We start from the raw sequence: 72,089 nt of genomic DNA, 5'->3' as shown, positions 1-72,089 counted from the left end.
ACAGACAGCTGTAGCTAAAGAAAGAGCCCTAGCCCAAAGCAAAAGAATAACTGTTTACACAGCAGAATCAGCCTTCGAGGCACTATTCAGCCCAGTAAATCTAAAAACAGTGGCACTCGATCCAAAATGGATACAGTGGGAAAATTCTCTTTCTACAGACAAAGTGACATATTATTATGTCCCGAACATGAAAAAACTGAATGAGCTAAAATATGAAGAATATCCTCTGCCAATCGAAATTCTGCCTCTACAACAGTACTCTTGTATAATCAATACGGACAGATTTGTACAACATTACAATGTAGATGATAAATCCTACAATGCAGCATGCGCGATCGTTAAGGTCGCTGGCTCTGCGGTAAATTCAGACCGAAAATAACAAAAACTGAATCACTGAGAAACTGTTCAGCTCAGCGAGCTGAAATCAGATCTTTAAAAATGGCGCTTGAAAATGCCGATCGTGAATTCCCGACACTAATAGTGTGCGATTCGCATTTCTGCGTCAAATCTTACAATAATGATTTGCAGAACTGCGTTCAGAACGATTACAAAGATGACACAGGTGCCACAATCAAACATAAAATGCTTTGAAAACAGGTAGCTCTTTTGCAGAAAGAACTACAAAAGACTCACGTGATACACACATTGAGTCATCAACGTGATGGCGTTCACGTTGCAGGGAATTCATTGGCTAATACAGCCACAGCGGAAGCAACTTAACTGGCTTCCGTAGCTACAAAAAAGCGTTCCGAAAAATACATAGACGGGGAAACCATGCTGGCGGTAAAAACGTCTTCGAAAGGCGACTGTGCAGCACTACTCGTGAACTATCCACTCAATTATACATACGTAATTGACGCAAACTCCGTTCCTTTTACTCGAATACCTGGAGTGGGGGATAGGGTAATTCCAAACATGAACAGGAGAGTCCTATTAATAGCAGACGCACACATGGGTGAGGGTCCAAGGCACAAACAGATCAAAGATTCCCTGACAGAATTACAATCAGAATACTGGTGGCCGGGGATGAGCATGCAACATCATAAGTTTGCTAAAAACTGCCAAGATTGCAGCAGAGATCGCAGCGGAGAACTACCGTGCCCCTTCATGTCGTGAGCATAAGGCTATCTACACGTAAAATCCATCGTCCCATTAATTTCTTTTTAAAGACTAATATTCACTTAAAATGCAGACCCCAGCTCTCGGCTGACGCCAGAACTGTTATAAAAGATTTGCGAGTCTTTATCGGCACATACGCAATTGCCATGCTACATTCTGACCAGGGTCCTGCTTTTAGCTCTCGAGCTTATAAGGAGGCTATGACCAGCATGGGCATTGGGTTGCGGTACTCTTGTCCCTTCCATCCTGAGGGAAACGGGATTGTGGAAAGAAAAAACCGAGACATAAAGCAATCTATAACGGCAAAGTTATTAGGTTTGGGTGATGGGTGGGTCCAGCATTTAATAAGTGTCCAACGTAGTCTTAACAATCTGCCAAGAAATTCTCTAAAAGGTTTCAGCCCGTACGAACTATTGTTCGGAACTAGAATGTATATTCAGGACTTAGATAGTCAAGCTTCAGTGGTGGAATATAAGAAAAAAGGCTTTGACATCAAAGATCGTTTGGCTGTTATACAGGACTTAAATGATACAAGAAAGGCCCTGAGCAACATAAAGATAAAACAACAGCCAACAACCACTGAAGAAACACCACCTGTCCCAGCAAGACCTGTCTGGATTCCAAAGATTGGGGATCTGGTCAGAGAAAAGATCGCAGTGAAGAAGGAATTTGGGCCTTCTTACAGAAAAGCAGTACCTGTCTTAGCCATCAACGGAACAAGATCAGTTGTACTACCGCCCCTTGCTGGTAAAAAGGAGAACCGAGTTGTATCCATCGACCTGGTAAAACCACAATCATGTGGCCAATAATAAGTAGTAGGCCCAGTGGACTCCCAAGAAACAGCAGAATACCTAAATTTGCTACAATCCAAGAGGTTCAAACTGAGAGACTAATCACATTTGATAAACCTACAGTAAATAAAAAAGGACTATGCAACAATGCCATGGAACTTGTGCCTCTTGAAACCCAAATTGAAACAGTTCGTCAAGAAACACCAGTCTACAACGATGTAACCTCAGAAGGTGAGGATGGAAGAATAATTGAAAAAACAATTCCAACAATTGATAGAACTGCATCTGGCTACTTCATCAATTTCGATAACTTTTCTGTAGATCCAAGCGAACCAGAAGAAACAACAAAAACTTTTAAAGACAAAGCAACAGAATTCTTTGATCAACTAAAGGAAATCTATTTGAGTGCACCATTGATTGAATTTTGGATTGTATTAGGCGTATTCATACTCCTACTCTGCCTAATTTTAGTTCTAATTTTAGGAACATGTATTTCAGTACAATGGACACAGCAAGTCAGAACATCAACTTGGTCCTAAAGCCACACAAGTCATCTCACATCGAGAAAAAAGAACTATCATCAGTGAATGTGACAGCCATTCTGTAGTGTAGTTCCTAGTTTCCCACTAGGCCCTGCGCATTGGAATAACATAAACAGTAGTATCGACGTGGAACTGCGGATATTCCAGGCCTCCACTGACTATGCTAAACTTAATTGGGTTTGTTACCAACTAGCTCAGAGGTCACTAGAAACTTTCTTCTCTGTATGGGAAGTGATCAGCTTCCCTGGCACAGACAAGAAGGGATTCAGCTTTCCAACAACCGTGCAACATGACAACTTTGCTCCTCAGATCAAGAGTCAATCTCTAGGGTCGTGTGAAACAATAGACATGTATTTCACTCAGTCAGGTTAGTGCAGTTTACTTTCACGATATGTAGAGAATAGAGAGACGGGCGTTTGTCAATAAAGGGTTAACATTTATTGAACAGTCTTTCTTCTCGTACAAGAGAAATGTATTGCCACAATTGCAAGACTTGTTATTATAAAAAGTACGTACAGTAAGATAAGTATTGCAAGATAATACTGTAAAAGCATTGATATGGTTTCTTAGCCATACAATGGTTTAAAAGTAATAAAACATATATACAGTCATATATACATTAGGCTAAAATACTCAACTGGTGCTTCTAACTACGCCTACCCCGGTGTGCCTGACCTAAGCCTAACACGTGGAAGGGGAGTAAGTAAGTAGCTTTAAGTTAAGTTGGTTTTGCCAAGGTTTGCTTCAAGAATTCTCTTCTAAGGGTTTAGTCAACATCATACCTCTGAATAGAATGATGGAGATCTGGTATTTCCTTCAGGAGGAACTCGGTATCCCAGTCACCCGCGAGGGCAGACTAGAAGCGCTGGAGCTGGATTTCTCTGTTCAGCGAGTCGAGGAGGAGGAGGGGGGACAGCGTCCGCGGGCAGCTTGGCATCTGCTGGGCTCTTCGCAGAGGGACGGCTGTTCAGCTCCTAAGCTCACCACACCATCGTTCGCGCTTTAGCAGCGATAATGGTATCAGTAGCTTCACCAACAGCAGCGGGGCAGCAGCAGCATCAGCGTACTGCATACAGCATACAACAGCAATGGGACACCAGCTGCAGCAACAGGCTATTACTTAAGGCAACGTTGGTAATATTTATACCTGACAGGTGCCTGGTTTGACGCAAGTTTGTTGGACATAAGACTTCAATTAAAGATGTCACTAGGAAGTGATAGCTATCAGTTGTTCATTAGAGTTCCATTACTAATCAAAACACAGCAAGCGGGGATTTCCAGGTTTGCTGAGTTTTTATCTTGTTGAAGAACTCGGAGTGTTAATCTAGGAATATCAGATAGTGACTTCTGCTCTGTCATTGCACTAATTGGTTGCAAAGGAAGTGGCAGAGAACTATTCTGGAATGTGGCTCTGTTCGTGTGAGGCCAGAGATGACTTTCTGAATATCGTACTTGAACGGTTATGCCAGTATAGGGAATAAATGGATTTATAGCCGAATAGGGGCATAAGGTCACAGTATCGATCAGGAACCTAGATAAACACGCAACACCCACTCCACGTTTTCATGTCCATCAAATTACTAAAACTAGAGCAATAGGATGCATGTGTAACATTGCCCACCCCAAAATACATAAATGCATTAGAAATAGGCGTATATTGTAATACGTGAAATTTAGGTACTGTACGTTTTTGAAGCATAGAAATCATTCAAAAATTTTTGCATATGAAATCAATGAACGATTATGCAAAAAGAATTACACATGAAATATCTCTGAAACAGAAGAAGGGTGAGATAAATCATCACATATAAATGCATTGCAATAACATGTGCTAGAGGCTGATGTAAGTTATTATGTCTCTAGATGTGTGTAGGAATAGAAGTTTGAACTTCTGTTCTTTAAGAATAGTTTTTACCCTAAGCAAAGAATTGTTCGTGCCAAAAAGGGTCAATATTAAAAAATGTCCAATTCAAAAGAATTAATGCTTGAACGGGAAAATAGAGTTCCAACGCTTTTAGCAGTTTTTGTTGATCAAAACTGAAGGCCGAATTCAGAGTTCATGGGAACGCTGTGTGTCGGAAAGCTTCTCCAAAGTTATTGTTTCTGTACGGGTGAGAACATCGTATCAGACAGGCTCTCAAAGAACTGGTCTACAAAATCAGGTGACAGTTCAACCAAATTCGATAGTGCTGTAACTTGGCAGGTGTGAGAGTGATTGCTGTCATCATAGTCTGTGTCAGCAATGCTCTCAGATCGTTGTACCTGGATGATGTTGCTTTTGTCACTCGCTCCACTGTTACCACTTGGTTGTAGCACAGGAGCCTCCACGAATGCCGTCATCAGGATTGGTAGCCGCTGGGGACAACACAATGCGTGAGCCGTTATTGGACTGAGCAAAGTATCGACGTCCATTGGTACTGCTGATGGAAGTGAAAGACAGATGTCCAACACGCATTCATCGCCGCAAAGCATACATCGTAGCACAGGTAAGATGCAATTTTGCCATATAGGTCTGAATGAAAGGAACCAGGTCATGTTTAGATCTCTCAGCCTGGCCAATCCGAGGACGTTAGTTATCCTGTCCCGGTAGCGCATTGCTAGGATTGTCTCTTCCATTCCCATGGGAGCTATGTCTGAGTTTCGGCTTGCCATAACGAAGCAGGAGGGTCAAAAATAAAATCCCTGCTACAAGTCCCAAAAATAATGGTATGCCGCCAAAAACAGAGTGTACAAAATTAGGAACGATTCCCAAAATTGCTTGAAAAGGTGTTAGCAGTCCCGTAAAAATCGTCTTAAATATGCCTGTGATGCTTATTGCACTAGACATGTTAAGGAGTTGGCTGAGCATTTCTACGAAATGCACGGGGCAATTTGTTGATAAAAGTTCATGAACTTCAGTAGCTGTCCTTGCAACTAGAAGATCATACGTCTCTTTTGATGACGTTATGGGCACTGTTGTCTGCAAAAGCATAGACTTCATTTTGCTTAAAGTATCAATTCGTATAGAATAGAGATTCAGACGAGGCCAGATGGGAGTCACTGTGTCTGCAGGCCCACTCGGGAACAATGCTTGCATACAGCATTTGACCATGGATGTTACGCTTACTAGATAACTTTTCCCTGGCACAAGGCCACAACATCTGTGATCCGTTCTAAGAATGTAACTCCCGTTTGCGAGTTGCATAAAGAAGGGCTCTAATTGAGTTGCAGGTGTGACTAGCTGGTGGCATGAAAGGTTGTTAGAATTTCCATCACATGCTCCGTGTAAATTAATACCCTGACACAAAAGTATACCGCTTAGTGAATGTTTACAATTTTCACCACTAAGAAATACATTTTTGTCGCTGTCACTATAGCAAGAATGTGTGTATGGTAATTTCCATTCAGATTTTACATATCCTTTACCCAATTGTTCATACTGGCCAGTAGGTATGTACTCAAGGCACTTTTTAAATCGGAAAGTTGTTATCGGAATGGTGATAATTCCGTGTATTATCCATTCAATGACAGGACTCTCTGACATTGTCAATGGTAATCTCTCAAGTTTTTCGATGCTCAGGATTGTATAGTCTGCTCCTTTCTGTGCCAAACTGATCTGTTTATCAGTAAGGTTAAAAATGGAAAATAATGACGTTGTGTTGATTAAACGCCAAGGCACATAGCCTGAACGAAGATTTTGCAGCGTCCAGCCTAATTGTATAATAGAACGTAATTGAGATTGGCCATGTGGTAACATTAGCAAGTCTCTATCTATCACATCAAAGGCAGAGGATACAATATTGTCCAACGAATATATTCTGGAAGACAGAGTCATTAACCCATTGTCTACTACAGAAAGTGATTTCTCCAAATTAATACGATCAATTTCTCGTATTTTTTCAGCTGTTTCAATTTGTGTGACTTTCCAAGCCTCGTTGTACGCAGCATAGATACTGGTTGCTATGAAACGCTTTTGACGCTGTTTGCGTGGTCCAAGAATGAAATCGCGCAAATCAGCACCATCTTTTAGTAAAGACAAGTGTTGCTTAATTTCAGCCAGTGTGGATGATGTTAGCCATTCAAGGCAGAGTTTCCCTACACTGTATGTTGTTATTATCCCTGGATGTTGTCTCTGGGAATATCTAGGGTCTTGTCTGGTCATTTTTAACCCCTGTGTTTTGTTCAGGAATCTATCTTGACAGTTGTTTGTGTCAGTAGGCCAGATTAACCACTTTTTCCAATCAGGATGTGTTCTGTTAAAATGTAAAATTTGTGACACGTCTAACTCAATATCTGCAGTTGTATTTTCAGGTATTGGCTTTGGTATAGACGGTGTTTTAAGGTCTTTGATCTTAGCTAGGCCAAGACAGGATGTTTGGTGTATTGTGTCATTTAAAAACAACATTTGTTCTGGTATCATGCAGGTTCTGAATAGTGCTTCAATGCCTTGTACCTGCCAATCTTTTGTACCCCAAATTGTTTTCGTTTCAATATTATTTTTCCAATAATCAAAACCAAATGTCATCATTTTGTCATAAAATGCTTCTGAATATATACATTTAGAATTTGTCAGCATTGTTTTCATTCCTGTTTTATCTAACAGTTTGTAATAAAACGTTTCTGCATCACTAGTGTTAAAACCTGAGAAGTATTTGAATTTCTCAAAAAATGCTTTAGAACTGCTTTTAGGTGTTGTAGCACAATGTTCCCATTGATTATACATAAAAACATTTCTAGGCTGTGCAGATTTATGCAAGTAATGATCACCATAGTGTGTCTAGCAGAATAACTGCTCATAACTAGATGAACCTTGTAAATAATCATGATCTGTGAATCTAGCTGACATTACTAAATCAGACATCATGTCATTAATACTGTTAAAGTCCCAATCATCAGAGAATGTACTAGGTGTTACAAAGTCACTTAAGGAAACCTTCAGTTGATGAGGATACTTCAGGATTTCGACCGGACCATATATTTCATAGTCTGTTTTCTCCCATACTACCCCACCAGGTATTGGAATTGCTGTGACATTTACTGTTGACAGTTCTCTTTTCTTCACATGGGATGATCTGTGTGGTTTCAGGACTAGGTTGATGTTCTGACTTGCTGTGTCCATTGTAATATATTTTCCCTCAATGAATTTTCCCAAACAAAGTACCATGATGAGCCAAAGCAGGAGGAAAAACACACCTAGACCGAAGCAGAACTCTAACCAAGGGGAAACAAGGTATTAGGTATTAGTGAAGTAGTGTGGCTCACTGGTTAGAGGCGGCAGACTCGAGAGCAGAGGACGGCCCGGGACCAGGGTTCGATTCCTGGCGCGGCAGGTTTCTGGACCAGGGTCAGCAGACTCGATAATTCTCTCGCCTTGGTGCCCACTCTAATCAGCGATCACGCTCGGCAACTCTGGGCATTAGCTTGCCTCATCTTCACTAACGGCCCCACCAGACCGCCGGGGATGCCTGGTCTCACCCTGGAGATACCCATTAAGGGACCATCTCTCAGGGAAGCCAGGAAGGGTTTCGCAGCGGTCGAAGCACCTTGGGACCCTATGGGTAAGTAGTGCGCTATATAAATGCCTATACATTACATTACATTTCCTTCAGTTGATGAAAGAGTTCCGTTGCTTTTTCTTTAAAAGTCTTTTTTGTTTCTGTCATCACTTCGGGGTCGTTTTGATCTTCAGAGAAGTTGTCGAAGTCGATGAAATAACCAGAGGCAGTTCTGTCAATTGATGGGATTGTTCTTTCAATCTGTCTCTCGGTAGCACTTTCTGATGCCACATTAGTGTAGACTGGTGTTTCTTGACGAACTGTTTCAATCTGTGTCTCAAGAGGCACGAGTTCCATGGCATTATTGCATAGTCCTTCACTGTGCACTGCAGGCTGATCGAATGTGATTAGTCTTTCAGTTTGAACCTCTTGGATTGTTGCAAGTTTGGCTATTCTGTTGTTTCTTGGGAGTCCACTGGGCCTACTGTTGATTATAGGCCACATGCTTGTGGTTTTACCAGGTCGATGGACACGACTCTGTTCTCCTTTTTACCAGCAAGGGGCGGTAGTACTACTGATCTTGTTCCAGTGACTGCCAAGACAGGTACTGCTTTTCTGTAAGAAGGCCCAAATTCCTTCTTCACCACGATCTTTTCTCTGACTAGATCCCCAATCTTTGGAATCCAGACAGGCCTTGCTGGGGCTGTTGCTTGCGGTGCCTCGTCAGTGGTAGTTGGCTGTTGCTTTAACTTTATGTTGCTTAAGGATTTTCTTGTTTCATTCAGTTCCTGTAAAACAGCCAAACGATCTTTGATGTCAAAGTCTGTTGTTTTTTCTTGTACCACTGACATCTGACTATCGAGGTCCTGAATGTTCATTCTAATTCCGAACAATAGTTCGTATGGGCTGAAACCTTTTAGAGAATTTCTTGGCAAGTTATTAAGACTAGTCTGGACACTTATTAGATGTTTGACCCACCCAGCGCCTGAACCTAATACCTTCGCTGTTATAGATCGCTTTATGTCCCGGTTTTTTCTTTCAACCACACTATTCCCTTCGGGGTGCGACGGACAAGAATACCGCAACCCAATTCCCATGCTGGCCATGGCCTCCTTATAGGCCTGAGAGCTGAAAGCAGGACCCTGGTCAGAATGGAACGTGGTAATTGCGTATATGCCGATATGGACTCGCAAATCTTTTATAACCGTTCTAGCGTCAGCCGGGCGCTGGAGGCCACAATTTTTAAGTGTGTTTAGCCTTAACTGTGTACAATGGGACGCACTTCTCTTCTTTGATTGCGCAGATAGACCGCCTTATGCTGTCTAGCAGGGATCCTGAAACTACACTGGCTTGTTCATTACTGCGATCTCTGTTGCAGTCTTCACAATTTTGAGCAAAACATTGAATATCTATGCTCATTCCTGGCCACCAGTACTCTGATTGCAATTCTTTCAGAGAATCCTTAATTGTTTGGTGTCTCAGACCCAACCCCATGTGTGCTTCCAGTAAGAGGAAGCCCCTCCTGCTCCTGTTTGGAATTACTCTGTCCCCCACTCCAGGGATTCGAGCAAAAGGAACGGAGTTTGCATCGATTATGTATGCATAATTGAGTGGACAGTTCACGGGCAGTGCTGCACAGTTGCCTTTTACGGTCGTTTTTACTGCCAGCATGGTTTCCCCGTCTATGTATTTTTCTGTACGCTTTTTTGTGGCTACGGAAGCCCGTTTATTTGCTTCCGCTGTGGCTGTATTAGCCAATGAATTCCCTGCAACGTGAACGCCATCACGTTGAAGACTCTGTGCGTGAATCACGTGAGTCTTTTGTAGTTCTTTGTGTAAAAGAGCTACCTGTTTCCAGAGCAATTTATGCTTTATTGTGGCACCTGTGTCATCTTTGTAATCGTTTTCAATCCACCTCTGCAGCTTATTGTTGTAAGAGTTGACGCAAAAATGAGAATCGCACACGATAAGTGTCGGGAATTCACGTTCTGCATTTTCAAGCGCCATCTTTAAAGATCTGATTTCAGTTCTCTGAACCGAACAGTTTCTTACAGATTCATTTTTTGTTACTTTCGGTCTGAATTTACCGCACAGCCAACGACCTTTAACAATCGCACAGGCTGCATCGTAGGATTTGCTCTCTACATTAAAATGCTGTACAAAACTATCTGTATAGATTATACAGGTGTATTGTGGGAGAGGCAGAATTTTGATTGGCAGAGGATATTCTTCTTCATATTCTAAATCATTCAGTTCTTCGAATTGCGGGGCGAAATAGTATTTCACGTCTTCCGCTCCTAGAGAATCTACACACTGTATCCATTTCGGATCCAGTGACACTGTAGGCAGGTTTACCGGGCTGAATAGCGCCTCGAAGGCGGATTCCGCTGTGAGGATATTAATCTGTTTGCCGTGTGCTAGTTCTCGTTCATTTGCTAATGCAATTTGCACTGCTTTCACAGTTCTTTCTGTGAGACTGAATGCTTTTTCTGCTTGTGTGTACAAGTGAGATTTAATTGAAATTGGTACCTTTTCTCCCTCATTAGAGGTTAGGTACGTGAATCCGCATCTTCCTGGGATGACTCGGATTACAAGATCGCGTGTGTTGTCACGTGTATCTAATTTTGTTTTTGCTAATATGTCTGTTTGTAGTGATCTCAAAATTTCTGTGTGTTTTTGAGTCCAATTGATTTGTTTAAAATCAGGTTTAATTAGTTAGTAGAGAGGTTTAACCCTCTCTGCGTAATTTAGAATGTAAGTTCTTCCGAAATTCAGAAAACCTAGTATGGATTGTAAATTCTTCAGCGTTTTTGGAGCTTGGAGTACAGCGCACTTCTCTAAGAAGTTGTCCGCTAGGCTTTTCCCTTCACTTGATAATTCGTACCCTATGAATAGTACTGTCAGATGGGCAATTCGAGACTTTTTAAAGTTGAATTTGTAACCCTCTGCTGCGAACCCAAGTATAATGGTGTTCACTCTTTTCAAGTGAGTATCCAAGTCGTCGTCTGTGAGATAGATATCATCTACATAAGATAATGCCTCATCATCATATATTTGTAGTAACTCTGTTACTCTACCTGAGAATAGTCCTGGGCTGTTCTTCAACCCCTGTGGGAGTCGACAGAATTTTTCTGCGACCCAAATGCAGAGAAAGCGGTCAAATATCTGCTTTCCGGTGCAATGTTTTGACAAAAGAAACCATTAGATATGTCTAATGTCGTTTTATATTTTTTCCTAACAATATTATTCATTAGGGCTGCACTATGCGAGTTTTGTACTGCAAAAGTTTTGCAACATGTATTAAGGTGTCTGTGGTCCAAAACTAGACGATATGAATTGTCTGGCTTGGAGACAGGAAACAAAGGATTGTTCATTTGAGAGGTGCATGTTTCAATCACCCCCTGGTACTCAAGTTGATCTAAAATCTCCCTGACTTGTTTTTTAGCTACTTGCTTTATGGGATACTGCCGTTGGGCAGTTGGTTCACTTTTTAATTGGATTTTGTGAGGAGTTGAGTCCTCATCCCATCCTACATGATTTTTATATAATGCAGGTGCCTGGGCTACTGCCCATTTCCTTGCATATGTATATTTTTTGTGAATCGGAATGTGATTCGAGAAGGCAGGCATAATCATTTCTTCGCCACGAGGGCACTCCCTGACAAACTCTGGGTGCCAATCTTATTCAGCTAACAGAATATCATAGCCTTTTGAGAGCTTATCCCAAAATAGACCCTTTATTTTCCTAGTCTTATCACCCTCTATACGCAATGTTATTTCGTATATTTTATGGGGCTCGCTAAGTCTGGTGTCGGCAGTTTCAACCTGAATGTATTAATTTGTGTCCACTGTCTCCAGATGACTCATCAAGATCTTGCGGGCTATACTGATTTCTGCTGCACTGTCCAACATTGTCAATGCCCACTCCCCGTTTTTCAACTGTGTCCTCAGTATTCTCGGCATGGTTGATTACTCTAATACTGGCTACCATCTTTTTAGGAAATTGAGATTTCTTATTTTGAGCAGGTTCCTTGTCTTTGGACTTGGTGTGCTCTCCTGGGTCTGACCGTCCTCTTCTTTCCGATTTCTGCGAAAAAGATCGAGAGGGACGTGTATCAATACTTTGATATCTATCAGGTTTTTTCAGATTATCCCTATTTCTGAGGTTATATCTTTTCTCAGAGGGCTCCCTCTGGGGAGACTGGCGTTCTCGAGTCGGAGTTCTTTCCCTCCGTCGAGGAGACCTTCCTCTGGACTGGAAAACTTTTTCCTTGGGAGTGGATTGTTTATTTCCATCCTAGCTCTTTTTAGTAGTATTTAAATTATTTTTAATAAATAATTTTTCAGGATTTTCGAGCAGTTGGGGCTTTACCGGTTTCCCACCCAAGCTGTCTCTACCTAATTCTTCATAGCATTTTTCTATGATTTTGGCAAGCTCAACAGGATCTTCTATAACTGTTTCCTTCAACTTCTGGCGGATCGCCACAGATGCTGCTTCTCCTTTTATATTGGCTAATAATATAGCCGAGACCTGCTTGAAGTCTTTCAGTAATTTCATACCAAGATTTAAAGCGGGCTCTGGACCGTATTCATTTTGAATCTGTTTTTAACACTTCTGGTATTACCGCCATAGACGGAACACCGTGTGTTTTTGTGTAAATGGAAGCAAAGACTGTACCCCAAGTGTCGCAGTCCTCTATGTGTGGTGCGATTCCCATAGGAAGGCAGATTGTCAAGATTCTGTGTTTCTCAATAGGGGTAGTATCAGGAAATACTGCCTCTATTTGAGTGATTTTCTGTGCTAACCAGAAAGGAATTTGTTCCCGTTTTACGGGTGTTTTACCAAGACATGACTGTATGTTCTGTGGTGTAATTTTATTAGTGTTCCCCTGATGAGGGGTCAGCTGTGGTACATTAACAGCTGGCTGGACTGTTGCAGTCCGCATTACATATTGGACTAATTGCCTATGTATTTTTATTAATGTTTTTAGCGGTCCTAACAGCTCTTCTTTAGACATTTTTACAATGTCCGGATGTGGTGTATAGCCGGCTAGAACCGGCCACATTGCTCCTGGTCTACCTAGTGGACCGAGCCTGGTTATGTGATCATTATGTTTTAGGGCGCCATTAAACCAGAGCAGGTGCTCTTGGAATTTAAGTGGAATTTCAATCTCCTCGAAAGGAGCGTACTCTTCCGGAGGTTCCTCTATTTCGTAATAGTGAAACTCTTTTGTTCTAGCGTTTGCCGCTGGAAAATTTATCCATGAATAGAATACCTCTGTCTGCCGATATTCGTGAGCCTCTATCACGAAAATTACTGTACCACCTTGTGGTGTCAGTCCGTTCTCTATAAGTTTTAACGTTATAGACTTTCTTAAATGTGCCGGGATGATTATTGCACCCGGTACTGTATCGTCGGAATCCTGCTGAGTTGCATTTACTGCGGCCCCAGTGGTTCCGTTATTTTCTACTGACATTGTATAAATGCAGGTTTTGCAGAGTTGGTCTCCAAGGAGACAAAGATTAGGTGCACAATATTTTGGAACACTGTATCCTTCAACGTTGAATAAACCAGAGCTTTACATAGGAATCTCTTCCTACTAAGGTCGGGCGGATTTTAACCTTTCACCCACTCCAGACGTCTATTGGAGTATTTACGGGAGAAAGGGGTCTGTGTGAAATATGCACGACTGAGTTACTCTAACGTCTTGCGTTAGTTTATCGCCTTACCAAACGTTGGGCGCCATGTAGTGTAGTTCCTAGTTTCCTACTAGTAAGTAGCTTTAAGTTAAGTTGGTTTTGCCAAGGTTTGCTTCAAGAATTCTCTTCTAAGGGTTTAGTCAACACCATACCTCTGAATAGAATGATGAAGGTCTGGTATTTCCTTCAGGAGGAACTCGGTATCCCAGTCACCCGCGAGGGCAGACTAGAAGCGCTGGAGCTGGATTTCTCTGTTCAGCGAGTCGAGGAGGAGGAGGGGGGACAGCGTCCGCGGCAGCTTGGCATCTGCTGGGCTCTTCGCAGAGGGACGGCTGTTCAGCTCCTAAGCTCACCACACCATCGTTCGCGCTTTAGCAGCGATAATGGTATCAGTAGCTTCACCAACAGCAGCGGGGCAGCAGCAGCATCAGCGTACTGCATACAGCATACAACAGCAATGGCACACCAGCTGCAGCAACAGGCTATTGCTTAAGGCAACGTTGGTAATATTTATACCTGACAGGTGCCTGGTTTGACGCAAGTTTGTTGGACATAAGACGTCAATTAAAGATGTCACTAGGAAGTGATAGCTATCAGTTGCTCATTAGAGTTCCATTACTAATCAAAACACAGCAAGCGGGGATTTCCAGGTTTGCTGAGTTTTTATCTTGTTGAAGAGCTCGGAGTGTTAATCTAGGAATATCAGATAGTGACTTCTGCTCTGTCATTGAACTAATTGGTTGCAAAGGAAGTGGCAGAGAACTATTCTGGAATGTGGCTCTGTTCGTGTGAGGCCAGAGATGACTTTCGGAATATCGTACTTGAACGGTTATGCCAGTATAGGGAATAAATGGATTTATAGCCGAATAGGGGCATAAGGTCACAGTATCGATCAGGAACCTAGATAAACACGCAACAATTCCAATACCCGGCGAGATAGTTTGGGACAAAACGGATTACGAAATATATGGCCCGGTCGAGCTCCTGAAATATCCACATCAGTTTAAGGTTTCATTAAGTGACTTTGTTAAACCAAGTACATTTACTGATGATTGGGACTTTGAGAGCATTAATAATATGTCTGATTTAGTAATGTCAGCAAAATTTACAGAACATGATTATTTACAGGGTTCATCGAACTATGAACAGATGTTTTGCTATAACCATTATGTACACCACTATTTGCATAAATCTGCTCAACCTAGAAATGTTTTTAAATATAATCAATGGGAACATTGTGCAACACTACCAAAAAGCAGTTCGAAAACATTTTATGAGAATTTCCCATACTTCTCAGGGTTTAACACAAGTGATGCAGAAACATTTTATTATAAAGTGTTAGATAAAACGGACAAAAAACATGCTAACAAATACTAAACTGATTTATTCGGAAATGTTTTATGATAAAATAAACACTTTTGGTTTTGATTTCTGGAAAAATACCATTGAAACAAAAACAATCTGGGGAACAAAAGAATGGCAGGTCCAAGGATTAGAAGCATTATTTTGAGCCTGCATGATCCCAGAACAAATAATGTTCTTGAATGACACAATTCAACAGACTACCTGTCTTGGCCTAGCCAAGATAAAAGACTTAAACAAACCGTCTATTCCAAAGCCAATACCTGATGATACAACCACAGATATTGAGATAGACGTATCCCAAATTTTACATCAAAACAGAACACATCATGAATGGAAAAAGTGGGTAATCTGGCCAACAGACACAAATAAATGTCAAGATAGATTCCTGAACAAAATACAGGGGTTAAAAATGACCAGACCAGACCCGAGATATTCCCAGAGACAACATCCAGGGATAGTAACAACATACAGTGTAGGGAAATGATGCCTTGAATGGCTACACACATCCACACTGGCAGAAATTAAGCAACACTTGACTTTACTTGAAGACGGTGCTGACTTGCGTGATTTCATAATGGGACCACGCAAACAGCGTCAAAAACGTTTCATAGCGGCTAGTATATATGCGGCGTACAACGAAGCATGGAAAGTGACTCAAATTGAAACAGCAGAGAAAATACGAGAAATTGATCGTATTCATTTGGAAAAATCACTTTCTGTTGTGGACAACGGGTTAATAACTCTGTCCTCCAGAATATATTCACTGGACAGTATTGTATCATCTGGTATCGATATAATAGATAAGGACTTGCTAATGTTACAACATGGTCAGTCCCAATTACGTTCTATTGTACAGCTAGGCTGGACGTTGCAAAACCTGTGTTCTGGCTATGTGCCATGGCGTTTAATCAACACAATGTCATTATTCTCTATCTTTAACCTTACTGATAAAGAAATCAGTTTGGCACAAAAAGGAGCAGACTATACGATTCTGAGCATTGAAAAACTCGAGAGATTACCATTGACAATGTCAGAAAGACCGGTCATTGAATGGATAATACACGGAATAATCACAATTCCGATAACAACTTTCCAATTAAAAAAATGCCAGGAGTATATACCAGTAGGCCAGTATGAAAGGTTGGGTAAGGGGTACATTAAGTCATCATGGAAATTACCTTATACACACACATGTTATAGTGACAAGGACAAAAATGTATTTCTTAGTGGTAATAATTGTAAACAGTCACTAAGCGGTATACTTTTAGGTATTAATTTGCATGGGGCCTGTGAGGGGACTTCAAATAACCTTTCATGCCCCCAGCACTGCACACCGGCAAAACAAATAGAGCCATTCTTTAGACAGCTTTCTAACGGGAGTTACATTCTAATAACGGATCACAGCTGTTGTGGCTTGGTGCCAGGGAAAGCATATCTTATAAGCGTTAGTTCCATGGTCACTTGCTGTATGCAAGTATTGTATCCAAACGGCCCTCAAGACTCAGAGGCAGCGATTTGGCCTCGGTTGAATATCTCTTCTATACGAATTGATAATTTAAGCAGAATGAAGTCTGTGCTTTTACAGACAACAGTGCCTATGACATCATCAAAAGAAACGTATGATCTGCAAGTTGCAAGGACGAAAGCAGATATACATACCCTTTTATCAACAAATTGCCCCGTGCATTTCGTAGAAATGCTAAGCCAAATCCTAAACATGTCAAATGCCAGTGGTATCGCACATGTATTTAAGACAATTTTTTCAGGACTGTTAACACCCTTCGAAGCAGTCCTGGGCATCTTCCTGAATTTTGTCCATTCTGTCTATGGCGGCCTTCCACTACTTTTGGGGCTCGTAACAGGCATTTTATTTTTAGTCCTACTGCTCCGATATGGCAAGCCAAGCCGCAGACAAGACTCCAGCAACAATAGAAGAAACGATCCTAGCTATACGCTATCGGGACCGCATAACTAAAGTCCTTGGATTAGCCCGGCTAAGAGATCTGAATATGACCTGGTTTCTTTCATTCAGACCTATATGGCAGAACTGCATCCTACCTGTGCTTCGATGTATGCTATGCGGAGAAGAATGTGTGTTAGACACCTGTCTTACACTACAATCAGCAGTACCAATGGATATCGATACCTTGCTAAGTCCTGTAACGGCTTGTGTTGTCCCCAGCGGTTACCAATCCTGATGACGGCATTCGTTGAAACTTCACCACTATGATTAGGTGGTGGCAGTGAAGCAAGAAATGAGAGCAACATCACCCAGGTACGACCTTCTGTGAGCATTGCTGATCCTGAAATCGATGATAGCAATCATTCTCACGACTGCCCAGTTACAGCATTGTCATCCTTGGTCGAACTTTCACCTGAAGCTGTAGACTGTTTTTTTGCACATCTATCTGAAGTCATGTTCTCCCCTGAACCAAAAGAATAACTTTTAAGCAAACCGGCACACAGCGTTCCCATGAACTCTGAATTCGGCCTTCAGCTTTGAAAAACAAAAGCTACTGAAAACATTTGGAACTATTTTTTCCCCTGAAAACGAAATTATTTTTTCCGAATTCCAAAATATTTACCTTTTTTTGGCACTTGTACTCTGCTTGAAGTAGAACTATTCATAAAGAACAGAGCTTCTATTTTTAGCAAATCTAGAGACGATGTTACCTCAGTCTCTAGCACATCTACAACAATTGCATTTATATGTGATGAAATAGTCTCGCCCTTCTTTTCTGTATTCAGAGACATTTCATGTGTACCTTTTCGCAAATCGTTCAACTAAATATATATGCAGTTTTTAGTGAATGATTATACTGCTTAAAAAACGTACAGTACCTATGATCTTGTCATGTATTTCGCATACATCATTTCGAATGCAAAATGTATTTTGGGGTGGGTTGAAATACACATGCACCTTTATTGCTTAGTTTTAGTAATCGATAGACATTAGATCGTGGAGTGGGTGTAGTGATTTTATCTAGGAACCCGAATCAATATTATACTTTTATGCCCTTACAAGGCTATAATCAATGATATCCATATAACGGCATAAGAATCAGATCCATATTTCAGTAAAACGCCCTTGCAGTCCCAAGCACGGCAAGAGCCACTTCCTTAGATTCCTAGAAAGCACAACGAGTTCTTTCAACACACCAAACCTCCAGCAACCTGGGAAATCCCCATGTGCTTTGTTTTAATTTGTAATAGAACTACTGAGAAGCACTGTAAGAACGGCCAGTTCTTAGTGACATCTTTATTGACGTCTTATGTCCACCCTTACGTCAAACCCGGCACCTTTCAGGTATAAATATACCAACGCTGCCTTAAGCAAACACACGGTGGTGGTGAATATTGGACCCGAGCAGCTGTCTACTTTCCGAGAGCCCAGCAGATACGAGAAGCCCACGGACGCTGCCCCTCCTCTTTGACGCGCTGAGAAAGACGCTGTCTTTTCTCCTGCCGAGAAAATCCAGCCTCCGGCATTTCCAGCCTACCCTTGCGGGTGACTGGGATATTGAGTCCTGAGAAAGAGAGATACCAGACCTCCTACATTCTATTCCCAAGGTACAGTGCTGACTAAACCCTTAGAGAGAATTCTTGAACCAGATTCTTGGCAAAACCTACTTAACTTAAACTGCTACTTACTTACTCCTTCCCAGTATTAGGCTTAGGTCAGGTACACCGGGGTAGGCGTATTTAGAAGCACCAGTTGAGCACTTTAGCTAATGTATATATGTATGTATATATTTTATCCATTTTAAAGTATCTTATGGCTAAGAAACCATATCAATGCTTTTACAGTATTATTTCATAATACTCCTTTTAATGTACGCACTTTACTTTATTATAAGTACTGCAATTGTGGCAATTCATTTCTCTTGCATGAGAAGGAAGACTGCTCAATAAACAATATCTTTTATTGAAAAACGCCAGTCTCTCCATTCTCTGCACTCTGGTGAAACTAAGAACGCACGACTGACTGAGTGAAATAATTGTCTAATGTTTTCACACGACTCTAGAGATTAACTCTTATTCTGAGGGAGCAAAGTTGTCATGTTTATGCGGTTGTCGGAAGCTGAATCCCTTCTAGTCTGAGCCAGGGAAGCTGATCCCTTCCTATTCAGTCAAGAAAGTTTCCAGTGACCTCTGAGCTAGCTGGCGCAAAACCCAATTAAGTCTAACATAGTCAGTAGAGACCTAGAAGACCTCAGTCCTACGTCTACACTGCTGTTTATGTTATTCCAATGCGCAGGGCCTATAGGGAAAATAGGAACTACACTACAATATGAATGAGAAGGAGAAATAAGAGGGCCCTCCGCTCTTTGAGAGAAACATGAAAAGACTGAGAACTGTGCAACTCCCAAACATTGCAGCCTTCGGCCTTACTCCAGCCAACTCTTGCCATTTTAATACTTTTAAATCTTGATGTTGTTTAACAATCCCAGCAGAAGGGATCAGGTTGACAGGCGCTGCAGTTCTCCAGTATGGGGCTGTCCAGATCATTACTCAATCTACCTTGCATTGGCACAGTATAAAATACGTCATGAAGTTTCCTATGAAAAGGTATACAAATCTGTTTGAATCACTTCTGTTAGTCAGAGGGACCCATTCGCTGGAAGGGGCAGCGAGGACAAAAATAGCTCATTGGTATAGAACACCGGAGAGCAGTAGGTGTAACACAGCCTGAGCAAAATAGTGAGACCTAGCCTCTCTTTTTTTGACTCAAATGTGAACGTTTTGATTTTTACAAGATGGTAATGAATTATTTTTCCAAAACCAAATCTTTGTTTTTCTTTTGATATTTTTGCAGGAAATACAATGAACATTTGAACTAGGCCAGGCATTCTAGCATAGCAGACAATTCTCCAGAATTGCGACATATTGCAACAACAAGCTAGCAGGTGGAGAGGACTAAAAACTCTGTGCAGCCTAGAATAGATGGCTGTGTGATTTTCTGCAAGGATAACTGAAATGCATTCTTCATTTTAGAGCACCTGTAGGATTAAATTGATCTGTCAAGTACAAAAGTATCCGTAGAAGATCAACTTTGAAATGCGTTTGCTGGGTCTTCTGCTGCATTCCTACGTCCGGCTCTAATTCATTTTTTGATTAGCCCTCATTCAATTCCCTATGTGAATGAGAAGGAGAAATAAAAGGGCCTTCGCTCTTTGAGAGAAACATGAAAAGACTGAGAACTGTGCAACTCCCAAACATTGGAGCCTTTGGCCTTACTCCAGCCAACTCTTGTGGTTTAATACTTTTAAATCTTGATGTTGTTTAACAGTCCCAGCAGAAGGGATCAGGTTGACAGGCGCTGCAGTTCTCCAGTATGGGGCTGTCCAGATCATTACTCAATCTACCTTGCATTGGCACAGTATAAAATACGTCATGAAGTCTCCTATGAAAAGGTATACAAATCTGTTTGAATCACTTTTGTTAGTCAGGGGGACACATTCGCTGGAAGGGGCAGGGAGGACAAAAATAGCTCATTGGTATAGAACAGTGAATTAGCAGCTGATTTTGAGGTGGGAGAAGATAGAGTAATCCAACTGGACCTCAATAAACGGTTTCTTAGTATGCAGTAGCCCGCGACCACTTCTAACCCAAAAGCGTAATCTCATCCTTTTGCAGAATCAGGCAAGCTTTCACCTGCTCAAGCTGAACTGACTTTGGTCTTCTTGGCCAGCAAGAGTTCCTCTCTTGAAGCTGTTGAGGCTAGAGAACAGAATGACGCATATTCATTCTTTATAATAACTCTTCTAGCCCTCCAACTCCATATCACTTTATAACTTCCAATGTTGGAGATGTCTTCCATCATTGTGACCCTTGCTGCTTTTCTCAACATTGGCAGGCTCGGCATAACAAGAAGGGATGGATGGCTACAGGAGAGCCTGAATTGTGCCGGTAAGGTTCTACAGGGAGTCACTGGCAGATAAAGAGAAACTCAGCCCTAAGTTGGCTCTTCTCTCTCACTTTCTTTCTCCTCTGTCCCTCTACCTATCTCTCACTCTCTAAATACTAGTATCTATATTGTATTCACATCCCGTTCACAAACTTTCTGACCCTCTTCTTTTCCTTTAGGAAACTCCACATCTTTTTTAAAGGCCCTTCCCATATTCACACTGCTTCTTGATAAGACATTATTTTCCTTTCTTTGAAGGATAGTGAAATTGATTTTCTTGAAATACAGTTGGCATACCATCAATTCATCACACCGTACTTTATCATTATCCTTACTTAGGCAATGCCTTTCAACATTAGGACATGTGCTGTGTTCGCCGGGCATGGTGGCGTGTGCCTGTTGTACTAGCTACTTGGGAGGCTGAGGCTTGTGGATTGCTTGAGCTCAAGGGTTCTGGGCTGCACTCAGCTGTGTTGATCAGGTGTCCATGCTACGTTGGGTATCAATATGGTGTTCTAGAGGGAGCTGTAGAATTTCAGGTTGTGTAATGAGAGGTGCACTGACCCAGGCTGGAAACAGAGCAAGCCAAAGCTTCCATGCCCATCGGTAGCAGGACAGCACCTCAGAGCAGTAGGTGTAACAGAGCCTGAGCAAAATAGTGAGACCTAGCCTCTCTTTTTTTGACTCAAATGTGAACGTTTTGATTTTTACAAGATGGTAATGAATTATTTTTCGAAAACCAAATCTTTGTTTTTCTTTTGATATTTTTGGAGTTCGGTTGCTATGGTAACTGACATGTTACATGTTAATTACATAGGATCCATGTCTAAAACATGTTGTTAAGTTCGTTGCCTTGTTATATGTAGTCGAAAGGATTTTTCCAGCAGTGTGAAAATTCCTGGTTTAGCCGACGAAAGAGTAGTGTGGCAAGCGAAGTTACACAGTGCATTTGTTCTGTTTAAAAAAATTGTGATTTAGAATATTTCACAAGTGTTGCGGACGTTCAACACAAGTTTAGGGACCTTAAGTGTGTCTGGTTAAATGCGTAGTGAGAATTGTCTATGAAATCGTAACATTAAGTATAGGGACCTGGTGAGCCTGTTTTAAAACTTTCTGCGAAAAGAGTAGTAGATCTATCTGAGCTTGAGTGAAGGGTAAAGAAGCGTCGTCTATTCTTACTAGCGATTCCGGATTTCTATGGTTGGTTAGAGTCCTGCCAAGATTTCATGTATGTATTAATTAGGTTTCCGTTTGCGAAAGATTTTCTGAATGACTGTTAAAACTATCCTTTCTTAGCAAAGCAGACAAATGGTTTGTTTTTCTGTAGTTACTAACTAAAGTTCATTGAAAAATATCGTTTTTAAAATGGCGCTGTGAAAAGTTTTTTGTGAAGGAGGGATGAGTTTACGGAGTGACATTGAGACGCGCAGTTTCGCTGCAGCGGCAGTGTACGTCATTCGGTTCGCGCTGTGATTGGCCAACATACGTCACAGCAAGCGCACTGGTTGGTTCACGTGACAGTGACGAGCTGATAGCTGATTGGTTTATTCTGAAAACAGTATTTCTATTGGTTTAGTAAGGTGGTGACGTAGCTAAACCTGATTGGCTTGTTGGTGTCTTTCGCGCACGGATTGGCTAGAGTAGCGGAACATCAAGAAAACATTACGATCTTTTTGAAATAAGTTATTTTTAAACAATGAGTTGGTACAGTGGAGAGGAAAAGAAGCTTACATGGTTTCAGAAAATAGAAAAACGCATTTACTCCTGACAAGAAAATTGAAACGCGTGGTGGAAAATTACTTCATAAGTATAAAACACCCGCAGCGTATATGGAAGGTGAATATGGTTACCATACTGTAATTTGGTTTGAAAATTGGATGCATTACACAAAAGATGATGGCGTTTTAGCATGGCCGGAAGATGGTTCATTTAATATGAAAGTTTTGAGAAATCTGAGAGACAAAATGATGGCTCTTTTGCCAAAGTCTAGACTTACACAATTTGAAGCTTTAGTTGAATGGGAGGTTGAGATGATGGAACTCGAACGAGAAAGTAAATGTTTATCACCTAGAAACCCAAAATATATTGCAAATAGAGAAACACATGATTGTTATTGTTATTGTTATTGTCAGCTTGTATAGCGCCAATTCACCTGCAGGTCTCAGGGCGCTTTGACCGCAAAACACAACAACCGATTTAGCCAAAAGGGAGTGGAGGAACTGGGCAAGACTAAACTGGGCTGAGCGTTGCTCTGAATAGAATTGTTTTTAAGGCTTTCCTGAAACGGAGTAGATTGCCGTCCTTGCGGACGGCCTCAGGCAAATCGTTCCAGAGCTTAGGTAGTAGGACGGAGAAAGATCTCCCGCCCTTTGTGGCCAGTCTGAACCGGGGACATACAAGCAGTTGGGCGTCGGAGGACCTGAGACTTCTTTCAGGTCTGTAAATCTCTAGCCGTTCCTTGATGTACGCCGGGGCTTGTCCATAGATGGATTTGTGGGCTATACAGAGGCTTTTGAAGACTGACCTTTGCCCAACTGGCAGCCAATGAAGGCTCTGTAATAGCGGGGAGGCATGTGCTCTTCTTGGGAGTTTGAAGATGAGTCTAGCCGCGTCGTTTAGGACCACCTGCAATCTGCTAATTAAAGTTTTTGGTAGGCCCAGGTAGAGCGCATTTCCATAATCAAGCCTCGATTGTAGGGTGGCAGAAACTACTGTGCGAAGCATTGACTGGGAGAGGAGTGGAACTAATTTGCGCACCTGCCTTATGAGGCCAGTGCAGGTTCCAACCACAGTGGAGATCTGGCTGACCATTGAGAGGGCACTGTCTATCTTAATGCCTAGACTTTTGACCGCGTCGGCTGGCTTAGGGGTCGGGCCCAATTCCTGAGGCCAATACAGGTCACTCCAGGGCGAGCAATTTGATGAAACTATCAGCACCTCAGTTTTTTCGGGGTTTATTTTTAGGAGGTTCGTGGACATCCAATGGACTGTATATCTGAGCACCTCCTGTGCATGTGACTGAGCCTGTATAGTGTTGTCTATGCTCAACAGCAACTGTGTATTGACGGCATAATTGAACACACGGCAGCCCATTTCAGCTAGTGTGTTTATCAGAGGTTGAAGATATAGGTTGAACAGGAGTGGGGACAATGCTGAGCCCTGGGGGACTCCACATGTCAGGTCTCCCACTCCGGACATCCTGTCTCCCAGCTGAATCCTCTGTGTTCTCCCGGATAGAAAAGATTCCAACCATTGGTAGGCTGAACCTGTCCAAAAGTAGGGTATGGCTGACAGTATCGAACGCCGCTGAAAGATCTAATAATATCAGGGCGCTCGTTTTTTTCCTGTCAGCCATCCCTCTGAGCTCGTCCAGCACCGAGAGCATGACTAACTCGGTGCTGTGATGTGCACGGAAACCTGCCTGCATCTCATGGAGAAGATGGTTGGATTCCAGGAATGATGCCAGGGATTTCAGCACATGTTTCTCGAGCACTTTTGACAGAAACGGTAGCTGGGAAATGGGCCTGTAGTTTTTCAGGACTTTGGTGTCTGCCCCGGCTTTTTTTAGTAGTGGTTTCACTCGTGCTTCTTTGAAGCTAGTAGGAAGCCGTCCAGTATCTAATGATTTATTTAGTATAGTCAGTATGTGATCCTCTAGACTGGGGCGGGCTAAGCAGAACACACTTGGGGGGCATGGATCTGCTGGGGAGCCAGACTTTGTCTTCCTCATCAGGGATTCAAGGATTAATGGGTCAATCGGGGGGAAATTTGACATAAGAATTCCTGCCGGATTTATGACAGCCTGTTGCTCAATGGGATCAGCCACCGTACTTTTTATTTCTTGTAAAATGATGTCGACCTTTTCCAGAAAGTATTTCTGGAAGGTGTCGCAGCTAATATTGGTTTCCGTATCTTGGGTTCTTTTGGTTAGTTCCGTGAGGATTTTAAATGTTTCTTTCTGGACATTGCACGCCTTATTTATGCGGTTTTCATAGAATGTGGCTTTGGTGTCCTGAATGCATTTTTTATAAGTACGGAGCGATTTCTTGTATTGTTCACAAGTCTCGACATCTTTTTTCTTCCTCCAGTTTCTCTCCATATTTCGTAGAGTCTTTCTATGCTCCCTCAGAGCAGGTGTGAACCAGGGGGCTCCCTTTCTGCCACTATTCGCTCTTTGTAGCTTCTCGGGTGCGATCTGATCAATAGCTTTGGTCAGATAGCCCATCATATCCTTACACTCCTGATCTACATCCTTATCAGATGCTATGGGTTGGACAATTTCCGTGAGTGTCGTGGTCAGTGTTTGTAGATCAACGTTTTTCCACTGACTAATCATTTTAGTTTTTGGTGGTAGGTGTAGAGACTTTGCATCTATAGGAATGTCACAGTAGATCAGATGGTGATCTGACCAGATGCAGGGGAGGATTTTCACTAATGTCACCCTGGGATCTGTGGTCCATATTAGGTCGAGAATGTGACCTTTTATATGCGTAGGGGTATTTACCGGCTGCCTGAAGCCCAAAGAGGACATTGTTGTTTCCAAAGAGCTAGCTGTTAACTCTTTCTTCTCTTTGTCCCAGTGCAGGTTGAAATCTCCCGTAACTAGTATGTTCTTATATCTTGAGCAGATGTCGGATATGTTGGCCATGAATGAGTCATTGAAACCTGAGGTGGCGTTAGGTGGACGGTATACGGTGAGAATTGTAAGACACAAATTATCAAACATGATTTTGACCGCCAGCATATCAGCCAGATCAGTATATTCAGCCAGAATTTTTGTTGCGGCTAAGTTTTTCTTAAATAGTATTGCCACTCCTCCCCCTCGGGCATTCCCTGTACGGTTGTGGCAATAGATATCAAAGCCTGATGGAACAGCGGCTATGATGTCTGGTAGAGAGTTTTCCCCAAGCCATGTCTCGGTCAAGGTCAAGATGTCTATGTCTTCATCTTGTAGCAATGTAAATATCTCAAGGCTGTGGCAGTGTAAAGACCTTGTGTTTAAACTAACCAACTTCAAGGTGTGAGAGTGGGGCGAGGACCTACCTATATGTGGTCTCCGGATAGACAGCTCGTCCAGAATGGCTAGTGTGGCCGGGTCTGGAGACAGATTTCCCTCATTCAGTTGGTGTATTTCATCCCTAGGATAAGTGATCCAGTAGTCAGGAGTCCCAGCCCCTATGCCCGTTCGTGCGCGGACGGGCGCAGACAGGCAGGACTCTGGCACGACTCCGGCGCAAATCCGGCGCATCCGCTGAACGCGTCCGCTGCGCGGAGACATGGCCGTCTGTTTATATACTGGCGACTAGAGCGCTCAGTGTGTGGGGCCCAACCCAAGATGGCCACCACGGAACCACGAGCCCGGGACCCGGGGGCTTGACCAACCCTGCCAAGCACCACCAGGGATCGGGGGGGGGGAAGGAAATGAGCTACCTCGATGTAAAGCTAAGCAGGCAGGAATAAAGGTTTCCGAAATGCTGCAAGTGTGGCTGGCAATGTGTGTGCAAAATAGCGCTAAAACTGATAGGGGGTCGGACACAAAGGAGAAAATACAAATTTAAAAAACAGCGCAATTTAAAAGCGTGAACCACTCGGTTTCAGCCTCGGGGGTGCAATGGGTGCAATCTCGCGACTAAAGTTCCCTCCTTCCTTTTATACTGGCGACTAGAGCGCTCAGTGTGTGGGGCCCAACCCAAGATGGCCACCACGGAACCACGAGCCCGGGACCCGGGGGCTTGACCAACCCTGCCAAGCACCACCAGGGATCGGGGGGAAGGAAATGAGCTACCTCGATGTACAGCTAAGCAGGCAGGAATAAAGGTTTCCGAAATGCTGCAAGTGTGGCAAGGACAAAGTGAGATGCTGGAGAAAGGCAGACATGTATGATGGTCTGTACCCAGTGAGAATAATGATTACTGAAGATCCAGGTCAAAAGAAAAGTAAACTTGATGAGGAATTAGATGATGCAGTTTTAGAAGACATTTATTGTACTAAACGCAAACCGCCACCTTATCAAGCAAATTCACAAAGTACTCCGAGAGTTTCTACAGGAACTTCTCCAAGTGCACCTCCTAGGGTAGTTGATGAAGGTTCACCTAGATTTTTAATATTACCTAAAAGGGTAGGGTCGATAAATAATTCTAGTACACCCAGAGAAAATAGATTTTCTGAACAGAGAGATGATTTTCCGAGAAATTCAGAAAAATTTTCTGATATGCCGGACATTTCAAAATATAATAAAGCAAAGGAAGATTTAATTCAACAATTAACAAAAGGCATGGAAGCAGTGACAGTACCAGTAACAATTGGTCCTGTGGTACCAGTTTTTGATCAGGAGAAATAAGACATTCAGCTTTGACAGTCCCATTAAATGTAGAAATTCAAAAAGTGTCTGAAAACTTTTATTCAGAGCTTTCAGAGATACATGGGGAAAAATCTATGATGCCAAATCTAACTTTTAATCAAAGCTTGACAGGTTGTCAAACACCATCAGTTGCTGAATCTGATTCAGCTTCTTCAGAAAGAAGCCTAAATAAAATAGATTTAACGCAAAATGCGTTGTCTTCAGAAGCCCCTGAATTTAAAAAGCTTGATGTTGCAAAATTAAAAGCTGATTTGGAGGAATTATTAATTGGCACAATTGGTACTGACAATTTAAGATTTTATCAGGATGATGAACTTCTTTTTATTTGCAAGAGTATTCAGTGGAAAACAAAAAACAGGTATGAACAACTGGAAGAAATGGCTGCTGAATTGGAAATTGATTTAAGCAAACAGAAACATTTGCAAAAACATTACAGAGTAGATTTTTCTGAGAAAGATATTGATAATCTCAATACTTCTGGAAGAATATCACATATTAGAGAATTGATTGCTTTCCTTAAAAGATTAGGTGAATTAGGTAAATGGAGAATGAAATGGTCAAAGAACAAAGAACACGATAAAAGAGACAAGGGAGAATCAGTTTCTGAATTTCCAATGAGGGAAATAGCAGGGGGAGGATATGTGCATGTCCCTTGGTCTAGAGAGGACATCCTGTTATTTACCAACGATTTTCCTCGGCTCGGAGAAAAGCCAGTGGAATGGTACCGTCAGGTAGACAAATTCATTAAGGTGTCAAAAGTTCTGTGGATTGATCTGGATGGATTATTTGATAGTGTTGTTCCATCAGATCTTTGGACAGAATGCAAAATTTCTGTGAGTTGGCCCAAAGAAGAACCTGCTCGAGACACAATTACAGGTGCCCCATCAAAGGAGGTCATGGAAATATACAATAAAGTAATTTATAGGCTAAAAGAAAAAATTCCCCCGAAAGAAGTAGACTGGGTTAAAATTGACAGAACAAATCAAGAGCCAAAAGAGTCAGTACATTCATTTTATGAAAGGTTACTGCTAGTTTTTAAACAATACAGTGGCTATGAAAAACTAAGTGAAAAGGACATGAGCAACTTTATTTACAGATTTGTCTTTGGTTTGAGACCTGAAATAAGTGAGATGATTAAACATGGAATTGTGGGTTGGCAATCACTTTCAGTTGATGACATCCTGAGAAAAGCCAAATATTGCAGTGATGAGATGGATGCAAAGCAGAAAAACCTTAAAGAAAAGGCAATGTGGGCGCAAGTGAAGGTAGCTGAGCAACAGCAGATGGCTTTTGAAAATAAAAATGTGCATCAGAATCAAGGCAAATTTAGAAATAATTTTAATAACAAGCCTAAATTTATTGTGAACATTGAAGAGCTAAAACAAAAGCTCCCATGTTTTAATTGCGGCGAAATTGGACACTGGAAGTGCGAGTGTAAAAATCCGCCCAGAAATTTTAAAAATCAATCATTGAATCCACAGATGCAGAGTGAGATAAATCAGCAACAGCAGCTACAGCAGCAGTTAAACGAGTTAAGTCAGCAACGACAGCTACAGCGACAGGTAGTGAATCAGCAGAGCCAGAATCCACAAGCACCTTTTCCACAAGCACCTTTCCCTAACTGTGTGAATTCTCAAAGATATACTCCAGAAACAGGTTTCTGCTGAGGAAATCAGGTAAACGGTTTGTCAAAAACGAATGTGTCAAATGTTTCTCAACAGTTTTGGTTGAAAGAAAATGAAGCAAGTGATTCCTCAGAAGATTATCAAGACGGTGCCTGAGAGAGGAGGAAGAGTATGTGCTTGGACCTACTCTTGAGGTAGATCAGGCTGGTCCATTTGTTAATGGTAAAGTGAACGATGTAGATGTCACTTTTCTTGTGGACACATGTGCTACCCGTTCTACTGTTAGATCAGCAGAAATTGAAAACCTTCCTCTCTCAGGTGAAACCATTCAAGTTGTAGGTGTAGCAAATCAACAGATTAAAACAAATCTAACTGAGCCTGTAAAAATTGAGATTGGGAACTTCAAAGATAAACACAGGTTTCGCGTTTGTGTTAGTAGTCCTGTACATTTATTGGGTCGTGATATTCTCTGTAAGATGAATTGTAGAATCTATTGCTCACCGGATGGTATTGAGCTACAAACTTCAGAAGTAGATGGTCTTTACAAATTGACAATGCTAATGGTCGAAGAAGAAAGTAAATTATTTCCTGCCTTTGACAAAAACAATTTGCCTGAAGAGCTTAAAAGGCCAGTCAATCCAGAAATTTGGGACTTAACTGGAAACGATATGGGTCTCATGAAACATGAGGATCCAGTAAAAATTACTGTAAAACAAGGAATAGATTTCCCGTATGTTCCTCAGTATAAAATGAAAGCTGAAACAATTGAAGGAGTAATTCCTGTGGTTGAAAAATTTATAAGTCAAGGTGTTCTAAAAGAAATTGAGAGCAGCCCATGTAATTCACCGATTATGGGTATCAAAAAGCCAAACGGTACTTACAGAATTGTTCAGGACCTAAGAAAAATTAATCAGATTGTTGTTCCATGTTGCCCAATAGTTCCAAACCCTGCGGTAATTCTTTATCAGATTCCGCATGATGCAGAATGGTATACGGTTATAGACCTATGTAATGCCTTCTCTACAGTTCCACTGCATCCAGAAAGCCAACAAATTTTTGCATTCAGGTTCTAGAACCGCATTCTAGCATGGTGTCGTATCCCACAGGGGTATACTGAAAGCCCATCTATCTTTAATCAGTTGTTAAAGAAATCACTGGAAGATTTAGTTTTACCTGGAAATTCGACATTGGTCCAGTATATTGATGACCTTCTGGTGGCTGCAAAAACACAAGAAAATTGTGTAACTGGCACCATTACTCTTTTGAATCGTTTGGCAGATGAAGGACATAAAGTGTCACCTGCAAAATTACAGTTTTGTAAACAAGAGGTGAAATATCTTGGTCCCAGAATAGCGAAGGGAATCAGAAGTGACAATAGAAAGAATTAAAATGATTCGAGCAATACAGCCCCCGACAACACAAAGACAGGTCAGAATGTTTCTGGGAATGGTTGGTTACTGTCGTCAGTGGATTAGTGGATTTTTAGTAATTGCAAAACCATTACAAAGACTGACAAAAGCAGACATTAAAGATCCAATTACTCTGACAAAAACTGAATTAAAGGCTTTTGAGCAGTTAAAAGAAGTTTGTGTGAAGCTCCAGCTTTGGGAATGCCAGACTATGAAAAAGAATTCGAATTGTACTGCAGTGAAAGAGAAGGTTGTGCACTGTCAGTTCGAATTCAGAGACACAGGAAACTGAGAAAGCTGTTTGCTTATTTCTCAGCTGTTTTGGACCCTGTTGCAAAAGCTTTGCCAGGTTGCTTAAAAGCAGTGGCTGCAACAAGTGTAAGCCTTGAGCAGAGTGAAGGAATCATAATGGGATTTCCTGTAAAAGTATATGTACCACACTCAGTTGAAATTCTTCTTACCAGAAGCAAAACACAGCATTTGACAAGTAACAGGTTAACAAAATATGAGAAAACGATTCTGGGATCAGATAATGTTTCTATTGCAAGATGTGTGAACTTAAATCCTTCCACATTACTGCCGGATGGTGTTGTTACTGAAGCTAATAATGAAAATGACATTGATCACGAGTGCTTGGATGTTGTAGATTACTGCACCAAGCCCAGGCAGGATATAAAAGATGTTCCATTACCTGAATCTGATTTGGTTTACTTTGTTGAGGGTTCCTGTCTGAGAACAGAAGAGGGCATTTTGAGAGCAGCATACTCAGTATGTACAGTCTCAGATGTTGTAGAGGGTTCACCTCTTGATGGAATTCGTTCAGCTCAGATTGCAGAATTAATTGGTTTAATTCGAGCCTGTGAAAGAGCTAAAGGGAAAAGGATTACCATAGTGACTGACAGTCAGTATGGATATGGCGTTGTCCATGATTATGGTCAGCTCTGGTCTCAAAGAGGTTATTTAATCTCTGCAGGAATGCCAATCAGAAATGCAAAATTAATCAAAAGACTGATAGATGGCATTCAGTTACCAGAAAAAATTGCTGTTGTGAAATGTGCAGCACATAAAAAGGGTGAAGACTATATTACCAAAGGTAATGCTTACGCAGATGAGATTGCTAAATACTGCGCAAGGAATAATTATTCAATCAATCGAGAAAAGGACAAAGTCACATTTTGAACTCTCTCATGCTAATATCTGTAGTTGAAACATGGCAGGGAGTAAAAGAATTACAAGATGAGGCAGACGATGAAGAGAAAAATACATGGTTAAAAGCAGAATGCAGACAGTGAGAGGAAGATGGAGTCTGGGTTTACAAAGATGACAGACCAGTAATGCCAAATTGCATGCTTGCTGACATGGCACGGATGTATCATGGTCCAGGGCATTTAGGAAGAGACTCCATGATCAGATTATTCAGAGAAACATGGTTCAGTCCAAAATTCAGAATTATTGCAAAATCACTTTGCCAGAGATGCTTGACCTGCCAGCAATTGAATCCAAAGAGGAAAACTGTTGTAAGTTTGGGAACCATAGGACGGGAGGGTGGTCCTTTTACCAGGTTGCAAATGGATTTTATTGACATGCCACAACACAATAGGCTTAGGTACGTGCTAATAATTGTTTGTCTGTTTTCAAGATGGGTGGAAGCTTTCCCAACTCGTCACAATGACTCAGTCACTGTGGCAAAATTACTCTTGAGGGAGATCATACCTAGATATGGTTTTCCGGTGACTATTGAAAGTGATCGTGGAACGCATTTTGAAAACAGATTGTTAAAATTGATTTGTGAAGCATTGGGCATTGAGCAGAAATTACACTGTGCATACAGACCAGAAGCATCAGGTGTTGTAGAGCAAATAAATGGAACAATCAAAAACAGAATTTCAAAAATGTGTCTAGCAACAGGAGTAAAGTGGACGGATGCTCTTCCACTTGTTTTGATGTCTTTGAGAAGTACTCCTGACAAAAAGACAGGCCTTAGTCCTCATGAAATCTTAATGGGTAGAGTGATGAGGCAAGCATTTGTTCCAGTTGGCAAGCTTTTGAGTATTAATGTATAATATAATATAAAGTGCAATTATTGAGTACTGTCAGAACCTCTCTGATGTAGTAAATTCTGTATTTCATCAGGTGGGAACAGATGTGATTACAAAAGAGAAAGAGCAAGCTCCTGATCTGATACCTGGAGACTGGGTCAGAACAAAGGTTCATCGAAGGAGAAATCGTTTAGTGCCCAGATGGCAGAAGGCAAGACAAGTGATTCTTGTTACAACAAATGCTATCAAGTGTAGGGGTCTGAAAAGGTGGGTGCATGCAAGTCATACCATTCGTGTACCGCCTCCTGATGATCTTGATGAAGAGAGTGACACAACAACTGATTCAGATTCAGAGGGAGATGCTGAAGGTCCAGATTCTGATGATCAGCAAGAGAATTGTGATCCAAAGAATTCAGATGCAAATCAAGTATTGAATGAAAAAGATCTGGAAATTGTTACTCTAGATCAAGAAAATGATGAAAACTGCTAGAAAAAGAATCTCAAGCAGAAAAGGAAGATTCTGAAGCAGAAACAGAGTTAGAAGCAGAAAATTCTGAGCAAGAAGATAATCAAGTCCAGGAGAGTATTGAAAAGCAGAAGAGTAGCTCTGAATGCAGGAACAAGAATTCTGAAACTGGGAAGCTAAAGGTGATCGCCGAAGAAGAGGAAGAATTACCAAGTACCAGCTATAAGGATGATGATGTTTCTAACGGAGTGAAGCTACCGAGTAAAGAAGTTCCTAGGTACAGATTTGAAGTCTCAGAAACTGATTCAGACGAGAGCGATGAGGAGTCTGTAATAAGAAAACTCAGGAAAAGAGCTTGGAAAGCTGAATGCAACGAAAATGTGCCAAAGAAGAAAATCTTGAAAAAAGGAGATGCTTGGCCAAAAGAAAATCTGAAATTCAAGTTAGTGAAAAAAACAAAGGATCAGGTTAATGAAATTTCTAGTCAAAAGGGTGATTCTGAAAATAAAAACGAGAAAGCTAGAAAAATTGAAGTAATTAGTGGTAAAGCAAAAAGAGTGATTAGACCGAATCAAAGGTACAAGTCCCCAGAGTGGACATACATTATCATACCGCCAATTGTGGATGTTGGAAGTAGCAGTCAAGAGGATTTGGAAGAAGCTAGTGACAATGATTGAAGTTGTTTTCTTTTAAAAATCAGGATTTAATTTTTGGCATAAGGCTGAAGAAAATGTTAGGTGACACAAGGTTGAAGAAATTGTGTTAGCTGGGAAAGACACATACATGTGACGCAAGGTCGAAGAAAAGCTGTTTAGGGTTTAGCTTTTAAAATAAAAATAAAAAAAAACTTTAAAGGGGAGAAATATATATTTTACAGTACTTACATACATTATTCACATATTTTTTAAATTTTTGTTTTTAATTTTTGTTTTTGATTCCACATTTTAAAATGCCTAGTTCTGATACTTCAAGGTGCTCCATCTTGAAAAGAGGTTGCAAAATGTCTTCAATTTGTGTGGTCCTTCTAATTTTATTCTGGTTAATACTAGCTGTTGTTTATCCTTTTGGCTTTGATAAGCAGAAATTTAAGGCAAATATGACAAGTAGAGTTGAGGTGAAACAAGAAAAACATGCTGGCAAGACTAACAGAATTATTGAGCATAATCCAGAGATCCATCAAGATAGATCTGTTGGAGATTTTTCTAGCAATTCATTTTCTAGGCTTTTATCTGAGTATGTTAAAGTCATGAATGTAAAGGATTGCTTTGTCTGTGTAAAGCTTCCTGCTTCTGTCTCAGAGGGGGTTACCTACAATATGTTACCCCTCACATATGGCATCACGTGCAGTGAATTTGCTAGCTTGTTTTATCAAACAGGTTGATTGGAGTACTATTACTCAGACTTTGATGAGGTTTTTGCGAACCTCAAAGTTGTAAATAGCCTAAACAAAGTCAGACCTGCTAAGCAGATGAGGGAATTCTTTATGGTAACTAATGAGCTTAATTACGAATATGCTTACAGAAACAATTTAACATGCAAAATGAGAGCAGAAGAAAAGACTTTCTTAAACATGGTTGAGGATAGAAGAGCAATTTACAAAAGAAATGAGGTACTCAAACATGCTAAGTCGAAGTTTTGGCAGACAGAGGATCCCAAGCTCAATGGTGTTAACAGAAATGCAGCTGTACACATAGATGAACCAGTTAGTGGTAAATTTTGTATTAGAAGAGATAACACACTTTATGATAACTTTTTTGTGGGTGCAAGCTAATGTGAGGATACATACCTTATCAACGTGGGATGGGGATTTAAAGGTGGGAAAGATCCTATTTTCCCTGGAATTTATTTTGTTTGTGGTAACAAGGCGTACTTTAGCCTCCCAGACCATTGGTATCGGACGTGTTATCTTGGATTAGTTTTCCCTAAGATTTTTCATGTTGACAGAAATGCAGAGGGTACCTTTGAATTTGGAGAACATCTGAATAGGTACAAGAGGGAAAGTTTTACAGAAGTTTTGGGAGACATTTTTGGCGCAGTCATTCCCATGGTAGGAATAACCCTGAATTCGATCAAAATTAGAAAGGTTTCCACAATTGTAGATAGATTGTCAACAGACACTGCAAGTGGTTTCCAATTAGTCAACACAGAACGTGTTGCTACCCGAAGCATGGTTATGCAGAATTGTCTTGCTTTAGACATTCTGCTTGCAAAAGAGGGAGGAGTCTGTGGGGTTTTGCATATCCAGCATTGTTGTACTTATATTCCTGACAAGAGTCGGAATATTGAGACACTCATTAAGAATATTACTGAATTCCGTGAAGAAATTGAACCCCTGGAGGAAGAAAATTTCACTGAACGATTAGGCAAAAGAATTGAGGCAATTAAAGATTGGTTTTCAGAGATTGGTAGTTCAATCATTGGCAAAGTGCTCTGTCTAGTAACTGTCATCATTATAGTGATACTTCTCCTAAAAATTAGTTGTATGATCCATAAGAGGAAAAAGCATCAGAAGGAGAAGAGGAGGATATATAAACTTAGAAAGGAGCAGGAGAAGGAAATTGAATTAGAAGAGATGCTGCGGGCTCAATATGAAAGTTTTGGACAAACTGCTGAAACAGGAGTTTAGGGAAACTAATACTGAAAGAAAACAAAATGTGACATTTCTAAATTTGGTGCAAAATTTTCTACATTTTGGGTGTTGTTTGGTGATTTTGAAATCACCAGATGAGGGAGTTGATGGAGCGAGTTTCAGAAATAAATTTATTCTGGCTCGTGATATTAATCTCCTATAACTTGACTAATTATATTAATGAATGTTTGCATGGTTTGTATTACTAAATCAATCTAAAGTTAAATTGCAAAACACTATTACACACGGGACTAACGATATGTGCTTTATGTTGCATTTGCAAGTGCGTTTTATAATGAATAACTAATTATGTTTTGTTTGTCCTATTGTCTTTGTCAACATTAATGCAGCTGATTAATTAATGACATGTGCCTATTTTATATGTGCTTTTGTCTATGTTGTGTCTGTTTATCTTTTTCAGATATATGAAGAATCCTGCTGGACTTATGAAGAATGGTAGATTTTTAAATGTCGTTTTTCTGTGTGCTTTTGCTTTTGCTAGGTGACTTATATTAATGGGTTAACATTAGCATTGGAGGGTGGTTAACAGAATGACATGTATTACCTGAATTAATTATTGTTTTGTGTTTGTTTGAATACTAGCCCGAGAAAAAGGTTTGAGGCCTAGGTTTGTTGAAAAATGCTGGTTAGCCTGACAGTGATGAGCCAAGCACAGCCATGATGGAAAGCTTTTCCATGGAGACATTTCTTTGAATAAGTGGATGGCAAAAGAAGAACAAATGTGCGAGACGTGCTCTGAAAGTTATTATTTCCAAGGCTAAGGAAGTGACAAGTGGCAGATTAACCGAGCTATGGAGGAAACTGTGAACTGTTTTCAGTAGAATGTATCAAACCTCGGAAGCTGGTGTCGCCTCTCGTGAAAGGACAATGGCATGACGTTTTGACGTTTTCGAAATAGTGGCCTCATGATGGTCGGACGACTAGCAACCAATCAGGTTGCTGAAAGACTTTAATGTTAACATTTTAGCTAGATTAGTGAGTTAGAAAGGTATAAAGTCTTTGCTCCTTGAGAGGAGCAGGGCTGACTGTTCCTGAGGGCGAAGTGCTGTCCGATTTCTTGGGACACGTAAGACTAACTTTAAATGTCTTTTCTTTACAGGTCAGAAAGCTTAGCATAGGGAATTAGGCTTGAGTTTATTTTAAATCATGATTTTGGTCTTTCTTGAAATGCCAGTTCTTTGTGCCTTTAATGCTGAAATAAAGATTTCATTTTAATATAAAAGTTTGCAAATAATAAAGAGCTAATAAAGTGATTTAAAATAATATGCTTAAAATTTTAAATAAAAGACTTAAAACGTCAAGCTGGTCTTGATTATTTTAGTCGTTACCATTAGCTGATTCGTTGGCCAAAAGTGGCCTAATTAAATGTTTGCGTTAATTACCATGGTTAAATATGTTATACTGCAGTTGTACATAGTGTACATATGATACAGACAGTTCGATTAATTGGGCCACTTGATTCAGATGCCCAATTTCTGTCTCAGTTGCATGGGCCTTGTGTGAATTATATGATGGTAAGTATCAGGTAGATTGAGACAGAATTTCTATACGGGCGCTGGATCAAACATTTGAACTAGCATAGCAGACAATTCTCCAGAATTGCGACATATAGCAACAACAAGCTAGCAGGTGGAGAGGACTGAAAACTCTGTGCAGCCTAGAATAGATGGCTGTGTGATTTTCTGCAAGGATGACTGAAATGCATTCTTCATTTTAGAGCACCTGTAGGATTAAATTGATCTGTCAAGAACAAAAGTATCCTTAGAAGAGCAACTTTGAAATGTGTTTTCTGGGTCTTCTGCTGCATTCCTACGTCCAGCTCTAATTCATGTTTTGATTAGCCCTCATTCAATTCCATATATGAATGAGAAGGAGAAATAAGAGGGCCCTCCGCTCTTTGAGAGAAACATGAAAAGACTGAGAACTGTGCAACTCCCAAACATTGGAGCCTTCGGCCTTACTCCAGCCAACTCTTGCGGTTTAATACTTTTAAATCTTGATGTTGTTTAACAATGCCAGCAGAAGGGATCAGGTTGACAGGCGCTGCAGTTCTCCAGTATGGGACAGTCCAGATCATTACTCAATCTACCTTGAATTGGCACAGTATAAAATACGTCATGAAGTCTCCTATGAAAAGGTATACAAATCTGTTTGAATCACTTTTGTTAGTCAGGGGGACCCATTTGCTGGAAGGGGCAGGGAGGACAAAAATAGCTCATTGGTATAGAACACTGAATTAGCAGCTGATTTTGAGGTGGGAGAAGATCGAGTAAACCAACTGGACCTCAATAAACGGTTTCTTAGTATGCAGTAGCCCGCGACCACCTCTAACCCAAAAGCGTAATCTCATCCTTTTGCAGAATCAGGCAAGCTTTCACCTACTCAAGCTGAACTGACATTGGTCTTCTTGGCCAGCAAGAGTTCCTCTCTTGAAGCTGTTGGGGCTAGAGAACAGAATGACGCATATTCATTCTTTATAATAACTCTTCTAGCCCTCCAACTCCATACCACTTTATTACTTCCAATGTTGCAGATGTCTTCCATCATTGTGACCCTTGCTGCTTTTCTCAATATTGGCTGCTCGGCATAACAAGAAGGGATGGATGGCTACAGGAGAGCCTGAATTGTGCCTGTAAGGTTCTACAGGGAGTCACTGGCAGATAAAGAGAAACTCAGCCCTAAGTTGGCTCTTCTCTCTCACTTTCTTTCTCCTCTGTCCCTCTACCTATCTCTCACTCTCTAAATACTAGTATCTATATTGTATTCACATCCCCTTCACAAACTTTCTGACCCTACTTCCTCTCTCCCTTAAATCAGTTCAACCCTCTTCTTTTCCTTTAGGAAACTCCACATCTTTTTTAAAGGCCCTTCCCATATTCACACTGCTTCTTGATAAGACATTATTTTCCTTTCTTTGAAGGATAGTGAAATAGATTTTCTTGAAATACGGTTGGCATACCATCAATTCATTACACCGTACTTTATCATTATCCTTACTTAAGCAATGCATTTCATCATTAGGACATGTACTGTGTTTGCTGGGCATGGTGGCGTGTGCCTGTTGTCCTAGCTACTTGGGAGGCTGAGGCTTGTGGATTGCTTGAGCTCAGGGGTTCTGGGCTGCACTCAGCTGTGTTGATCAGGTGTCCATGCTACGTTGGGTATCAATATGGTGTTCTAGAGGGAGCTCTAGAATTTCAGGTTGTGTAATGAGAGGTGCACCGACCCAGGCTGGAAACAGAGCAGGCCAAAGCTTCCATGCCCATCGGTAGCAGGACAGCACCTGAGAGCAGTAGGTGTAACACAGCCTGAGCAAAATAGTGAGACCTAGCCTCTCTTTTTTTGACTCAAATGTGAACGTTTTGATTTTTACAAGATGGTAATGAATTATTTTTCCAAAACCAAATCTTTGTTTTTCTTTTGCTATTTTTGCAGGATGTACAATGAACATTTGTACTGGGCCGGGCATTCTAGCATAGCAGACAAGTCTCCAGAATTGCGACATATTGCAACAACAGGCTAGCAGGTGGAGAGGACTGAAAACTCTGTGCAGCCTAGAATAGATGGCTGTCTGATTTTCTGCAAGGATGACTGAAATGCATTCTTCATTTTAGAGCACCTGTAGGATTAAATTGATCTGTCAAGTACAAAAGTATCCTTAGAGGATCAACTTTGAAATGCGTTTGCTGGGTCTTCTGCTGCATTCCTACGTCCAGCTCTAATTCATTTTTTGATTAGCCCTCATTCAATTCCATATATGAATGAGAAGGAGAAATAGAGGGCCCTTCGCTCTTTGAGAGAAACATGATAAGACTGAGAACTGTGCAACTCCCAAACATTGGAGCCTTCGGCCTTACTCCAGCCAACTCTTGCTGTTTAATACTTTTAAATCTTGATGTTGTTTAACAATGCCAGCAGAAGGGATCAGGTTGACAGTCGCTGCAGTTCTCCAGTATGGGGCTGTCCAGATCATTACTCAATCTACCTTGCATTGGCACAGTATAAAATACGTCATGAAGTCTCCTATGAAAATGTATACAAATCTGTTTGAATCACTTTTGTTAGTCAGGGGGACCCATTCGCTGGAAGGGGCAGGGAGGACAAAAATAGCTCATTGGTATAGAACACTGAATAAGCAGCTGATATTGAGGTGGGAGAAGATCGACTAATCCAACTGGACCTCAATAAACGATTTCTTAGTATGCAGTAGCCCGCGACCACTTCTAACCCAAAAGCGTAATCTCATCCTTTTGCAGAATCAGGCAAGCTTTCACCTGCTCAAGCTGAACTGACATTGGTCTTCTTGGCCAGCAAGAGTTCCTCTCTTGAAGCTGTTGAGGCTAGAGAACAGAATGACGCGTATTAATTCTTTATAATAACTCTTCTAGCCCTCCAACTCCATACCACTTTATAACTTCCAATGTTGCAGATGTCTTCCATCATTGTGACCCTTGCTACTTTTCTCAACATTGGCTGGCTCGGCATAACAAGAAGGGATGGATGGCTACAGGAGAGCCTGAATTGTGCCTGTAAGGTTCTACAGGGAGTCACTGGCAGATAATGAGAAACTCAGCCCTAAGTTGGCTCTTCTCTCTCACTTTCTTTCTCCTCTCTCCCTCTACCTATCTCTCACTCTCTAAATACTAGTATCTATATTGTATTCACATCCCCTTCACAAACTTTCTGACCCTACTTCCTCTCTCCCTTAAATCAGTTCAACCCTCTTCTTTTCCTTTTGGAAACTCCACATCTTTTTTAAAGGCCCTTCCCATATTCACACTGCTTTTTGATAAGACATTATTTTCCTTTCTTTGAAGGATAGTGAAATTGATTTTCTTGAAACATGGTTGGCAAACCATCAATTCATTACACCGTACTTTATCATTATCCTTACTTAAGCAATGCATTTCATCATTAGTACATGTGCTGTGCTCGCCGGGCATGGTGGCATGTGCCTGTTGTCCTAGCTACTTGGGAGGCTGAGGCTTGTGGATTGCTTGAGTTCAGGGGTTCTGGGCTGCACTCAGCTGTGTTGATCAGGTGTCCATGCTACATTGGGTATCAATATGGTGTTCTAGAGGGAGCTCTAGAATTTCAGATTGTTTAATGAGAGGTGCACCGACCCAGGCTGGAAACAGAGCAGGCCAAAGCTCCCATGCCCATCGGTAGCAGGACAGCACCTGAGAGCAGTAGGTGTAACACAGCCTGAGCAAAATAGTGAGACCTAGCCTCTCTTTTTTTGACTCAAATGTGAACGTTTTGATTTTTACAAGATGGTAATGAATTATTTTTCCAAAACCAAATCTTTGTTTTTCTTTTGATATTTTTGCAGGAAATACAATGAACATTTGAACTGGGCCGGGCATTCTAGCATAGCAGACAATTCTCCAGAATTACGACATATTGCAACAACAAGCTAGCAGGTGGAGAGGACTGAAAACTATGTGCAGCCTAGAATAGATGGCTGTGTGATTTTCTGCAAGGATGACTGAAATGCACTCTTCATTTTAGAGCACCTGTAGAATTAAATTGATCTGTCAAGTACAAAAGTATCCTTAGAAGTGCAACTTTGAAATGCGTTTGCTGGGTCTTCTGCTGCATTCATACGTCCAGCTCTAATTCATTTTTTGATTAGCCCTCATTTAATTCCATATATGAATGAGAAGGAGAAATAAGAGGGCCCTTCGCTCTTTGAGAGAAACATAAAAAAACTGAGAACTGTGCAACTCCCAAACATTGGAGCCTTCGGCCTTACTCCAGCCAACTCTTGCGGTTTAATACTTTTAAATGTTGATGTTGTTTAACAATCCCAGCAGAAGGGATCAGATTGACAGGAACTACAGTTCTCCAGTATGGGGCTGTCTAGATCATTACTCAATCTACCTTGATTTGGCCCAGTATAAAATACGTCATGAAGAGGCGTGGCCGGGCAAGATGGCCGAGCAGACGTGACCTGCTTTGGCTCCCGGTCCGCGCAGTGCTTGGTGAGCTCTATTGTTAGCGAACCTCGATGGAATCGCAACCGCAAACCATCCCCGGGCGGTGGAAACCCTGAGGCACAAAAGGGTGGCATTTTAAGGAACCTTTGAGGCACCAGGAGCCCTGAATTGCTGCATACTGGAGCGGCGTGTAGCCCCAGCATAAGATGGCGGCCAGCACGTAATCAGTCGAGGCAGCCAGGGGCGGCGTTCGGCGACCTCCGAGGCGGCTGAAGGGAGCGGTGACACTGCAGATGCCGCGGAGGTCTAGGGGGTGAGTCCCTGCCACCTGCAAGAGCCTGCACTCTCTCAGAAACATTCCGGAGGCAGCTAAGCCAGCTGCCTGACCTCAAGATGGCGGCCGATGGGATACCCTGAAATGGCGGCAGGCCTCGTGGGGCTCCGGCTCACTTCTACAGACCCGACAAGGCCCTGCAGAGTATCAGCAGTGGGGCAAAGTACACCATGACATGCGGACAGCGGTAGAACTGAGGGGCCACGTGTGAGATGTCCAAACCACTGCCTGGCGGCTACTACACGTGAGAAAGCTGGGGATGTCTACCAATGCTGGAAACTGACGGCCGCACGCCTAGCAAGATTCCCCCCCCCACGCCATTGCGGAGGTGCGGAGAGGCGCATGCAGACACCAGAGGAGGTTGCCCCTGACAGCGCCGTTTGCAAGCTGCTGGGAGACTGCGCATCGCTGCTTCCTGCTACATCACAACCCTCCGCCTGACCCTACATTGGATGCGGAGGGGGCGAGGTCAGAGGCGGCCGAATGGTGTGGGCCCACTTCCTTATGCCTCTGAAGAAAGGCACAAACAAGGGAACTGGCAAGGTATCAGATTTTTTTTAAGCTACTGATAATTGGCCGGCTCTCAGGGGCAAAACGGAAAAGACAGCCATGGACCTTTCCAAGGCAGATCTCCTGGCCATGTTCAAGGACTTCAAGTCTGAGCTGCGCAACGAGCTTGGTCAGGACATTAAATCTTCTTTTGACCAACTACGCTCAGACTTGTCGAAACGCCTGGCCTCTCTCCAACGGGATGTGGACTCCGCGGGCACCAGAGTTCTCGATTTAGAGACATTCCACCAAGAACACAAACAAGCGATGAGTGAATGTCAGGAGGACGTCCGATCCCTTAAGGAACAACTCCAGCAAACGCAACTGAAGTCTAAAGACCTGGAAAATCGCGCTCGGCGGGAGAACATTTGCGTCAAAGACCTGGAGGAGGGCGCAGAGGGGCCAGACCTGGAGGCTTTTCCAAAAGGCCTCTTCGCAGAGATTCTGAGCCCCAGAGTGCTCAAGATAAAGTTGGACAAAGTACACAGATCGGGCCCCCCCAGAGGGGTGAACGGAGGAGGCCTCGTGATATCCTGGCGAAATTCCACTCTTTCAAAACCAAGGAGGCGGTCTTACAAGCGGCTAGGGCAAAGGACTCCATCTCCTTTCAGAATTTCCCTTGCGCCATCGTCCAGGATGTCGCTCCCTCTACATTGGCGCGCAGACAGACGCTGTGGCCTATTACTGCCAAACTCCAGGAAGACGGGATCAAATACCGATGGACTTATCCTTCCGGCCTCAGCTGCGAACTCCACAACAAAAGATGCCATATCACCGACTTGAAGGACGGCCTGCACCTCCTGGGCCTGCCGACGGAGGAGGGAGACTCTTCCTCTGGATCTCCTGGAGATCCTCCAGGGGGTGCAGCCTCTAATTTGGCCTGGTCGCAGAACACGAGAAAGGGGAAACACTGAGGACAACGTGCTACCGCGGGGATTTTCTACCACACGGGTATTTGTGATATAGCTCTGAGCAGTACTCTCTCGTAGAGGGGATGAGCTAGATTGCCCCTCACCTTAGTTTGGTTTGTGCCATGGCGACCAAGGACTTAAAAGCTGGGACAGGTGTCTCGGGCTGCAGTATCTGGGACAAACTGTGAGTGCCTTATGGCCCATAAATTCCTTATTGAGATATCGCTTCAGTGCAGTGCAGACTGGGTCCTAGGACCCGTTGTCCCCACCAGTTCATGCGGGGGCAGTTCTGCCCCAGGCTACGACACGACAATGGTTTTCGATTATTGTTTTGGTTTCTTGTTCCGTTGAGTTTTGTGGGGGATGGGGGATGGGGTGGGAGGGATGGTGGTGGCTGTCCTGTTTTGTTCTTTCCTGGCAGGGTTTGTGCATGGGATCATGGGGGAAGTGGGGGGGGGCGGTGGTGGCCTCAGCAGTGACAATCTTTGGGAGAATTTAGACACTTTAAATCACCCGGGTCTCTTCTGGTGCCAGTGGCCGAGGGATTGGGGAAATAACACGGTGGTCGTTTGGGGCATGCTGGTTGAAATGTCAGAGAGGAGATACATAGGTCCTGCATTGCAATGTCGATCACCGTAGGTACTTGGAACGTCAAAGGGCTTAACTCCCCTCAGAAACGTCAGAAAGTATGGAAGTATATACTAGATCATCACCTTGACATAGTCGCCCTTCAGGAAACACACTTACTTAAATCTGAGGACTCCCGTCTAAAACACAAGCAATACCCACTTATTTATAAGTCATCAGCCTCTACCAAGCATAGGGGGGTGGCACTCTTATTTCGGTCTACTACTCAGTTCCAACACCTCGGTGGTGCAGAGCGACAGGGACGGACGTTGGATTATGGTAAAGGGGCGACTGAAAGGGAAACTGTGCACCTTTCTGGCGCTTTATGCCCCTAACACTGCGCAGAAGGGCTTCATGCAAACTCTCCTGGGTAAGGTGACAGATTTTGCTGAGGGACCTCTGTTTCTTATGGGGGACTTTAACTTAGTATGGCACCCAGAGTTTGATAGCACACATACTCGCCGCTCTGAGATGGGCTCCTTTTCCACTGACACTCAGAGACATATTCAAGACCTAGGCCTGTTGGACACCTAGCGCGCTCTCTACCCCCAAACACGGGACTATACCTTCTTTTCTCACGTCCACCACTCCTACTCCCGGCTGGACTACATCTTCGCCAGCCAGTCCCTACAGGGCAACTTCAGGGAGGCCAAGTTATTCCCCATATCAGTTTCGGATCATAGTCTATACTCTGTATCTCTTTCCAGGTTTGGTAATGCCCCGTCTCCTGCTCGGTGGTATTTCCCGGCGTCATTAGTGAGGGATAAGGAATCGTGTGCCCAATTACAAGAGGCTATCAAAGAATTTTTTCTCCTTAATAATCCGGAAGACAGATCTGAATATAATACGTGGGACTCCTTTAAGGCCGTGATGCGGGGAAAGTGTATCGCGCTCAACTCAGCTCTGAATAGGCAACGGGCCAAGGAGAGGGAACTACTCGAGGCGGAACTATTGTCTATTGAACAAACTCACAAGCACACACCCACCAGACAGACACTTCGCAAACTCACGGCGATCAGGGGCAAACTCCGAGCTATCGACAACAATAGGGAAGAGTTCACTCTTCTTAAGCTGCGTAATCTTTCCTCTCAAGGCAATAAAATAGGGAAACACCTCGCTCGGCAACTAAAAGATAAACGGGAAAGGGAGTTTATAGGGGGTATTCAAGATCCCTCAGGAGATATTGTCCATGGAGATGAGGACAAGGCGGACCTTTTTGGGGAGTTCTACAAGACCCTATACCCTGCAGACATTTTGGACGTTGACAGACAACAGGACTTCCTTTCGGACCTGCCCATCCAGGTCTGTCCCGCGTGGAATGAAGAGCTCATAGCTCCGTGTACGCTTGACGAGGTTACCTTGGCTATCAAAGCATTGAAATCCCATAAAGCACCGGGCGCTGACGGTTACACCGCGATCTTCTACAAGACATTCACCCCTGACATCGCTCACCACCTAGTTAGGCTTTTTAATAGAATGGCCGCGGACGGGGACACGACTGATTCCATGTCCAAGGCGGTGATCTCTGTGATTCCCAAGCCAGGGAAAGATCCCTCACGCTGTGCCTCCTACAGGCCTATTGCCCTCTTGAATATTGATGCGAAACTATACTCTTCTATCCTGGCTAAGAAACTGAACGCCCTCATGCCGCTCCTTATCCACCCGGATCAGTCTGGCTTCATTGCGGGACGTCAAACTCACGACAACACCTGCCGCATTGTCCATTTAATCGAAAAGGCCAACAAATTTAAGATCCCTGCCGTCCTGATCGGGTTGGATGCCGAAAAGGCGTTTGATCGCGTCGATTGGAGGTTCCTATTCTCCACGCTTTCGGCATTGGGCTTCTCCCCTCAATTTATAAACATGATCCGGGCCAACTATCGACACACACGGTCTAAAGGGTGGGTTAATGGCGTGCAGTCCTCCCCCTTTACGCACTCCAGAGGAACTAGGCAGGGATGCTGTTGTGCTTACATTTACAGCAGCTCAGCCAGTATGCTTGTGTGTGTGTATGGAACCTTAGAATGCCTGATGACAGTGTGGAATGTTGGTATGCCTGGTGGACTGGAAGAGTGACTGTTGGAGTGCGTGGGCTGAGCTGTGAAGATGCAGCTCCTGGTGGGGCCATGAACTACCTTGAACTGATCCTGTACCAACCAGCAATCAGCTTGTAACCAACAACTATGATCCTGTAACTGATAAATAAACTTCTACTTTGAACTACCTTGTGACTACAATTATACGTTATTACATATGCCCCTTGTCCCCCCTGTTGTTCGCCCTTAGTATAGAACCACTAGCAATTGCTGTCAGAGAACACCCTGGGATTGAGGGTCTCCCCTTCACAGGAGAATCCCATAAGATTTCTCTTTTTGCTGACGACGTCCTCTTGTCCCTGTCAAACCCGACGGTGTCTCTCCTGCACCTACAGAAGGAGCTAGACTGCTTTGAGAAGGCTACAGGTTTTAAAATTAATCTGGATAAATCTTATAAACTTAATCTCACCCTCTCACAGAAGGAGGTCCATCACCTTCAATAACTTACGCCTTTAGCATGGGCTTCCTCCTCTATACAATATTTGGCCGTGCAACTGACGCCGACGGTAGAGATACTATACCCAGCCAACTTTCCACCCTCTTTCACCCGCATTCAGGCGGACCTGACGAGATGGAAACCTCTCTTTCTATCCTGGCTAGGTCGCGTCAATGCAATAAAGATGACCCTTCTTCCCAAATTATTGTATCTATTCCAAGCGCTTCCAATAGACCTTGAAAGGGACTTCTTTAGGCGCGTAAAAGCAATGATCCTACGCTTTATCTGGCAAGGAGGGCGTGCGCGATTCTCATTCTTCCTGCTGCGCCGCCCCCAACAGGAGGGGGGAGTAGGCCTCCCTGATATCCATCTCTACTATAAAGCTGCGCAACTTAGGATTCTGGTTGAATGGTCACAGAAAGAATCTGAGAAACACTGGCTTCATATGGACCACAGTGTAGCAGGGAGGACGATTTGGGACCTAATCTGGCGTGCAAAACAAGACAGACCCAAAAATGCCTACCTTAGCAACCCTACGCGTATCACCTTACGAGTCTGGGAATCTGTGACGAAAGATGAAAGCTGGTCTTCATTCCCTTCGCCCTTTACACCAATACACTTCAATACAGCATTTCCTCCGGCTTTTCAAGAGGGACCCTTTGGAGGGATGCCTGGCATTGACCCATTTGTTCCACAACTATGACCCCCTTGCATTCGACAACTGTAAGAGAGACTACGGGGTTGGAGAATCTGAGCGCTTTCACTATACCCAGTTGCTGCATTGGGCCTTAGGTTCCCAGATCCGAGAGGGGGCTACCCGCTCCCTTACTAAATTCGAGACCTTTCTTGTTAAATCCTCTTCCATGAAGGGGGCAATCTCATTTCTATACAAACTTCTATTGTCCACTACACTCTCTCCCCGGCCGAGGTACATGTCTATGTGGGAAGGGCTGGTCCAACTGGACATTATTGAAGTGGAATGGGCTCATTTGTGGTCTGACATTTTTAAATTTAACCAATCCACAGATCTACGTGAGGCACACTTGAAGACAATGATGGACTGGTGCCTACATCCATCCAAGCTAGCTCGAATCTTCCCGGGCACATCAGATAGATGCTGGCGGGGGTGTGGACTGCTCAGAGACTTCCAACACATTTGGTGGGACTGCCCAACCATTAGGCCTTTTTGGGAGGAAATCTTAGCTCAGGGAAAGACATGCTGGGGTATCCCATCCCGACATCCATGGCTGAAATACTTCTGGGCATCCGTGATCCTATGTTAGAACACCAAACTAGGGCGGATAAAATGATCATGTGGCTATGTATTGGGGCTGCCAAGATCACTATTGCGGCAGCATGGAAGAGGAGGGAGGCACCAGCAATGTCCTTGTGGCACTCCCGGCTCTGGAAGTTGCTTAGCCTGGAACGTATGTCGGATATTTTTAAGGAGGACTTCAAGAACTTCGAGTTTAGGTGGGGGTCGCTGGTCTCCTTTCTTTTGCGGGGTGTCCCATCAGCAGTTTGTCCCGCTACTGTTAGGGCCCTACATCTCTTACAACTCTAAGTAGGCTCCACATCTACGGACCCATGCCAGAATATAGAGGCCACTACCAGGGTAGGGGGTGGGGGGAAGGTTCGGGGAAGGGGGGTGGGGTTTGTTTAGTTGTTGACTCCTAGTGCGATTCATAGCTTTGGCTTACTTTTTGGCCCCAGGGTAAGAATCCCACTATATTCACATGCACTGGAACTTTGTTTGATGATGGACCTGTAAAGAATACTGACTCTTGCAGAGACGGCGATGGAGCTGACGCAAGCTCACACTTTCGCTCCCTCTCGGAATGTTCTCGCTGTATACCCATACGCTTTAGAATCTGTATCCTTCAACTGAGCTATGAGTTGTGCTTGGGGTGCATTGACTCGTACACCAGGGTTCTTCTTTTTATGTTCCACTGCTTTGACTAGTTACCAGCTCTCCCCTGCGAGGGATAATGGGCGGATTGTGCCTTGAGTCTGTGTTGAAAAATTTAATAAAAACGTCTTTGACAAAAAAAATACGTCATGAAGTCTCCTATGAAAAGGTATGCAAATCTGTTTGAATCACTTTTGTTAGTCAGGGGGACTCGAAGGAGCAGGGAGGACAAAAATAGCTCATTAGTATAGAACACTGAATTAGCAGCTGATTTTGAGGTGGGAGAAGATCGAGTAATCCAACTGGACCTCAATAAACGGTTTCTTAGTATGCAGAAGCCCGCGACCACCTCTAACCCAAAAGCGTAATCTCATCCTTTTGCAGAATCAGGCAAGCTTTCACCTCCTCAAGCTGAACTGACATTGGTCTTCTTGGCCAGCAAAGAGTTCCTCTCTTGAAGCTGTTGAGGCTAGAGAACAGAATGACGCATATTCATTCTTTATAATAACTCTTCTAGCCCTCCCACTCCATACCACTTTATAACTTCCAATGTTGCAGATGTCTTCCATCATTGTGACCCTTGCTGCTTTTCTCAACATTGCCTGACTCGGCATAACAAGAAGGGATGGATGGCTACAGGAGAGCCTGAATTGTGCCTGTAAGGTTCTACAGGGAGTCACTGGCAAAAAAAGAGAAACTCAGCCCTAAGTTGGCTCTTCTCTCTCACTTTCTTTCCCCTCTGTCCCTCTACCTATCTCTCACTCTCTAAATACTAGTATCTATATTGTATTCACATCCCCTTAACAAACTTTCTACTTCCTCTCTCCCTTAAATCGGTTCAACCCTCTTCTTTTCCTTTAGGAAACTCCACATCTTTTTTAAAGGCCCTTCCCATATTCACACTGCTTCTTGATAAGACACTATTTTCCTTTCTTTGAAGGATAGTGAAATAGATTTTCTTGAAATACGGTTGGCATACCATCAATTCATTACACCGTACTTTATCATTATCCTTACTTAAGCAATGCATTTCATCATTAGGACATGTGCTGTGTTTGCCGGGCATGGTGGCGTGTGCCTGTTGTCCTAGCTACTTGGGAGGCAGAGGCTTGTGGATTGCTTGATCTCAGGGGTTCTGGGCTGCACTCAGCTGTGTTGATCAGGTGTCCATGCTATGTTGGGTATCAATGTGGTGTTCTAGAGGGAGCTCTTGAATTTCGGGTTGTGTAATGAGAGGTGCACTGACCCAGGCTGGAAACACAGCAGGCCAAAACTTCCGTTGCCATTGGTAGCAGGACTGCACCTGTGAGCAGTAGGTGTGAAACAGCCTGAGCAAAATAGTGAGACCTAGCCTCTCGTTTTTTGACTCAAATCTGAAAGTTTTGATTTTTACAAGATGGTAATGAATTATTTTTCCAAAACGAAATCTTTGTTTTCCTTTTGATATTTTTACAGGAAATATAATGAACATTTGAACTGGGTCGGGAATTCTATCATAGCAGACAATTCTCCAGAATTGAGACATATTGCAACAGCAAGCTAGCAGGTGGAGAGGACTGAAAACTCTGTGCAGCCTAGAATAGATGGCTGTGTGATTTTCAGCAAGGATGACTGAAATGCATTCTTCATTTTAGAGCACCCGCAGGATTAAATTGATCTGTCAAGTACAGAAGTATCCTTAGAAGTGCAACTTTGAAATGCGTTTGCTGGGTCTTCTGCTGCATTCCTACGTCCAGCTCTAATTCAGTTTTTGATTAGCCTTCATTCACTTCCATATATGAATGAGAAGGAGAAATTAGAGGGCCCTTCGCTCTTTGAGAGAAACATGAAAAGACTGAGAACTGTGCAACTCCCAAACATTGGAGCCTTCGGCCATACTCCAGCCAACTCTTGCGGTTTAATACTTTTAAATGTTGATGTTGTTTAACAATCCCAGCAGAAGGGATCAGGTTGACAGGCGCTGCAGTTCTCCATTATGGGGCTGTCCAGATCATTACTCATTCTACCTTGATTTGGCATAGTATAAAATATGTCATGAAGTCTGCTATGAAAAGGTATACAAATCTGTTTGAATCACTTTTGTTAGTCAGGGGGACCCATTCGCTGGAAGGGGCAGGGAGGACAAAAATAGCTCATTGGTATAGAACACTGAATTAGCAGCAGATTCTGAGGTGGGAGAAGATCGAGTAATCCAACTGGACCTCAATAAATGGTTTCTTAGTATGCAGTAGCCCGCGACCACTTCTAACCCAAAAGCGTAATCTCATCCCTTTGCAGAATGAGGCAAGCTTTCACCTGCTCAAGCTGAACTGACATTGGTCTTCTTGGCCAGCAAAGAGTTCCTCTCTTGAAGCTGTTGAGGCTAGAGAACAGAATGACGCGTATTCATTCTTTATGAAAACTCTTCTAGCCCTCCCACTCCATACCACTTTATAACTTCCAATGTTGCAGATGTCTTCCATCATTGTAACCCTTGCTGCTTTTCTCAACATTGGCTGGCTCGGCATAACAAGAAGGGATGGATGGCTACAGGAGAGCCTGAATTGTGCCTGTAAGGTTCTACAGGGAGTCACTGGCAGATAAAGAGAAACTCAGCCCTAAGTTGGCTCTTCTCTCTCACTTTCTTTCTCCTCTCTCCCTCTACCTATCTCTCACTCACTAAATACTAGTATCTATATTGTATTCACATCCCGTTCACAAACTTTCTGACCCTACTTCCTCTCTCCCTTAAATCAGTTCAACCCTCTTCTTTTCATTTAGGAAACTCCTCATCTTTTTTAAAGGCCCTTCCCATATTCACACTGCTTCTTGATAAGACATTCTTTTCCTTTCTTCCAAGGATAGTGAAATTTATTTTCTTGAAACATGGTTGGCATACCATCAATTCATTACACCGTACTTTATCATTAGCCTTATTTAAGCAATGCATTTCATCATTAGGACATGTGCAGTCTTTGCCGGGCATGGTGGCGTTTGCCTGTTGTCCTAGCTACTTGGGTGGCTGAGGCTTGTGGATTGCTTGAGCTCAGGGGTTCTGGGCTGCACTCAGCTGTGTTGATCAGGTGTCCATGCTACGTTGGGTATCAATATGGTGTTCTAGAGGGAGCTCTAGAATTTCAGGTTGTGTAATGAGAGTTGCACCGACCCAGGCTGGAAACAAAGCAGGCCAAAGCTTCTGTGCCCATCTGTAGCAGGACAGCACCTGTGAGCAGTAGGTGTAACACAGCCTAAGCAAAATAGTAAGACCTAGCCTCTCTTTTTTTGACTCAAATGTGAAAGTTTTTATTTTTACAAGATGATAATGAATATTTTTCCAAAACCAAATCTTTGTTTTTCTTATGATATTTTTGCATGAAATATAATGAACATTTGAACTGGGCCGGGCATTCTAGCATATCAGACAATTCTCCAGAAATGAGACATATTGCAACAACAAGCTAGCAGGTGGAGAGGACTGAAAACTCTGTGCAGCCTAGAATAAATGGCTGTGTGATTTTCAGCGAGGATGACTGAAATGCATTCTTCATTTTGGAGCACCTGTAGGATTAAATTGATCTGTCAAGTACAAAAGTCTCCTTAGAAGTGTAACTTTGAAATGCGTTTGCTGGGTCTTCTGCTGCATTCCTGCGTCCAGATCTAATTCATTTTTTGATTAGCCCTCATTCAATTCCATATATGAATGAGTTTCAGAAATTAGAGGGCCCTTCGCTCTTTGAGAGAAACATGAAAATACTGAGAACTGTGCAACTCCCAAACATTGGAGCCTCCGGCCTTACTCCAGCCAACTCTTGCTGTTTAATACTTTTAAATGTAGATGTTGTTTAACAATCCCAGTAGAAGGGATCAGGTTGACAGGGGCTGCAGTTCTCCAATATGGGGCTGTCAAGACCATTACTCAATCCTACCTTGATTTGGCACAGTATAAATGAAAAGGTATGCAAATGTGTTTGAATCACTTTCGTTATTCATGGGGACCCATATACTGGAAGGGGCAGGGAGGACACAAATAGCTCATTGGTATAGAACTCTGAATTAGCAGCTGATTTTGGGGTGGGAGAAGATCGAGTAATCCAACTGGACCTCAATAAACGGTTTATTAGTATGCAGTAGCCCACGACCACTTCTAACCCAAAAGCGTAATCTCATCCTTTTGCAGAATCAGGCAAACTTTCACCTGCTCAAGCTGAACTGACATTGGTCTTCTTGGCAAGCAAGAGTTCCTCTCTTGAAGCTGTTGAGGCTAGAGAACAGAATGACTCGTATTCATTCTTTATAATAACTCTTCTAGCCCTCCGACTCCATACCACTTTATAACTTCGAATGTTGCAGTACTCTTCCATGGATGTATGTCGTTACAACGCGATGCTTTACATCGCAGTACTTTACGACGCATGTTTTACAACGCAAGTCGTTACCACGACTTGCGTTGTTGGGGGCTGGATAGTGAATAGTTTAATTTACTATTCCAACTCCAGTCCCCGTGGATAGTAGGGAAGGAGTTGGATAGTAAATTAAACTATTTATTATCCTGGAGCGCCCCCCCAGCGCAATTCGTTGTTACAACTTGCGTTGTAAAAGTTGCGTCGTAAGGGAACTGCGGTGTAAAATCCGCGTTTTAAAGGATGTTCCCCCTCTTCTATCATTGTAACCTTTGCTGCTTTTCTCAACATTGGCTGACTCGGCATGACAAGAAGGGACGGATGGCTACCAGAGAGCCTGAATTGTGCCTGTAAGGTTCTACAGGGAGTCACTGACAGATAAAGAGAAACTCAGCAGTAAGCTGGCTCTTCTCTCTCCTTTTCTTTCCCCTCTGACCCTCTACCTATCTCTCTCTCTAAATACTAGTATCTATATTGTATTCATATCCCCTGTACAAACTTTCTGGCCCTACTTCATCTCTCCCTTAAATCAGTTCAACCCCCTTCTTTTCATTTAGGAAACTCCACATCTTTTTTAAAGGCCCTTCCCATATTCACACTGCTTCTTGATAAGACATTATTTTCCTTTCTTTGAAGGATAGTGAAATTGATTTTCTGGAAACATGGTTGGCATACCATCAATTAATTACACCGTACTTTATCATTATCCTTACTTAAGCAATGCATTTCATCATTAGGACATGTGCTGTGCTTGCCGGGCATGGTGGCGTGTGCCTGTTGTCCTAGCTACTTGGGAAGCTGAGGCTTGTGGATTGCTTGAGCTCAGGCCTTCTGGGCTGCACTCAGCTGTGTTTATCAGGTGTCCATGCTACGTTGGGTATCAATATGGTGTTCTAGAGGGAACTCTAGAATTGTAGGTTGTATAATGAGAGTTGCACAGACCTAGGCTGGAAACAGAGCAGGCCAAAGCTTCCGTACCCATTGGTAGAAGGACAGCACCTTTGAGCAGTAGGTGTAACACAGCCTGAGCAAAATAGTCAGACCTAGCCTCTCTTTTTTTGACTCAAATGTGAAAGTTTTGATTTTAACAAGATGGTAATGAATTATTTTTCCAAAACCAAATCTTTGTTTTTCTTTTGATATTTTTGCAGTAAATATGAACATTTGAACTGGGTCGGGCATTCTAACTTAGCAGACAATTCTCCAGAATTGAGACATATTGCAACAACAAGCTAGCAGGTGGAGAGGACTGAAAACTCTGTGCAGGCTAGAATAAATGGCTGTGTGGTTTTCAGTGAGGATGACTGAAATGCATTCTTCATTTTGGAGCACCTGTAGAATTAAATTGATCTGTCAAGCACAAAATTATCCTTAGAAGTGCAACTTTGAAATGCGTTTGCTGGGTCTTCTGCTGTATTCCTACGTCCAGCTCTAATTCATTTTTTGATTAGCCCTCATTCAATTCCATATATGAATGAGTTTCAGAAATTAGAGGGCCCTTCGCTCTTTGAGAGAAACATGAAAAGACTGAGAACTGTGCAACTCCCAAACATTGGAGCCTCCGGCCTTACTCCAGCCAACTCTTGCTGTTTAATACTTTTAAATGTAGATGTTGTTTAACAATCCCAGTAGAAGGGATCAGGTTGACAGGGGCTGCAGTTCTCCAATATGGGGCTGTCAAGACCATTACTCAATCCTACCTTGATTTGGCACAGTATAAATGAAAAGGTATGCAAATGTGTTTGAATCACTTTCGTTATTCATGGGGACCCATATGCTGGAAGGGGCAGGGAGGACAACAATAGCGCATTGGTGTAGAACACTGAATTAGCAGCTGATTTTGAGGTGGGTTAACTTCAAATAATCCAACTGGACCTCAATAAACGGTTTCTTAGTATGCAGTAGCCCGCGACCACCTCTAACACAAAAGCGTAATCTCATCCCTTTGCAGAATCAGGCAAGCTTTCACCTGCTCAAGCTGAACTGACATTGGTCTTCTTGGCCAGCAAGAGTTCCTCTCTTGAAGCTGTTGAGGCTAGAGAACAGAATGACGCATATTCATTCTTTATAATAACTCTTCTAGCCCTTCCACTCCATACCACTTTATAACTTCCAATGTTGCACATGTCTTCCATCATTGTGACCCTTGCTGCTTTTCTCAACATTGGCTGGCTCGGCATAACAAGAAGAGATGGATGGCTACAGGAGAGCCTGAATTATGCCGGTAAGGTTCTACAGGAAGTCACTGGCAGATAAAGAGAAACTCAGCCCGAAGCTGGCTCTTCTCTCTCACTTTATTTCCTCTCTGTCCCTCTACCTTTTTCTCACTCTCTAAATACTAGTATCTATATTGTATTCACATCCCCTTCACAAACTTTCTGACCCTACTTCCTCTCTCCCTTAAATCAGTTCAACCCTCTTCTTTTCATTTAAGAAACTCCACATCTTTTTTAAAGGCCCTTCCTATATTCACAATGCTTCTTGATAAGACATTCTTTTCCTTACATTGAAGGATAGTGAAATTGATTTTCTTGAAACATGTTTGGCATACCATCAATTCATTACACCTTACTTTATCATTATTCTTACTTAAGAAATAGGTTTCATCATTAGGAGATGTGCAGTGTTTGCCGGGCATGGTGGCGTGTGCCTGTTGTCCTAGCTACTTGGGAGGCTGAGGCTTGTGGATTGCTTTAGCTCAGGGGTTCTGGGCTGCACTCAGCTGTGTTGATCAGGTGTCCATGCTACGTTGGCTAATACATATGGTGTTCTAGAGGGAGCTCTTGAATTTCAGGTTGTGTAATGAGAGGTGCACCGAGGTTCCTACGTCAAGCTCTAATTTGTTTTTTGCTTAGCCCTCATTCACTTCCATATATGAATGAGCAGGAGAAATTGTAGGGCCCTTCGCTCTTTGAGAGCAACATGAAAAGACTGAGAACTCTGCAACTCTCAAACACTGGAGCCTATGGCCTTACTCCAACCAACTCTTGAAGTTTAATACTTTTAAATGTTGATGTTGTTTCACAATCCCAGCAGAAGGGATCAGGTTGACAGGCGCTGCAGTTCTCCAATATGGGGCTGTCAAGATCATTACTCAATCTACCTTGATTTGGCACAGTATAAAATACGTCATGAAGTCTCCTATGAAAAGGTATGCAAATCTGTTTGAATCACTTTCCTTATTCAGTGGGACCCATTAGCTGGAAGGGGCAGGGAGGACCACAATAGCTCATTGGTATGGGGCACTGCATTAGAAGCTGATTTTAAGGTGGGAGAAGATAGAGTAACATCAATGAGAAGGAGAAATTACAGGGCCCTTCGCTCTTTGAGCGAAACATGAAAAGACTAAGAGCTGTGCAACTCTCAAACATTGGAGCCTGTGGTTTTACTCCAGTTAACTCTTGCCGGTTTAACCCCTTTGGTGCTAGGCCTTTTCCCCTTCTGTGCTTAGCCTTTTTTTGGCTATTTGGGGTAGTGCGTGCCTAGGCCCCTGTAACATTTTGACCACATAAGGTATCCACGCCAATTGTCCGCCCTTTTCTTCCAACATCCATGGGGATTCTAAAGGTACCCAGGGTTTGTGGTGTCCCTTGAAGGGGTCCCAGAAAGTAAGCAAAATACAGTAAAAAAAATGTTTTTCTGAAAAACTGGAAAAACGGGCTGCAATGAAAGCCTCTGAGTTTTTGCCTGTACAAGTTATCAAAAAAGGGGTTGTGGGGCTGAAGTCACCATTTTCCCAGCTTTTAGGGTATGACAGTTTTTTGTCAGAGAACCAACATTTTCCACGCAGTTGTGGCATTTTTCTGGGACATAGCCTATTTTTGCTATTTTTAGTGCTTTTAACCTCCTTTCAGTTAATGGTAAAAATGAGTATGAAAGCAATAATGGATCCTAGAAAGCTATACATTTTTAAAAAGTAGACAAAATTCTGAATTCAGAAAGGGGTCATTTGTCTAAAGCCATGAAGGTTTCTTTATAGAAACTATCAGGTAAATATTGGAAAAATTGAAAAATAGTTTTAAAAATCAGCCTTTTGAGTCAATGTTTTTTGACCTGTAACTTCTGGTAACTATGACAGCTCTTTGAAAGCAATATACTGTTACATCCGCTGGAACTTCCTGGTTGTGAGGATATATAGGACTTGTAGGTTCACCAAGAACCCGCCAAACCCAGAGCCAAAAACTGAGCAGCAACTTGCAATTGTATTTTATTATGTAGCGGGTATAGAGCAATTATTCTTTGAAAATGCATACATGGAAAAATCGGAATGAAAGACACCTATGTATTTCTGAAATGGGTACAAATTATAGAGTTTAGAAACAGTACATATTTGCAAATTTTCAAAATTGGGAATACTCATACTAGCATGAGAATTATTGGTCATTTTTTACACAATGTCTTTCATTTGGAAGGGAGAAATGCATGAAAACTCAATAGGTAATAACAGTTGATTTACAAATCTGAATTACCCTAAGTCTCCGTATAAAAACGGTACCACACTTGTGTGGGTCGGCCTTGTGCCCACAATAGGGAACGGCGCAAAACGCAACGTGGTCACACCTCCATCTCGCAGTGAAAAATGACCCTTTTTTAGCAGATTGCCTAGCTGTAGTTTTTGTACCCTAGCTCTGCCGGCACCTAGGGAAACCTAGCAAACCTATACATTTTTGAAAAAACTAGACACCCTGGGAAATCCAGGATGGGGTGGCTTGACTGCCTCCCACCAGGTTCTGTTACCCACAAACCCTTGCAAACATAAAGAATTGTCCAAAAAAAAACATTTTTACTACATTTCTGTGGTGGAAAGTTCTGGAATCTGCGTGGATCCACAAATTTCCACCCACCCTGTGTTTCTCAAAGTCTTCCACGAAAAAAGGTACCCCACTTATGTGGGGCGGCCTAGTGCCTGCAAAGTGCCTAGCTGTAGTTTTTGAACGCTAGTTCTGCTGGCATCTAGGGAAACCTGGCAAATCTATTCATTTTTGAAATCTAGACACCCAGGGGAATCCAGGATGGGGTGACTTGACTGCCTCCCACCAGGTTCTGTTACCCAAAAAACCCTTGCAAACCTACAAAAATGTCAAAATACACACATTTTCTCCACATTTTTGTGGTGGAAAGTTCTGGAATCTGCGTGGATCCACAAATTTCCTTCCACCCTGCGTTCCCCAAAGTCTTCTGCACAAAATGGTACCCCACTTGTGTGGATCAGCCTAGTGCCTGCGACAGGAAACGGCACAAAACGCGATGTGGTCACACCTCAATTTTGCTGTGAAAAATGACCTTTTTTTGCAAAGTGCCCAGCTGTAGTTTTTGAACCCTAGCTCTCTGCAGGCACCTAGGGAAACCTCGCAAACCTATACATTTTTTAAAACTAGCCACCCAGGGGAATCCAGGATGAGGTGACTTGACTGCCTCTCACCAGGTTCTGTTACCCAGAATCCCTTGCAAACCTAAAAAATTGACAAAAAAACTAATTTTTCCCACATTTCTGTGGTGGGAAGTTCTGGAATCTGCGTGTATCCACAAATGTCCTTTCACCCCGTGTTCCCCAAAGTCTTCCGAGAAAAAAGGTACCCCACTTGTGTGGGTCGGCCTAGTGCCTGCAACAGAAAGCGGCACAAAACGCAACGTGGCCACACCTCAATTTCGCAGTGAAAAATGACCCTTGCTTTGCAAAGTGCCTAGCTGTAGTTTTTGAACCTTAGCTCTGCCGGCACCTAGGGAAACCTAGTAAACCTATACATTTTTGAAAACTAGACTCCCTGGGGAATCCATGATGGGGTGACTTGACTGCCTCCCACCAGGTTCTGTTACCCAGAATCCCTTGCAAACCTAAATAATTGTCCAAAAAACAAATTTTTCCTACATTTCTGTGGTGGAAAGTTCTGGAATCTGTGTGGATCCACAAATTTCCACCCACCCCACGTTCCTCAAAGTCTTCCGAGAAAAGTGGTACCCCTCTTGTGTGGGGCGGCCTCGTGCCTGCGACTGGAAGCGGCGTAAAATGGAACATGGTCATCCCTCAATTTCGCAGTGAAAAATGACCCTTTTTCAGCAAAGTGCCTAGCTGTAGCTTTTGAACTGTAGCTCCTCCGGCACCTAGGGAAACCTGGCAAACCTATACATTTCTGAAAACTAGACACCCAGGGGAATCCAGGATGGGGTGACTTGACTGCCTCCCAACAGGTTCTGTTACGCAGAAACCCTTGCAAACCTACAAAATTGTCAAAATAAACACATTTTCTCAACATTTCTGTGGTGGAAAGTTCTGGAATCTGCGCGTATCCACAAATTTCCTTCCACCCTGCGTTCCCCAAAGTCTTACACGCAAAATGATACCCCACTTGTGTGGGTCAGCCTAGTGCCTGCGACAGGAAACGGCACAAAACAAAACGTGGTCACACCTCTATTTTGCAGTGAAAAATGACCTTTTTTTGGCAAAGTGCCTAGCTGTAGGTTTTGAACCCTAGCTCTGCAGGCACCTAGGGAAACCTCGTAAACCTATACATTTTGGTAAAGTAGACACCCAGGGGAATCCAGGATGGGGTGACTTGACTGCCTCCCACCAGGTTCTGTTACCCAGAATCCCTTCCAAACCTAACAAATTGACAAAAAAACACATTTTCCCCACATTTCTGTGGTGGAAAGTTCTGGAATCTGCGTGGATCCACAAATATCCACCCACCCTGCATTCCCCAAAGTCGCCTGAGAAAAATGGTATCTCACTTGTGTGGATTGGCCTAGTGCCTGCGACAGGAAACAGCACAAAACGCAACGTGGTTGCACCTCAATTTTGCAGTGAAAAATGGCCCTTTTTTTACAAAGTGCCTAGCTGTAGTTTTTGAATCCTAGCTCTACTGGCACCTGGGGAAACCTAGCAAACCTATATATTCTTAAAAACTAGATACACAGGGGAATCTAGGATGGGGTGACTTGACTGCCTCCCACCAGGTTCTGTTACCCAGAAACCCTTGCAAACTTAAAAAAGTGTAAAAAAACCAAACTTTTTCCACATTTCTGTGGTGGAAAGTTCTGGAATCTGCGTGTATCCACAAATTTCCTTTCACTCCACGTTCCCCAAAGTCTTCCGAGAAAAAAGGTACCCCACTTGTGTGGGTCGGCCTAGTGCCTGCACCAGAAAACGGAGCAAAACGCAACATGGTCACACCTCAATTTCACAGTGAAAAATGACCCTTGTTTTGCAAAGTGCCTAGCTGTTGTTTTTTAACCCTAGTTCTACCGGCACCTGGGGAAACCTAGCAAACCTATACATTTTTAAAAACTAGACACCCAGGGGAATCCAGGATGGGGTGACTTGACTGCCTCCCACCAGGTTCTGTTACCCAGAAACCCTTGCAAACTTAAAAGAGTGTAAAATAAAACAATTTTTTTCCACATTTCTGTGGTGGAAAGTTCTGGAATCTGCGTGTATCCACAAATTTCCTTTCACTCCGCGTTCCCCAAAGTCTTGCGAGAAAATGGTACCCCACTTGTGTGGGTCGGCCTAGTGCCTGCAACAGAAAACGGAGCAAAACGCAACGTGGTCACACCTCAATTTCGCAGTGAAAAATGACCCTTGTTTTGCAAAGTGCCTAGCTGTAGTTTTTGAACCCTAGCTCTGCCGGCACCTAGGGAAACCTGTTATGTTATGTTACACTTTCTTATATAGCGCCCGGCTGCCCCAGCAAAGGGGCATCCCGGCGCTTGATCAGAAGAGAGAAAGCATACACAGCCAACAGAAAGAACATAACACAACCAGCTACTGACAGAAAAGGTGTGTCTTGATGGCCTTTCTAAAAGCCAAATGGTCATTTAAACTCCGGATCTGCAGTGGCAGGGCGTTCCAGAGTTTTGCAGCCAGATAGCGGAAGGAACGCCCTCCCGTCCGGGCTAGTTTTACTCGGGGAACCACAGCCAAACACTGTCCCACCGATCTAAGAGTTCTACGGGGGGAGTACCTCGTCATCAAGGGGCAGAGCATGGGGAGTGAATCCATTTTCAAAATTTTAAAAGCGAGACACAGAGTCTTGAAATGGATTCTTTTATCAATAGGAAGCCAGTGTAGCTTTGAGAGCGTATTAGTCACTGATTTGTACCGGGGAAGTTCAGTCAAGGCACGTGCCACTGCGTTCTGGACGCGTTGTAAGCGAGCCTTCTCCGTCTGGTTAGTTCCCAGAAACAGAGAACTTGCGTAATCCAGTCGTGAAAGGATTGTAGACTGCACCACAAGCTGACGCGAAGGCGGATCAAACATTTTTAGTATTGGCCTCAGATTCCGCAAGATTCCAAAACACATGGCTGCTACTTTCTTTGTGTGGGCAACAAAACTTAGTGAGGAGTCGAACCAGACTCCTAGATGTTTAACTTAATTTTTTGGTTCTGGAGGGTTGCCAAGAATGTCCGGCCACCATTCCTCACCCCATGCTGCAGCATTTTTACCGACTACCAGCACCTCGTCTTGTCAGCATTAAGCTGAAGATAATTCGCTGTCATCCATGCTGTTATTGCAGTAAGGCCCTGTTTGAAATTGTGCGCTTTTGCCCCGGCTTCGTCACTCAGCATCACCACCAGCTGAGTGTCGTCCGCGTATGAGACTATGGACAGGTCCCACCGTTTGGCGACCTCCGCCAATGGCTGGACATACAGAATAAAAAGTGTCGGGCTGAGCGCAGAGCCTTGGGGCACGCCTTGCTCGATGCTACATTCTTTAGACAGAAACGGCGGGATGGAGACCCGAAATGATCTACCGGTCAAAAAAGCTTTGAACCATGCCAGGGCTTGGCCCACAACCCCTGCCGTCTCCAGTCTATGTAGCAGAACCTTATGTGACACCGTATCGAAGGCAGCACTGAGATCTAATAAAATCAGTGCTGCCGTCTGCCCGGAATCCAAAATTGCCCGGAGATGTTCTGTCACACTGAGAAGAGCAGTTTCCGTGCTGTGTCCAGCATTAAATCCGTGCTGGGAAGCATCCAGAATGTTATAAGAATGGAGATGCTGAGTCGGAACGGCATTGACATAGGACTCCGCATCCTTCGCAGGCCAAGGAAGCAACGAGATAGGTCTAAAATTCTCCGGCCTAGTGGGGTCCAAGATAGGTTTTTTAATAATGGGGGACACCCATGCCTGCTTCCATCTGGTAGGTATTATAGATGTAATAAACAAAGAGTTGATCAGAGTTCTTAATGGGTCAAGGACCAACGAATCAGCCTCTCTGAAATGTTCCGGTTTTAGGGGATCTGCTGGAGAGCCTGATTTAACTTTCAGGCAGAGTCTAAGAAAATCCTCTCGATCCAGCTCCGGTATGAGCCTAAGTTCAAACCTAGCAAACCTATAACATTTTTTAAACTAGACTCCCTGGGGAATCCAGGATGGGGTGACTTGACTGCCTCCCACCAGGTTCTGTTACCCAGAATCTCTTGCAAACCAAAAGAATTGTCCAAAAAACAAATTTTTCTTAAATTTCTGTGGTGGAAAGTTCTGGAATCTGCGTGGATCCACAAATTTCCACCCACCCCGCGTTCCTCAAAGTCTTCTGAGAAAAATGGTACCTCTCTTGTGAGGGGCGGCCTAGTCCCTGCGACTGGAAACGGCGCAAAACGCAACATGGTCACACCTCAATTTCGCAATGAAAAATGATTTTTTTCTGCAAAGTGCCTAGCTGTAGTTTTTGAACGGTAGCTCTGCCGGCACCTAGGGAAACCTGGCAAACCTATACATTTTTTAAAACTAGACACCCAGGGAAATCCAGGATGGGGTGACTTGACTGCCTCCCACCAGGTTCTGTTACCCAGAAACCCTTGCAAACCTACAAAATTGTCAAAATAAACACATTTTCTCCACATTTCTGTGGTGGAAAGTTCTGGAATCTGCGCATATCCACAAATTTCCTTCCACCCTGCGTTCCCCAAAGTCTTCCACGCAAAATGATACCCCACTTGTGTGGGTCGGCCTAGTGCCTGCGACAGGAAACAGCAAAAACGAAATGTGGTCACACCTCAATTTTGCAGTGAAAAATGACCGTTTTTTGGCAAAGTGCCTAGCTGTAGTTTTTGAACCCTAGCTCTGCAGGCACCTAGGGAAACCTGGCAAACCTATACATTTGTGTAAACTAGACACCCAGGGGAATCCAGGATGGGGTGACTTGACTGTCTCCCACCAGGTTCTGTTACCCAGAATCCCTTGCAAACCTAAACTATTGACAAAACAAACACATTTTCCCCACATTTCTGTGGTGGAAAGTTCTGGAATCTGCGTGGATTCACAAATATCCACCCACCCTGCGTTCCCCAAAGTCATCTGAGAATAATGGTACCTCACTTGTGTGGGTTGGCCTAGTGCCTGTGACAGGAAACGGCGCAAAACGCAATGTGGTCGCACCTTAAAATTGCTGTGAAAAATTGCCCTTTTTAGGTTTCGCCTGGCGGCCGCTGCGCAGCAACGTTCGCGCAGGCGAAATCTTATGTTTTTACCAGTGTGGGGCTTTGTCCCGCCATCTCTTCCATTGGCGAGCTCCATAAATGGAGGCTAGCCATTGGAAGAGAGATCTGTCCGTCATTGCCGGAGCAGATTCGTGGGCGTTCCGGCGATTTTTACTCATCCCGCCCCTTTGCGATCGTCATGCGCCGATGGGCGGTTGTTTATTTATTTATTTTTCTCGGGAATGTGGCTGCCATTTTTTCGTGGAGCTGGGGCGGGCGGGTCGATCCCCATGGAAGTGGTCATTCCTCCATTTCCTGGGACAATTAAGGACAGACCACACTCGTTAGGACGGTTATTCCCGTGAAAGCTATTCGGGAAGGTGGAGTTTTTGCACGGGGAGAGAACAAATATGGCACAGAACTTCCATAGAGACGGTTTGCCGGGCTCCAGCGGCCTCGGCTGATTAGAGTCGCCTGGAAGGAGGAGGGCCGAGGTTCGGAAAAAGTGAACCCATGTGGACTCTCGATGTGTGCTGTGCGGGGCTCCTTCTCCATGTGCCTGGGGTTGTTTTGCCAGAGAACAAATATGGCACAGAACTTCCATAGAGACGGTTTGCCGGGCTCCAGCGGCCTCAACTGATTAGAGTCGCCTGGAAGGAGGAGGGCCGATGTTTGAAAAAACTGAACATGTAGGAAGTAATTCGCGGAGTGATTCACCTTTCCAACCAGCACTCTCCCCCCCCCCTCCCGCAGGGCCACTCGGGGCTCCGGGGGGAAGAGTGCGGGTGTCTAAGCGCTGCCATGTGGACTCTCGCAGTGTGCTTTGCGGGGCTCCTGCTTCATGTGCCCGGGGTTGTTTTGCCCTATGCTGGGCATCCGCCGGCTCCAAGGGTCCATCACGTCTCGGCGGGCAGTCTATTGTTTATAGCTTGTTTCACACACTCAGGGGTGAGAGATGTATTGCAGCTGGGTTAGATACTCCCCTCCGAGCCCTCCACCGCCCCAATCCCTCCTAAAAAAAAACCACACACTACCCTCCTCCCCTGAGGAGCAAAGCAATAAAGTAACTCCATGTCAGCAAGGGCGGGATGCTCCAGATCCGGGATTTTCTTTCATGGATCCATTGGTCAACCCGAAGTCAGCAGGACCATAACTCCCAGAATGCACAGTACCGTGATACTTAGCAGCAGCAGGTGGCGGTAATGTTTCAACCCCCTGGGCTGTCAGTACCACCTTTTGGGAAAAGCATAGGTCGCCTTTTGTGGCCATGTATTTCTGGTAGTGAACTGTGTTTAACACGGAAAGCGTCTCTTATTACACTTCTGCTAGGTGCTACGAACAACAGGCGTTACTATGGCCCAGAGCGATGGTGCTCAAGATACCAACCCCGGAATGATGAAGCCTGGCAGTTGGCCCCGCCGGGATCCTAAAGTGACCGCAGATGTTAGCAGCGAGCGCCAAGCCGCAGCGCCCACACGGTGGGCAGGTACAAGCAGCTAGGGTGGCTCCTTCCTGGGCCAGGGCGCAGGGCCACTCCCTCCACACAGGAGGCATAAGGGCCGGGCACACGGGGATCCGAGGGGAAGAATGCGGGTGTCTAAGCCCCGCCACGTGGACTCTCCCCGTGTGCACTGCGGGGCTCCTGCTTCATGTGCCCGGGGTTGTTTTGCCCTATGCTGGGCATCCGCCGGCTCCAAGGGTCCATCACGTCTCGGCGGGCAGTCTGTTATTTCTTTGCTAGTTTCACACACTCAGGGGTGAGAGATGGATTGCAGCTGGGTTACATACTCCCCTCCCCACACACGCGCACACACACTGCCCTCCTCCCCTAAGGGGCAAAGCAATAAAGTAAATCCAGGTCAGCAAGGGCGGGATGCTCCAGATCCGGGCTTTTCTTTCAGTGGATCCATTGGTCAACCGGAAGTCAGTAGGACCATAACTCCCAGAATCCACAGGCGTTACTATGGCCCAGAACGATGGTGCTTAAGAGACCAACCCCGGAAGGATGACGGCTGGTAATTGGCCCTGCATGGATCCTGAAGTGTGACCTGCGGTGACCTGCTGACCGCAGATGTCTGCAGTGAGCGCCGAACCGCCGCGCACTCACGGTGGGCAGGTTCAAGCAGCTAGGGTGGCTCAGGACTGGCTCCTTCTCAGGCCTGGCCCAGGGCAAAGGGCCATTCCCTCCACACGGGAGGCATAAGGGCTGGGCACACGGGGCTCCGGGGGGGAAGAGTGCGGGTGTCAAAGCACTGCCATGTGGACTGTGCTGTGCGGGACTCATGCTTCACGTGCCCGGGGTTGTTTTGCCCTGTGCAGGGCAGCCGCCAGCTCCGAGGGTCCAATCACGTCTCTGCGGGCAGTCTATTGTTTATTTGCTAGTTTCACACACTCGGGGTGAGAGATGGATTGCAGTTGGGTTAGATACTCCCCTCCCTCCTCCACCCCCTCCACACACACTACCCTCCTCCCCTGAGGGGCAAAGCAATAAAGTAACTCCATGTCACCAAGGGCGGGATTCTCCAGATCCGTGCTTTTCTTTCAGTGGCTCCATTGGTCAACCCGAAGTCAGCAGGACCATAACTCCCAGGATGCACAGTACTGGTAAACAAACATCTTTCACTTAGCACTGCATCCTAGTGGCCCGTGGTCACGTGATACTTATCAGCAGCAGGTGGCTGTAATGTTTCAACCCCCAGTCTGTCAATACCACCTTTTGGGAAAAGCATAAGTCGTCTTTTGTAGCCATGTATTTCAGGTAGTGAACTGTGTTTAAAACAGAGAGCGTCTTGTATTACACTTCTGTTGCTAGGTGCTACAAACAACAGGCGTTACTATGGCCCAGAGCGATGGTGCTCAAGATACCAACCCGGAAGGATGAGGGCTGGGAGTTGGCCCCGCTGGGATCCTGAAGTGTGACCTGCGGTGACCGCAGATGTCAGCAGTGAGTGCCAAACCGCCGCGACCACACAGTGGGCAGGTACAAGCAGCTAGGGTGGCTCGGGACTGGCACCTTCCCAGGCCAGGCCTAGGGCGCGGGCCACTCCACGGGGCTCCGGAGGGGAAGAGTGCGGGTGTCTAAACACTGCCATGTGAACTCTCGCCGTTTGCTGTGCGAGGCTCCTGCTGCTCCAGACCACCACCGCCGCAGTCCCGGAGGCCTCGTCTAACATGGAAGTTTGCCTTTCCCCCTCCCCACTACCCCACCTCCCCACTGCTCTCGGTGCACACTGCTCCGTCAGTGCACATCTACTCTGACCACCAGCATCGTGTGCTCACCACTGCAGACAGCTCCATCAGTTCACCTCAACCCTGTCCTGTGCTCACAACTGCACACAGCTGTCAGTGCACCTCAACCATGACCACCAGCATCAAGCGCACACCACTGCACACAGCTGCGTCAGCGCACATTTACCCTGACCACCAGCATCATGTGCTCACCACTGCACACAGTTCCATCAGTTCACCTCAGCCTGTCCTGCGCTCACAACTGCACACAGCTGTCAGTGCACCTCAGCCCTGATCACCAGCATCAAGCGCTCACCACTGCACACAGCTGCGTCAGCACACATCTACCCTGACCACCAGCATCATGTGCTCACCACTGCACACAGCTATGTCAGTGCACCTCAGCCTTGACCAGTGCTCACCACTGCACACAGCTCCGTCAATGCACCTTAGCCCTGACCAGTACTCACCACTGCACACAGCTGTCAGTGCACCTCCAACCGGACCACCAGCATCAAGCGCTCACCAATGCACACAGCTCAGTCAGTGCACCTCAGCCCTGACCAGTGCTCACCACTACACACAGCTCCGTCAATGCACCTCAGCCCTGACCAGTGCTCACCACTGCACACGGCTGCGTCAGTGCACATCTACCCTGACCACTAGCATCAAACGCTCACCATTGCACACAGCTCTGTCAGTGCACCTCAGCCTTGACCAGTGCTCACCACTGCACACAGCTCCGTCAATGCACCTTAGCCCTGACCAGTGCTCACCACTGCGCACAGCTGTCAGTGCACCTCAGACCTGACCACCAGCATCAAGCGCTCACCACTGCACACAGCTCAGTCAGTGCACCTCAGCCCTGACCAGTGCTCACCACTGCACACAGCTCCGTCAATGCACCTCAGCCCTGACCAGTGCTCACCACCCCACCGGATTCATGCATCCTGTTGTATCTCGTCCTGCACCCCAGACTTTTCTTGCACAGGCAGCGAAATGAAATGCAATAGGTCTCACATTTGCGAGAGATTAAGCTAATGGCAATGTAAATGACAATGCCATTTATTTATCTGTTTTCAAAACCAACACATAAATACAAATTTTGTTATTTACAATGCCAATAGATCAAACTTTTCCAAAGGCGAAACCATTGCATTGTAAATGCTTGTTTTACAAAGTGCCTAGCTGTAGTTTTTGAACCCTAGCTCTGTTGGCACATAGGGAAACCTAGCAAACCTATACATTTTTCAAAACTATACACCCAGGGAAATATAGGATGGGGTCACTTGACTGTCTCTCCCCAGGTTCTGTTACCCAGAAACCCTTGCAAACTTAACACCTTCAGCGCGGCGCGAATTTTCGCGCTGTGCTGAAGGTGCTCAATAACGGGCGTGGCCGTGACAGAACGGTTCCGTCATAAGCACAGCCCAACCGGCGCTCGTGACTGAACCGTTCCGTCACAAGCATCGAATGGGGTTAAAGAAATGTCCCAAAAAACACATTTTCTCCACATTTCTGTGGTGGAAAGTTCTGGAATCTGTGTGTATCCACAAATTTCCTTTCACCCTGCGTTCCCCAAAGTCTTCGGAGAAAAAAGGTACCCCCCTTGTGTGGGTCGGCCTAGTGCCTGCGACAGGAAATGGCGCAAAACGCAACGTGGTCACACCTCAATTTCGCAGTGGAATATGACCCTTTTTTGGCAAAGTGCCTAGCTGTAGTTTTTGAACGCTAGCTCTGCTGGCACCTAGGGAAACCTGGCAAACATATACATTTTTGAAAACTAGACACCCAGGGGAATCCAGGATTGGGTGACTTGACTGTCTACCACCAGGTTCTGTTACCCAGAAACCCTTGCAAATCTACAAAAATGTCAAAATAAACACATTTTCTCCACATTTCTGTGGTGGAAAGTTCGGGAATCAGCGTGGATTCACCCCGCGTTCCCCAAAGTCTTCCGAGAAAAATGGTACCCCACTTGTGTGGGTCGGCCTAGTGCCCGCTACAGAAAACGGCGCATAACGCAATGTGATCACACCTCAATTTCGCAGTGAAAAATGACCGATTTTTGGCTAAGTGCCTAGCTGTCGTTTTTTAACCCTAGCTCTGCCGGCACCCAGAGAAACCTAGCAAACCTATACATTTCTAAAAACTAGACTCCCAGGGAAATCCAGGATGGGGTGACTTGACTGCCTCCCACCAGGTTCTGTTACCCAGAATCCCTTGCAAACCTAAAAAAATTACAAAAAAACACATTTTCTCCACATTTCTCGGGTGAAAGTTCTGGAACTGCGTGTATCCACACATTTCCTTCCACCCTGCGTTCCCCAAAGTCTTCCTAAAAAAATGGTACCCCACTTGTGTGGGTCGGCCTAGTGCCTGTGACTAGAAACGGCACAAAACACAACATGGTCACACCTCAATTTCGCAGTGAAAAATGACCCTTTTTTGGCAAAGTGCCTAGCTGTAGTTTTTTGACCCTAGCTCTGCCGGCACATAGGGAAACCTAGCAAACCTATACATTTTTGAAAAGTAAACACCCGGGGGAATCCAGGATGTGGTGACTTGACTGCCTCCCACCAGGTTCTGTTACCCAGAATGCCTTGCAAACCTAACAAATTGACAAAAAAACAAATTTTCCCCACATTTCTGTGGTGGAAAGTGTTGGAATCTACGTGGATCCACAAATTTCATTCCACCCCGCGTTCCCCAAAGTCTTCTGAGAAAAATGGTACCCCACTTGTGTGGGTCAGCCTAGTGCCTACGACAGGAAACGGTGCAAAACACAACGTGGTCATACCTCAATTTCACAGTGAAAAATGACCCTTTTCTGGCAAAGTGCCTAGCTGTAGTTTGCGAACCCTAGCTCTGCCGGCACTTAGGGAAACCTACCAAACCCACACATTTATGGAAAATAGACACCCGGGGGCTTCCAAGGAGGTATGCCTTGCGTGAATCCCCCAACTTCCCCTTACCCAGAAGCCCTTGCAAACGTCAGTTTTAGCTGAAAAAATAATTTTTTTCACACATTTTTGTGTGGGAAAGTGTGGCATCACCGGGCTCACACAAATTTCCTACCACCCAGCGCTCCCCCAGATCTCCCGATAAAAATGGGGCCTCACTTGTGTGGGAGGCCCAAGTACCCGCGACATGCAAAGGCCCAAAACATTTTTTGACAGACAATGTCGATGTTGCCTCAAAATGTTTTGGGCCCTTGCCTGTCGCCAAACGCCAGTCCACGCACACCGCCAGCCAAACGCCAGTCCAAACATACCGCCAGCCAAGCGCCAGTCCACGCACACCACCAGCCAAGTACCAGTCCAGGCACACCGTCAACCAAGCACCAATCCAAACACACCGACATGCCAAGCGCCAGACCACGCACACCGCCAGACAATCGCCGCTCCACGCAAACCCACATCACATTTAAGATTTTTTTTAATATAAATAAGAAGGCACAAACAAATTTCACATTGATACAAATCTACTAACACAACAACTAAAACTAAATACACTACACAAATGCCAACCTTGAAACTGAACAAAAATTATTAAACAATAGAGGCCAGGTAGTTCACTTTACCACTCATGGATGCTCCCAAAAATTATTTTGCGTGTGGTACATTCTAAAACAAGCAGGCACGCACAGCCCAGGGTTAGACGGACACTCAGGGCAGTACATACGAACCTCCTTCCGCAAACCTCTTCGCCAACAGACTCTACAACTCCTACTGGGAAAGTCTTTTGAGGATGTAGGAGAAATATGATCAGGAAAGTGGCGATCTTTCAATCTAGCAACATCCTCCACCACTCCTACTCTAGGAACACTTGCCTGTTCCACTAAAACAAGCGGCCTATTACAGACTCCTGAAACTTTACAAAAGTCATCTTTGACTGAGGACAAGATTCCTGGAACATAACAAAAGCATTAAAGGTTGCCAAGTGGAAAAGATGGATAGCCAACTTCTTGTACCAAATGTAAGCCTAACGAAGAGCAGCATACGGTTCCAACCTCTGATCTACTCTGTCAGCACCACCCATGTGCCTATTATAGTCTAAAATGCACACAGGTTTGCGCAATTCAGCAACCTCACCCCAAACAGTCACCGGTTCAGTGCTTTCATGATGGATGGTAGTCAACATATAGACATCTCTCCTGTCTGAAAACGTCACAGCTAGAAGCTCCTCGCAACGCAATGCACTGCACTGTCCCCGGACAAGCTTTTGACAAACAAGTTCTTTTGGGAAACCTTTACGGTTACAGCAAATTGTGCCACAAGCAACAGTATCCACTTTGGCCAATTCCCTGAACAACCGCACACCAGTGTAGAAGTTATCTACATGTAAATGATGGCCTTTGTTAAATAATCCTCTATCAAGTTCCCACACAATTTTCTCAGTCACTCCAAAAGTGGACGGACAACCAGGGGGGTTAATCCTGGATTCCTTACCTGTGTACACCCTGAAATTAGAGACATATCCTGTCCAACTGTCACACAGCATATACAGCTTAATTCCATAGCGTGCCCTCTTACTAGGAATGTATTGCCTAAAAACCAAGTGGCCCTTGAACAACACCAAAGACTCATCCACTGCAACTTCTTTCCCTGGAGCATAGATCTCATAAAATCGATCAACAAAGTGATCAATGACAGGCCGAATCTTGAAAAGACGGTCACAATCAGGGTGATCTTGTGGCAAAGCTAAACTATTATCGACAAAATGCATCATCCGAAGAAGAAGCAAATACCTATCACGACTCATGACTGCCGGAAATATAGCAGTTACCATCAAGGGACTAGTAGACCAATATGAAGCCATTGATGGCTTCCTTAGCAAGCCCATCAAAAAAGTTAAACCCAAGAACTTCTTCATCTCTTCCAGATTTGTGGGAGTCCATCAGGTAGCTCTAGAGTGGGACTTAAGGCTGGCACTGTTCTCCCTCAAAAACTGTTCGGCATACAAATTAGTCTGCTCAACAATCTCTGCCAAAAACACATCATCCATAAACTGAAAAAAATCAATCGGCAAAAAGTTTTCAGTGTTCACCCTACACCCTGGAACACCAGTAAAGTCTGGCAATGCCGGCTGCACCATGCCTGGGGCAACCCAGAGGTCAGCACTTTAAACGGGAAGCCTTGCAGCCCCAGGCTGCCGCCCAGCTGCCTCTTGACTCACTATACCAACGGGAAGTCTTGCAGCCCCAGGCTGCAATCCAGATGCCTCTTGTCTCACTATACAAACGGGAAGTCTTGAAGCCCCAGGCTGCAGCCCAGATGCCTCTTGTCTCACTATACCAACGGGAAGTCTTGCAGCCCCAGGCTGCAGCCCAGATGCCTCTTGCCGCACTATCGGCACATCAGTGTCCTCCTCTAACACAGGCTCTTCATCCGCACCAAGAGTAGCTTCATCTGCACTCAGAGTATCTTCATCATCAGATGATGCCATGACGAGAGAAAACTCACTGCCTGAATCTTCCCCTCCCACCAATGCCTCGGAATCAGAGTCAGTCTCTGGACCATGGTCGGAGGAAGAATCAAAAAGCATTCCAACAACTTGCTGAGCTGTATTCCGGCAGCTAGCCATTATCCTTACTAAGAAAGGATCCTGCACAAACAAGTCAACAACCAACACAGTGCAGAGTAAGTAAAAAAATGTGTGCCTTTATCACAAAGATCTATATACTGAAAAACTATACAATTCACTTACAAGGGACTGCTACACTCACCAGCACCTACTCTGCAAAGACACAGAAAATAGTCAACGATATCCCACTAGAAAGAAGAAAAAAAATGAATCTACAGAAAAC

The 72,089-nt window shown here is 44.0% G+C and overlaps 6 non-coding genes across 6 annotated transcripts; all 6 read left to right on the top strand.

The window, feature by feature from the left end:
• The first annotated feature begins 21,273 nt into the window (after positions 1 to 21,273).
• Positions 21,274 to 21,573, top strand: LOC147733997 (signal recognition particle RNA). The gene has a single exon (XR_015307792.1).
• Positions 21,574 to 38,485: 16,912 nt separating this feature from the next.
• LOC147733996 (signal recognition particle RNA) lies at positions 38,486 to 38,785 on the top strand. Its single transcript, XR_015307655.1, has one exon.
• Positions 38,786 to 40,382: 1,597 nt separating this feature from the next.
• LOC147733995 (signal recognition particle RNA) lies at positions 40,383 to 40,682 on the top strand. Its single transcript, XR_015307632.1, has one exon.
• Positions 40,683 to 49,306: 8,624 nt separating this feature from the next.
• Positions 49,307 to 49,606, top strand: LOC147733994 (signal recognition particle RNA). The gene has a single exon (XR_015307804.1).
• Positions 49,607 to 51,205: 1,599 nt separating this feature from the next.
• LOC147733993 (signal recognition particle RNA) lies at positions 51,206 to 51,505 on the top strand. Its single transcript, XR_015307741.1, has one exon.
• Positions 51,506 to 53,381: 1,876 nt separating this feature from the next.
• Positions 53,382 to 53,681, top strand: LOC147733992 (signal recognition particle RNA). Its single transcript, XR_015307805.1, has one exon.
• The last annotated feature ends 18,408 nt before the right edge of the window (positions 53,682 to 72,089 follow it).

This window comes from Lissotriton vulgaris, chromosome 1_2, assembly GCF_964263255.1.
Source record: "Lissotriton vulgaris chromosome 1_2, aLisVul1.2, whole genome shotgun sequence".
Taxonomy (NCBI): Eukaryota; Metazoa; Chordata; class Amphibia; order Caudata; family Salamandridae; genus Lissotriton; species Lissotriton vulgaris.
This window is presented reverse-complemented; position numbering and strand designations above follow the sequence as displayed.